This window comes from Lycium ferocissimum, chromosome 10 (genome assembly GCF_029784015.1).
Source record: "Lycium ferocissimum isolate CSIRO_LF1 chromosome 10, AGI_CSIRO_Lferr_CH_V1, whole genome shotgun sequence".
Lineage (NCBI taxonomy): Eukaryota > Viridiplantae > Streptophyta > Magnoliopsida > Solanales > Solanaceae > Lycium > Lycium ferocissimum.
Window position 1 is genome coordinate 62,644,524 of NC_081351.1, and position 72,089 is coordinate 62,716,612.

Here is a 72,089-nt window from a genome sequence, read left to right on the forward strand (position 1 = left end):
TGTAATGTGACCTTTCGGAGGACCAAGTCCCCGATCTGGAAGTGTCGAAGATTGGTTCTTTGGTTGTAATACCTGCCCATCCGTTGTTTTTGCGCTGCCAACCGGACTAATGCTGCCTCACGTAGTTCTTCTGTTAAATCGAGTTTTACTGCCATAGCTTCGTTGTTTGACTCTTCAGTGGCGTATTGGAATCTTAGGCTCGGCTCCCCGACTTCAACGGGGATCAGAGCCTCTGCTCCATATACCAAGAAAAATGGCATTTCACCGGTGCTTGACTTCGATGTAGTTCTGTACACCCATAGTACCTCCAACAAGATTTCTTTCCACCTACCTTTGGATTCATCCAACCGTTTCCTCAAGTTTTGAATGATAGTCTTGTTCGTTGATTCTGCCTGTCCATTTGCACTCGGATGATATGGAGTGGACATTATCTTTTTGATCTTCAGGCCCTCGAGGAAGTTATTGACTTTGTTACCTATGAATTGTCGGCCATTATCACAGGTGATCTCAGTTGGGATGCCGAACCGGCATATGATGTGATCCCATATAAAGTTGATAACCTCCTTTTCACATATATTTTCGAAGGCCTGATCTTCAGCCCATTTAGAAAAATAGGCAGTCATAAACAAAATGAAACGAGCCTTACCTGGTGCCCAAGGTAAAGTGCCAACAATGTCCATTCCCCATTTCATGAATGGCCATGGGGACAATATTGGATGAAGCAATTCTCCTGGCTGATGGATCGTACAAGCGTGTCTTTGACACCGATCACACTTTCGAATGAAATTCTTTGCGTCTTCCTCCATATGATCCCAGTAATAACCAACTCGAATCAACCTTCAAACTAACGGTTCAGCCCCGGAGTAATTACCACAGGTTCCTTCATGGACTTCGCGCATTGCGTAGTCTATCTCTCCGGGTCCCAAACATTTGGCTAAAGGACTGTAAAATGAATGCCCATATAATTTTCCTTCGATCAAGCTGTATCTTGCTGCTTTAGTCCTAAGAGCTCGCGACTCCCTAAGGTCCACTGGTAATTTTCCCTCCACCAGATATTCGATAAACTTGTTCCGCCAATCCCAAGTTAAACTTGTCATGTTAACTTCAGGGTGGCTGCTTTCAACGGCGGACTTCATTAATTGGACCATAGTCCCCTAGTTAAATTCCTCCGTTCCAACCGAGAAGTCTAGGTTTGCCAATGCATCTGCCTCGGTGTTTTGTTCCCTCGGCATATGCTGCATAGTCCATTCTTTGAATCGGTGTAAAACTACCTGTATCTTCTCTAAGTATTTTTGCATCCGATCATCCTTTACATCGAACACCCCGTTTACTTGATTCACGACTAAAGTGAGTCGCATTTTGCTTCAATGATTTCTGCCCCCAAACTTCTGGCCAGCTCAAAACCTGCAATCATAGCCTTATACTCAGCTTCATTTTTAGTCAAATTTACAGTTCTTATGGACTGCTGAATGATATCCCCTGCAGGGGCTTTAAGTACAATACCGAGCCCAGTTCCTTTTACATTGGTGGCTCCATTCGTGTATAAGGTCCAAATCCCCGAGGTTTTACCCGAGGTTAAAAGAAGTTCTTTCTCTACCTCAGGCACCATTGCAGGGGTAAAATCTGCCACGAAGTCCGCCAAAATTTGGGACTTTATAGCCGTTCGGGGCTTATATTCGATGTCATATCCGCTGACTTCGACTACCCATTTTGCCAACCTACTGGATAATTCTGGTTTATGCATAATGTTCTTCAATAGGTAAGTCGTTACCACGCAGATAGGGTGACATTGAAAATAAGGTTTTAACTTTCTCGATGCACTTAATAAAGATAGGGCCAGTTTTTCTAGGTGGGGATAGTGTTTCTCCGCATCCCCTAAAGTTCTACTAACATAGTAAATTGGAAATTGCGCACCACATAGTAAATCAAAAATTGCGTACCTTCTTCTTCTCGGACTAGCACTCCACTTACCGCGACTTCGGACACTGCAAGATATAAGTACAACTGCTCGTCTGCCTTTGGTGTATGCAACAGAGGCGGATTCAATAAATACTTTTTCAATTCTTCTAGGGCCAGCTGATACTCCGTTGTCCATAGGAAGTCATTTTTCTTTTTGAGCAACGAGAAAAATTGGTGGCTTTTATATGAAGATCGAGAAATAAATCTGCTTAAGGCCGCGATCCTTCCGGCCAGTCTCTGCACCCCTTTTACGTTCTCGACTACCCGGATATTCTCGATGGCTTTGATTTTGTCTAGGTTAATTTCGATACCCCGATTTGACACCATGAAACCCAAAAACTTACCCGAACATACTCCGAAGGCACATTTCTCCGGGTTCAGCTTCATGTTGTACCTGCGTAGTATGTCGAATGTCTCTTGCAAATGCTTTAAATGGTCCTCTGTTTCTAGGGACTTAACTAGCATATCATCAATATAAACTTTCATTGTTTTACCTACTTTTTTTCAAACATTTTGTTCACTAGGCGTTGATAAGTAGCACTAGCATTTTTTAACCAGAACGGCATTATATTGTAATCGTAAGTTCCGTACTTTGTTATAAAAGAAGTTTTTTCCTAATCTTCCGGGTTCATTCGGATCTGGTTGTACCCGAAATAAGCGTCAAGAAATCTTGATATCGTATGGCCAGCCGTCGCATCAATCATGTGATCGATGTTAGGTAAAGAAAAAGAATCCTTCGGGCATGCTTTATTCAAATCTTTATAATCTACACACATTCTAAACTTATTACCTTTTTTGCGTACAACCACTACGTTAGCTAACCAGTCCGGGTATTTAACCTCCCGGATGAATCCAATTTTTAATAACTTTGTTACCTCTTCCTTGATGAATTTATGTTTGACCTCGTCCATTAGTCTCCGCTTCTGCTTTATCGGGGCGAATTTCCTATCAAGGTTCAGCCGGTGAGTGGTTACTTCGGGTGGAATACCTGTCATGTCTAAATGGGACCATGCAAAACAATCGGGATTAGCTTGAAGAAATTTAATTAATTTACTCTTGAGCTCCGAGGTTAACCCCGTGCCCAGGTATACCTTCCTGTCTGGTAGGTGGACGAACAGAATGACTTGTTCAAGCTCTTCCACCGTTGATTTTGTTGCGTCCGAATCATCTTGCAATACAAACGACCTAGGAACTCCGAAGTCGTCTTCTTCCATGTCCACCTTTCCGTCCCCTTCGAATCAGGCCGGGTCCGCATCCTGTGATTACTATTTGGCATTTTTCACTTCATTCGTGTCTCGGCTTCGGGGGATTTCTCTATTTGAAACAACTTCTTTCAAACATCTCATTTTCGTTGTCTTCTTCCATGAATCCATTTTTACCCTTCCGAGGTTCGAATTTTAGCCGAGTGCAAGGTTGACGGCCGCATCCTCGTGATTAACCATTTCCGGCAAAGGTATTATACCTCATTTTCAATGACATAAAACTTTGTGTCTTGATTATACCGTCTTCACCGATAGTGTTATCTCGCTTTTCGTGGTTTCGCGTGCTATTTAAATTCGTTTAGAACATGGGCTACTAGTACGATCTGATCTAACAATCCCAACTGCTTCACCACCTTCCATCGGATAATGTTGAATCAATCAATATTTTCATTTTTATTTTTGAGGACGAAAATTACCGTCATTGTAGTTGAATGATGCCCTCCGCACATTCATGAGATGATTTTTTCCTTGGTTCTCTTTTCTCGAGGTTGAGAACTTTGTCTTCTTCATCATAGGACCTCGGGGTACCCCCCTCCCCCCCAATGATCATGTTGAGGTTTCTCCGATTCGTTCTTTTTGCTGGGTTCCCGATTTTTGAAATAATCCTTTGCTCGCTCACTTAGGAATTCCTGAAGATGACCATTATTTAGTAGACATGGCACTCCGTCCCTTAGTCCTTTACAATCGTCGGTTCGGTGTGTTCCGTGGTACTCACATATCAGGTTCGGATCATGTTGTGAAGGGTCTGTTCATAACGGCCTTGGCCATCATGAATCCCCGATGAGACCGATCGCAGCTACAATGGCTGCAAAGTCGACATTGAAGTTGTATTCAGATAATCTCGGACTTTCACCGGTGTCGGACCCCTCAACGGAGCTGTTTTTGAACTGTAAACCTCTGCTCCTCGAACCGCGACTGCCCCGTCTATCATTTCTTGTTATACTGGGACCGGGACCGCTTCTTCCCTTATCCGACTTGAAGGTGGACCTTTCAGGTTGAGTGTACGGATGATGTCTATCCCTTAGTGGTTGAAATTTCATTTCTGCTCCCCTTTTTGGTCTATCCGTATTTTTAATCTGATTAATCGGACCTGGTGGAAGCTCGAGCTGATCTTCCTCCACCCGTATCTTGGATTCATACCTGTTATGGACATCTACCCAAGTAATATCTCTGAATTCCAATAGGTTTTCTTTAAGCTTGAGGGAAGCGTTAGAATTTCGGGGATTAAGTCCCTTTGTGAAAGCCTATGTTGCCCACTCATCGGGATCCGGGGGAAGCAGCATCCTTTCCTTCTGGAATATTATCACAAATTCTCTGAGCCGTTCATAATCCTTTGGGAAGATCTTAAATATGTTAGCCTTTCTTGCCTGCACTTTTCGGGTCCCGGCATGAGCTTTTACGAAGGCATCTGCGAGCAACTGGAAGGATGGAATGGAGTGCTGGGGCAATGTGCAATACCACTGCATGGCTCCTTTAGTCAATGTTTCACCAAACTTTTTCAGCATTACCAACTCAATTTCATCATCTTCCAAGTCATTGCCGGTTATAGCACGGGTGTGGGCGGTTATATGTTCCTGCGGGTCCGTTGTCCCGTCATATTTTGGGATATCGGGCATCTTAAACCTCTTTGGTATTAGTTTTGGGGCCGTACTCGTGGGAAAGGCCTTCGAACAATATACTTGGTCTCCGATCCGGTCAGAATTGGTGGTGCACCCGGAATCTGATCCACTTTGGATATATAGTCTTCCACCTTCTTTTTGTTGGAGTCGATCCATTTAGACAGTGCCTCCAACATCTTTATTATCTCAGAAGATCCATCAGGCACCGATCGTTCTCGATCGCTGCTTACCTCGATTTCCCTGTGGACTGGCGCGGGCATCGGTTCGACTCCGTTACCCTAACCTCATTGTTGTTCCTTTGGAGTTGGGAGATAGCCGCTTGATGTTGCATCATGGTTACTTGTTATTCCTGTAATAAATTATAAATCACACGTAAGTTAATCTCGTCTCCTTCCTCTCCGTTCACCTCACGGGCAGTTCCCTTGTCGGCAGGCATATCTCCGCTGTCGTGAACAGCTATGTTCGAGTGGGCAACACTTGCATTAGCGGGAGGGTTTTCATTTGGATCAGCTGGTTCCATGATGTTCAATGGTATTCCATTATCGGGGTTAACGTCGTGGTTATCGTTGTTTGCGTTGTTCGATATGTCATTGTTAACCTGAGATCAAAGATAAACGGCAAAAGAACAAGTGAAAGCCGATTTGCAAACAAATCACCGCTATTATCCTTAGCCCCACGGTGGGCGCCAAACTGTTTACCCCTTAAAAAGGTAACAATTGAATTTATAACTGGTTTAAAGGATATGCGATTTGATTTGCTATAGAACGAAAAAATAACAACAATGAAATAGAGATTACGAATAAAAGAGTAAGAAATAGCCTTGCAATTGGATGGACAGCCCGGCCTGAGACTTGAGTTTTGCTTGGACCAAACTGTGGATGCTCTTATTATTTGATACTTTTACAGAACTGTGAGAACAAGTTAAAGACAAAAAATGGTAAAACGGATAGCCTTGAGGATTTACTCCCTTCCCTATTTATAGTATAGAACTTACATTTAACAAGGTAACTAAATCAATTGAAGATAAGGATCCCCGAAACCACGGGTTTGACAATTGACACTGCGTCATGCGGAGTGAAATCCGCAATGGAACAAATTTCCCGCAATGTTGCCAACTGCAGGTGTGCTCCTCGGGATCATCGGGTCCGAAAGTCTCTACCCGATTTAGCCGAGCTCTACTATTCGTTGCTTCGTTCTCCGAATTTGGATCATCGAACCTTATATCGGGGCTTCCGACCCCGGTTTTAACCGCATACACTAGCATTAAAGATCTGTAGAATAGGGTTCACCTACGAGATTCAAAGTGTAATTAATGTATTATTTGCTTAAAAAGAATTCAGTTTTCCGCAAAAATATCTTTAATTTGTATCATAAACTTCCGGAAAAATTTGGCAAAAAGTCCCCTTTAGAAAAGGGGTTTTTGGGCTTAAAAATCCACATAAGTGTTCAACTCACTTTATTGCCGGACTAGGACACACCTGGGATTTCTCCTGAGTAGAGGCACTACTATTCTAGTCCTAATAAAATGGGTTTAGTTCTTATGGGTTTTATTATACATATATAGGAAAATAAGGAGTATATCTCCTTTTTATTCATATATACATATGTAAAAAAATGAAAGTTTGTTCAAGTCCAATATCATTCACTTTGAAGCTCATTTAAGTCAACCTCATTCTAGTCCAAAGTACATCTTACCTCAACTTGGTCCATACAAGATCCCTCTTGTTTTTGGTCCATAATATTTTCGGGCTTTTAGCCCAGATCATCTCAAAAAATTGCTTGAGTCCAAGTAAAAAAAATTCATTTTTGTTTTCAAACGGTCATGATTCTTTTACTTCATGTTTCCAAAATTTTGTTCCAAACGATTGAGGTATTTTAACCAAATAAATTCTTCCACACAATCTTTAAATCACTTCTTCATTTCTTACCCTTTTTTTTTTTGGTTAAATTGTGCTCTAACAGGATATGCCTATTAGAACTTTTTATTAATAATTGCATAATTTTAAAAAGTAGTCTATTACAGCATGTCTATAATATGAGCTAACTGGAATTAAAAAAATAAAGAACTGTCCTGTATGACCAGCTCCATCCTGTGTGCCTAAGCTAGAATGCCTTTTGAAATCCCGATGTGTCAGCTTTGATGATTGCTCCAATCTGTGAAACCACCAAATGAATATCCACACATGTAGCATCATTGTTGAATGTCAATCAGCTAGATCCTCCTTGTTCTAATCCTCAGTTGAGGAAGTTGTGCTTTGTCCATGCTGAGTAATCTTCTACCTTCTGCTGGCATGAGTTTAAAGTCATGAAGTTTAATCCCTGAATGATCCAAAGCTTGATTTGCTAGGAAATCTGCCAACTTGTTGCCTTCCCTGAAAATATGAGTGATCTGTACCTATACTGTTTTCATGTCCTGTTTGATCTCTTCAACCTTATCTCTCAGTTCCCATGGAGTGATCCATGATCCTTGCAAGATGTATTGTAGGACTAGTGAATCAGTCTCAAGTTGAATCTGTGGAACGTTGTGTTCTCTACAGTATCTCAGTGCCTGTTTTATAGCCTCAGCTTCAGCCTCAATGTTTGTTGCTATTCCAATTTCCTATGCTTCTGCATAAACCAAATTGCTCCCTGGATTGCCTCTAACTTAAATTTAAAATCTCAGCAAAAAGCAGTTCTCGATTCTATCAGTGGGCTTGAGGCCCAACCAATTTAAGTATCCTCCATTTTTGTTATCCAACTTTCTCAAAGAGGCGCAAGACCCAAATCATTTTACTACTTAACCTTTTTCCGAAACCGTTTAATAAACGTTGGGCCAATTTTAAACCTTAGCAAATTCAGATTGAGTACCATTTTTCATGCAAAGTTAAAATTAACCGAGTTTTGAAAGTGTTTTGAGCGACTTCTTAAAATACAATTGTTATTCTAGCTTTCTATTGATGGGAATTGATCACCTAGAGGTTTGATTTTATTTTGGGACCTTTGGATTCCTAATTTCACTCTTCTAGTTCATGAACCCTATTCGATAGTTTGGGGATTTAGGTCTTGAATAGAAGTAGGGTTCATTTGATGTTTTCTTGATTCTAATTCCATGATTCGAATATGCTTAGACTTTCTTGATCTCGAAGCTCAAAGGACAGGAAAGGATAAGGTGTGATTGTTGGTGATATTGTGCCGCCTTCCATGTAGTTACCATTTGCCCATGGTGAGACTTCGTTTAGGGAAGCATATATTTAGACGATATTATTGAAGAAAGCATGGAAATCTTCGGGTATAAAATTGAGTTGGATATTGGCTTAGGTTAGGCCCTATTGTGTAATTGGGGTTAGCCACCCCGTTGTGTTGTGACTTATCTTGTTCTATTGTTGCTGCCTTGAAGCCATATGGAAAAGGTAGATATTGGATACCATTGATATATTTTGACCATGATAATGTAGTATCTTACCTGTTGACGTTTGATACGAGGATAGTGTTCTATTATGGCTTATTGTGCAGTCTTTTCCATGATATTATTGGTGTACCCATGCATGGTACTTGTGATATTGACTTGATTATTGAGATTAAATTCATACATTGCACACATTCTCATCCTTCGTGATATACAATTGATACATTGATGATACTTGAGGAAACACTGTTATGAGTTGGGCTCAGTTGGATGAGAGTGACGTAAGGACCGATATCTGATGGTTGTCCCGGAATTGAGGTTGTGCATAGCTATTACAGAGGTTTTTGCGGGAATCGTGTAATAGCGGTTGCCGAGGTTGTTCCCGGAGCCGTGAGGTACATGGACTTCCTGGGTCCCCCATGGGATGTGCTACTAAGATGTGATGCTCCATCATCGGAGTACATGTGTACACAGCATTGCATTGCATTCACATTCCATACATTATTGCATTGCATTGCACCATGGCTTTTATTGTGATATTTTTGTGATGTATTTGTGATATACAGATTCGTACTGAGTATTTGAGACTTGACACAATCGGGTTTAGATGCTATAACATAGTTTATGATGTGTACATAGATTCTGGCTCGTGTTTGACTTATACCTGGTTGATTTACCTACTTATCTTACTTTATTGACTTGATATGTATTACCTAAACTTAGTCGGCCTTTGATGCCTACCAGTACTTGTTATTTGTACTGACCTACACTTGCTGCATTCTTTTAAGAATGCAGAGTTCCAGATATGATCGACCTCTGATTCTCGTAGTTGATTGCGGTGCGAGAGTTGCTGCTGAGAGTCTTACAGGGTGAGCCCGAGGACATCTGCTGCCTTGGAGATCTTCCTTTATCTATGTCTTATTTTATATTCCGAGACATATTCAGACTTTTGATGTATTTTGTTACTTTCGGACTTGTAGTATCTAGTTAGAGGCTCTTGTATGTTTAGACCGTACTGGTTGATTTGATGTATTTTCTTACTTTCGCACATTTCTATATGATTATCATCAAACTTACGTGATTCTTATCTCTTCTCGCTTGTTTATTTGTTTATTTATGACTTGGCAATTGTCGGGATAAGGTTCGCCTACCGAGGTGGAAAGGTAGGTGCCCGCACGACTAGCAAAATTGGGTCGTGACATTTCCTCTTTCTCAAACAAGTTCCAATATTGTCTATGCAATCTCGGAGTTCTTCCAAATTCGGGGTCATCTCTACATTCCTAAACCTAAAAACCATTCTATCTCAGTCCCAATACCCAACCATCACCTCGATTAACTCTCTGCTACCCTTTATACTCATCAACGAAGGTAGGTGTCCCAAACAATTTACGACTGTATTTCATTGTGCTTCACTTAACCAAACCCACCAAATTCTAGCCTCAAGGACCATGTCGAATTTCACATTGGTCGGCATCTACTAAACAAAGTAGCACCTGCGAATTCCCCCACCACCCCACCCCCGCCCCGCCACAAAGGCGATGGTTTAGCACATAGGCACATAATATGTTTCCAATTAGCACATAGTGGGATGCGGTGTCTTCGGGTCATAGACCGTCTTGACACAGGGTAGTATCCTAATGGACTTAGATACATCTCAAATATCCAAGCCCATCTAGGTAAGCATGCGCTAGTCCATTGGAATTTCTCTTTGCTCTATCCTAGGCAATACTAGAGTGGACTTTTCAAATGAATGGGACTCGAGCGGACTACTCTAGATGAACCGTTGTCGGCTAGTGGACGATCGCGAACCAATGCCACCTTCAATGTAGTCCAAATAAATATTTTTAGTTCCTTTAGTGAAGGCTAGACCGCATACCCGTGTGTCCCCTTTGAAACCATGCAATTTTTTTGCTAGTGGTGGGGGAGTTATGATATGCATGCCATGAGTGTTATATATACAAGAAAGTAAATAATAAGCAAATAATTACAATAAAATCACATTATATTAAAACCCTTATGGTTAGAACCTATTTAAAAATCCCCAGCAGAGTCTATCTGTTACGGTTCACTTTTACGCGAGGCATAAAAGTTACTTAGAGGTTGTGGACTCTATTCGGATTTTTTGTACTTTTATAGATTTGCCACCTAATTTATTAATGGAAATTAGGAAAACCAAGTTAAAAGAGTTTATTCAAACAAGATAAAAATTCTTTTTAAACCAGAGGCCTACGTAAGAGTTACGTGATCCCCTAGGGACGGTTTTAAGCACCCTAGTATTAAGGATCCGTAGAATACGGTTGAACTTCGAGCTTCAACGTGTGATTAATAGTAATTATTTGCTAAAAGAGTTTACTGTATAACTCGGTCATGGCATATCACAAATGACTTTGGCAATAATTCATTTATTTGGAGATAAAAAGAGTTGGACTTTCTTTTAAACTGTGTATAAAGTCTTAAAGTCACTTCATTTCCGGACCAAGACACACTTAAGATTTCTCTTAAGTAGAGTCAAACATAACTCGGTCCAAATGTTATGCTTTTAATCCTTTATAAATTTATTTGAAAAGTTTGAATGCATTTCCCTTATAAATATGCCATGGATTTATAGAAGCACATAAAAAGGTTTTCTCTTGAGTGTAAGTATAGTTATCCATTTTACCATTTTTAAGGTCAACCACATACTACTTTAGAAACCTTCTCTGAAACTAAAGTTTAAGTGGATTTCCTCTTATTTATTTGATTTAAGGTTGGGCTTGGGCCCAAAAGGTTTGCAAAAAACCTTAAATCTTTCATGGTTTTGAAATCCCTTTTTATAACACTTGCTACATTTTTTAAAATCAGTTTTGATCCCTTTAAATCAAAAGTCATCTCAAAAACTTTTTATCTTAAAACTAGTCCGAAACAGTTTCTGTTTTTAGCTTCAAAATCAGTATCCCCATATTTATTTCCTCCCAAAAATCGTATACATGCAGATACTCTGTATACCGTTTCAGTTTTAAAAGAGATTGTCAAGTTTGAAAAATCATTTGTCGTCTTTCATGTATCATTTATCCTTCGTTGAGTCTAATTTGAAAATCATTTGAAGGTTTCCTAGTCATTCTAAACGATGTATATACCGAGTTCTAATCATTTGGGTTTCAATATTTACGAGCATTCTTTACACACACACACACACACACACACACACACACACACACACGATATATATATATATATATATATATATATGAAAGAGAGAGAGAGTTAGGTTGGTAGGCCTACCAAAGCCCACCGATTACCATTTTCACCCATGGTTGGGCCTTCATCTAACACGAACTCGATAGAAGAAAGGGTGTTGGCATCTGTCCCAACAGAGGCATGCGGAAAAAAATTGCGGCGATGATAATTCCATGCAAAGACGTGAGGGGAAAAGAAAAATACAATCAGTGATCATCTAAAATTAACAACTATATAAGGAGGGAAATAAATCATACGCACGTGATCATAATACACGAAATTATGTCTTCACTGTACATTCATATACATCAGATCGCATATATAAAAAACAAAGCCCAAATAGGTTTAAAGGAAACAACAAGACATGACAGAAAGCCCATATATTTAAAATAAAGAAAGATGAAATTGTTACACACCGTACTTTTACACATTAAGTTTCTTCATGAGTTGGTTGCTATAGATTTGGAAAATGAAACTATCTTCAAGGTTATATGAGATTGGACGTGTTCCTCTTGAGTATGCAAGGGTTTAAGTTCATGTTGGGCAAGTGTCGAAAGGATTAAAAGGTAAACGAATCGAATTGAGAAATATGGACCGTGCTTAGAAATACGGTCCATACTTCTCTAAGCAGAGAGGTCAAAATTGTTGATGGGAAATACGGTTCATAAATGCGTACCATATATATATATATATACGGCTAGTATTTTCTACCCGTATTTTTAAGTCGGTTCCAGTACTTTTTTGTTTATGTATTTCGTATACTTATCATTTTATCTCATTTTCTCCACTTCCCCTGACCTCTAACCTTCTTGAAAACCATCTCCAACATATCTAATCAATTCCTAAGAAAAATGTAGGATCAAAAGAGAAGATTAAGTGCCTAAAGATTCTAAAGTGATGGTGTAAGCTTGTTTCTCCTCTTGGTAGTGGTTTTGGAGGATGCTTCAAGGTGAAGTAATCTTGGAATTGGAGTGTTCTTTAGTATTTAAGGTATTATTCCATCTTATTTCCATGTTTATGAGCTTATATAATGGTTATGCTACGTCTGGAGGTAAAGGAGTTGGATGGAAGGTTCAAATATGAACTTGAGTTTATGTTGAGATGTAATCTAACTTGAGCCAAGTTGTTAATGTGTTTTAGAGATAAAACCTTATTCTAAGGATAGTAGTTGGTGTTGAGATTGTATTGAGTATGTTATACTTGGTATAAATGGAAGAAGAAAGTGTATAAGTGTCGTATACAAAAGCGCATATTAATCTATTTTAATGTAAATCTTGGGGTGAGTAATGATGTGAAATTAAAAAGAGACTTATATGAAATTTGTTGTTGTGTTATTAGTTGTTAGGTGTGCGGTAGTGACTAAGGAGATTGGAATATGTCACGACCCAACCCCGTAAGCCGTGACAAGTGCCCGAGCTGGACACTCGTATGCACCTGTTAACTATACTCGTTCACAATTTGCATAATAAAGAACTTATATATAGAAAGGCATGACGTCGTCTCAAAACTGCTGCATATCTATACATATCATAACAACCTGTCTCCCGGGGGAGTTACAAACATCAACAGATAACATCGCATACGAGCCGGCAAGGCTGTCATAATATAGGGGAACGTCCCAACTATATACGTGCAAGCCGACAAGGCTGCCACTACATACAGTATTCCAAAACATATATATATATACATATGCAAGCCGACAAGGCTGCCACTACGAATGGGAACGCCCCAAAACATAAGTCATATATACACGACTAAGCAGCAACTATATACAGACCCACATATATGCCTACAGACCTCTAAGAGTGACAACAGTAACATATGACGGGACAGGGCCCCGCCGTACCCCTGGATAAACACATATATACAATCAGAGGATCTGTACCAAAATCTAGGCTCCGGAACAAGGGAGCACTCCAAGACAGCTGAATGGAAATCCTAAGCTGGCGGATCACCAAAACGAGTATATATACTTGCGGGCATGAAACGCAACCCCCCGAAGAAAGGGGTTCAGTACGGAATGTGTGCGAGCATGTAAAGCATGAAATACGAGAAACGGATCATACCGAAATAAGGAGTATAGAAAACTAGTACGATAACCAGAAAACCACAAGGCTTGCCTTTGAAACATAAATCATGCATGTCAATATCATATCCAATTCGTTATGGGACTTAGAAACATAATTAGATAATCATCTTGTACATATGCATATATAACGTGTCCCGGCCCTCTAGTGAGGGACTCGGTGAATGGAATCATCATATGCCATCCTGGCCGCCATCCCCGTATCATCATATCATCATATACATATATATATAACGTGTCCCAGCCCTCTAGTGAGGGACTCAGTGAATAATGCCGTGAAACTGTGCACGATAACGTGTCCTGGCCCGGGACTCAGTGAAAGAAGTAATAACAACAAGCACGAGCAGAATAGTGAGAAACCATATGCATATAAATCATCTTTTAAGACTCAATAAATAAGTAGACAAATCAACGCTCGAGTATCGGGATAATAGTCATACTTAGTATTCTTTGAATATCATTACGAACTATGTCAAGTAACGTCTCGGGGATCATAGACATGTATCAAGTCAATCCGAGGCAACTTATAAAAGTTATGGTCATTAGACAATATAGAGTTTTTCGGAATAGAAACTTTCATGAATCATTTACTATCCGATCATATAGAAAGCTCGAGGGCGTAGCTCGACTATTTTGAGAATTCTAATATCAAGAAGTAAATAAGAATCATAAAACATGCTCGGAACTTATGAATAGAATTACCTCAAAGCTCGTATCGATCATACTTACATCTAGGAAATGCCAAAAGAAAGAAAGGATAGGCTTTACATACCTTTAGCGTTTACTCGCAACACAACACGTATACGCTGCCCAATAGTATCTCAACCTATATTAAGATGTCAAGAACTACGATTAAACTACGAAGAGGTTCAAAACGCATTCTAATGTTAGTAACTCCTTTCTAGATAATTAGACGACGTTTCGCTTATTTTCAAGCCAACTACATACAACCAAGCCAACATCACTAATCATACATTCAAGTATCAACCCGAGGCTATTCAACATGACTCGAGGACATTCCGGACAGCCCGTATAACACTCCAAAATAGCCCAGCCAACATACAATACAACATATAATCTTCCAAGTTTAACAAGAATAACAACAATACATTCTTTTCTTCCAACTTCACAAATCATACCAACAACCACACGTTTAGCAACATCATTTATATAAATGCAAGAAACTATATTAACATCATATTAGCTTCTACAACAGCCCACAAACAATTACAACTCCAACTTGGACCATTAAACCTTCATTCTCACCAAACATCCATAACAACAACAACCAAAATATCAAGTAAATCAATTCACCATTTCTCTACACAAACAGCCCACACGGCCTTAATACCAACATACATATTTCTACAAATTTCATCCATAATTACACATTACAACATGCTCAAACCATCCTCCATACATGTAAAAGGAGATTAAACCTTACCTTAATCACTTGACTTCTCAACTTGGCTAGAATTTGTGCCTTGAATTTATACTTGTTCTTGTTGCTCCAATGATTACTCCATGTTGTTATACACCTTCTAAGGAGTTGAAATGCTTGAAGAAAACTTTTTTTTGATCAACACAAAGACCTCAATCTCGGCTTACCCATGGCCGAGAGTCTCTCTCTCTATCTCTTAGTTTTCTTAAGTTGTAGGTGAAGAAATGAGGTGGATAGTTGATGAATGAATCATCAATTTACTATATATAGGAATTCCATGGGCTGGACATGTGTCCCACCCAAAGTGTGAGCCAATTACACTTGGCCATGTCACGGTGGGGCCCACACGGCCACTATGGCTTAATTAATGAATAATTAAACTTTAATCCCACTTAATAATCTAATCTTGGTTAATTAATCCCTAATATCCATTAATATTCTATACCAAATAAAATTTATAGGCAACTTGTGCATTAAAATAAAATCGGAGGCTAAAAGTCTCTACCTCGGACCCCAAAATAGTCTTGTCCTTAACTCGTCGCGAATAGCTTTAGAATATCCCAATGTTTAAAAATACGGTATATAACATCCTTCCCCCCTTTAGAACATTCGACCTCGAATGTTAAACTAATCTCATAGGGTCTTATAAGGATCTCGGGGGTTTCCTTTATTACTATAACATGCGATCTCATCTACCAATCATATTTCTTCTTCATCTCCTCTTCAGTTTCTCAAGTCATCTCCTCCCTGTTATTGTTCCGCCACAATACCTTAACAGAAGCCACATCTTTAGTACGCAACCTTCTTACCTGACGATCCAGTATAGCTACAGGGTTCTCCTCGTATGGTAGATCATCCACAGAGAATACCCTAGACGAGTCACCAATGAATTTGCGAAGCATAGACACATAAAACACAGGTGTATGCGCTGCATCAAAGGGTAGGTCTAATTCATTGGCAACTTTACCTACCTTACGAACAATCTAATAAGGCCCAATATATCTCGGCTAAGCTTCTCCTTCTTGTCGAATCTCATTACACCTTTCATGGGTGATATCTTCAAGAATACCCACTCGCCAACGGAACCCTAAGTGTCGACGTCGATTAGGCACATATGGCTTCTCGTCGACTCCCCGAGGGCGTTAATAACCTTTCCAGAATAAGTTTTACCTGTCAATGGCTTAACCTTGAATCATATCTGGGCCGATTAACTTAGTTTTCCCAACATCAAACCAGCCAGTAGGTGATCTGCACTTTCTGCCATACCGAGCCTCATACGGTGCCATCTGGATGCTAGAATGGTAGCTATTATTATAGGCAAACTCCATAAGTGAGATGATCATCCCGTGCCCTCGAAATTAATAACGCGGCCCGCAACATATCACCTAGTGTCTGAATAGCACGCGCTCGAGTCCGTCCCGGTCATCGAGGGGTGGCATCTTGTATTGAGATTCTCTTGTGACCTCATCCCCTCTGGAGTGATCTCCGGAGGAAGTTAGGCTATAAATTGAGCCCCTACTGCATCTGAGATCATAAAGGTGAGAACTTCATGAAGTCTCTCTATATAATTTCGCATAACACTTTAACCGGATAAATGGTCTGACGGGAAGAAGGTGGGCTGATGTTGTGTCGGCCTATACGCAACAACCCGTATAGAGTCATATTTCCGTGAGTGCGAGGTAAGCTTGTAATGAAGTCCATATTGCGGAATCCTCGGCCTCATGTATTTCTTCTCGACTCCCTTTAAAAGACCTTAGCATCGTCACTCTACCTTTTTGCTCTTAGTCTCTATCTTTGGAGTTAGTCATCAAGTAGCGATAAAGTCCTAAATAATAACCTTTACATAGCAGCTCCTCGCTTTAACTATCATCACCGGTATAATTAAGAAAGAATTTGACATATAAATTCACCATCTTTTAGTAACTTGACTTAGTTCTGATCATCTTGCTTAAATCATCTTATAATCCCCCTTTTTACTCAACTTGTAACATTCTAGGCACATTATCTCGTGTTATTTCTTTATCTTTAATTCGAACTCTTCTATTGTCCCTTTGCTCAGATCTTGTTCCCAACTTTCCGGTCACACATTATGTTGCAATCTTTACAAGAATATGCGAAGATGCTCAAATTAGCCCAAGAGAATACCTTAGCGTGGCCACTAATCCTTATGTTTTACTTTGTTCGCTCTTATCTTACAACCAGGTATCAGGATAGGTTTTTGATTCAACCATAGCCATGTCCTGTTTGTCCTCAGTACTAATTCTATCTCGGTAATTTAGCTTAAACCACCTTTACATCTTTCCTTAATGCACCCAGAATATTATAATCGTATTGTTATTACTGAATCCAAACTTTTCTCATTAAGTATTCGCTTGGTCTCATCCCTAGCATATAAATATTCATAGGTAACATAACTACTCTTGTACGACTTGTATAAAGTATATTCAATCTTAGTCACGGTCTTTCTTTCTCCTGGTTCATTCTACTTCACATATCCCCTCCGTACTAACATTCGTTGTAACTTTATCTTTGTCTCCTTTCCCTTCCTTTAGTCACTCCTTTGATTTTCTCACTTCCTACTATCGGGAGGTTTTCTATCTTTCTGCTCGACTACTTATAGGTCGCGATATCATTATGGCTAGCGAACAACTCTATTGCCCACATCTTAGCCCCTAATCCAAGATAGCGAGTGTTATCTTTCACAATGTCTCTTTAAGTTACTCGTTACCATTCTCTTTTCGTATTCTCTCCTTTTAAGCACCCACTTTCCAATGTCATATCATTCAAGATCTCTATTAATTCTCAGCACTATCTCAATTACCATCCTAACTTCTATCCCTTTATTGCTGGCTTTTAGATCTTACTAACTTGTCTCAGCAAGGAATCTTACCTGTAGCCCAAGCATCCATATCAAATATATTGTAGTGTCGATTGTCTCCATCTTACACTTGCAGTTCTTGCACCCGCTTCCCCCCTTAAGGGTGTACTTATACTATTACCCGATTATACTTTGCCCTATATCCCTATATCCAATCTCAATTAGGCGGCACTTTTATTCCGATGATAAGTGTCCAAAGTCCTCTTGAAATGTTATCTTTATCCTAACCTATATCATCTGTTTCCTTTGACGAATTTATGCTACGTCATTTGCTCCTCAAGCCTACCGTCGTTGTCCCTTAAGGATCCCACTATTTTCGAGGTGAAGTCGTGTGCACGCAGCGCACTCCGTTATACCTTATGCCCTTTTTACCCTTGTTGTGTGGCCAGCAACGCTTCTAACTTACTCAAAAACATATCAAGTCCGTTTTAATAATGGTCTTACCTTATAACCTTGTCGCTGTACTACACCTTTAAGTTCGTAGCTATATATTCCTCTTTCGTTCCATACTCGTACTCAATTAATTACGTCTATCTTGGATGCTTCTTTCGAAATTCCCTACCGGTGTAGCTACCTCAAATATTCAATCGACTCGAGTTTTATCCGATTCTACTAGCAATAAAGGGAGTTATATATGATAAGGTGGAGCCTGGATCTATCAATGCATATACATCCCGAGAAAAGATCGATAGTATACCTGTAATCACATTTGGTGATGCCTCCTGATCTTGTCTACTAGCCAAAGCATATATACGGTTCAAAGGACCGCTAAAACTGGAGGCCCCGCCACGACCTCTACCATGGCACGGTGGGATACCTTGCCCCATGGGAAGCATGGCTACGAGAAGAACATGAACCGACAACCCACCTAGTAGCCGAGCCGCACCACACGGACCACCCCATACCGACCTCGCGATATGGCCTTAACGACTACAAGTAAAACAAGCACTGGTAGCGAGACCGGCATTCCCGGACAAACGCCGCCTGCCGCATCGAGGGTACCGAGGCATAGATGGCCTCGTCCGGCTCAAACCTCTCGCTCGACCGTGAACTCCAAAGCCCCGGAGCTATGACCAGCTCCCGAATACCCCGTGCTATCAAGTCTCCTACCAATAACCGCAAGGGTGCACTCCGTGGCTTCGAGGAGAGGGATACCTAGTATCTTCTTGGGCCGAGGCCGCCCGCCTCGAAATTCCCGAATAACGACCGATCTAGCCTCTTTGGCTGGCCCCAATCGGGCCATCTCTATCGGCCGACGCCCTCTCGTGTCGATCTTCCATCCCCCGTGCATACGCACCGCCATCCATCCCACGTCACGGGGAAGCCTTACCTGTACGCCTATCAACCAAATAATGATCCAACCCACCACCATATCGATGCATCCGATCGGTCATATCGGCTACAATAGTAGGTGCATGTCTAGCCAAGTCAAACTCTAGACTATACTCGAACAACTCACGCCCTCTCGTCTCAACCGGAAGAATCTATCAACCTCTAGCTCGCGTCTGCGGAGGTAGAAAGTGACGAAAGGCCTCCATAAACTCGTCCCATACTGCTGGCGGAGCATCCTCGCCCCTAGACAACTCCCACAACTCATACCAATTGATAGCTACATCCCGTAATCGATACAATGCTAACTCAATAGATTCAGTCTCAGAAGCCTTAATTAGTCGCAACGTGTCTTCGCATCGTCGAATGAACTCATAACGCGGTCCTCCTCGGGCTTCGACCCAAAAAACTGCGGGAGGATTACAACTTAGAAAGCTCCACGGGCTCTCGAGGCGTCATGTCATCTATCCGGTCAACCCACTGGGTCCTTGCCCCTGCGAGCCCGTCCCGTAGCTAATGCGGTGAGCAACTAGACTACATCTCTCATAGCCCATCCTCCGCCCGGCCGAGGAATGGAGGTTCGGGCATTGGAACCTGAGGAAGGGCAGCCGTGGAACCGCCCCCCGATGCAATCGCTGCTGCTCTCTACGCTCTCCGGTAGTGACGGTGTCGCGAGCTCGCCGACCGGAGCACAACCTCGGGCTGGCCGGGCACCCTAGTAACCCTCCGTGCCGGCCGGTCTCTCCGGTACCGATTTGCCCTTGCAGGGCTCGTCGCTTTCTTTGGGGGCATCGCTGTAAACATAGTGATCTGTTAGGAAGGAATCATCCTGATAATACGGTTCTATCGCACGATCTAGAGTAAGAAGGAAAAATGACATCCTAAATGTCGTAGCCCCAATTTTAGATGTGGCGCGCAAACACACCGATAAACAAGACTCTACTAGACACGGTCCGTAGACATTCGAGGATGAACCGCTGCGATACCACTTTTGTCACGACCCAACCCCGTAAGCCGTGACTAGTGCCCTAGCCGGACACTCGTATACACGCGTTAACTATACTCGTTCACAACTTGCATAATAAAGAACTTATATATAGAAATGCATGACGTCGTCTCGGCCCGAAACTCGTCTCATATCTATACGTATCATAACAACCTCATCTCCGGGGGAGTTACAAACATCAACAGAGATAACATCGCATACGAGTAGGGCAAGGACCGTCATAATATAGGGGAATGTCCCAACTATATACGTGCAAGCGGGACAAGGTCGGCCACTACATCTGATAGTCCAAAACATATATATATACATATGCAAGTTTTCCCTTTGAAACGGAACGCCCCAAAACATAAGTCATATATACACGACTAATCAGCAACTATATACAGACCCACATATATGCCTACAGACCTCTAAGAGTGAAAATAGTAACATATGACGGACGGCCCCGCCGTACCCCCGGATAAACACATATATACAATCGAGGATCTGTACTAAAATCTAGGCTCCAGGAACAAGGGAGCACTCCAAGACAAATCGAATGGAAATCCTAAGTCATGGATCACCAAAACGAGTATACGTAGTTGTGGGCATGAAACGCAGCCTCCCGAAGAAAGGGGGTCAGTACGGAATATGTACTGAGCATGTAAAGCATGAAATACAGTAAACAGGATCATACTGAAATAAGGAGTATAGAAAATTAGTACGATAACCAGAAAACCACAAGGCTTGCCTATGAAACATAAATCATGCATGTCAATATCATATCCAATTCATTATGGGACTTAGAAACATAATTAGCTAATCATCTTGTACATATGCATATATAACGTGTCCCGGCCCTACAAGTGAGGGACTCGGTGAATGGAATCATCATATGCCATCCTCGGCCGCCATCCCCGTATCATCATATCATCATATACATAAACATATAACGTGTCCCGGCCCCTCTAGTGAGGGACTCGGTGAATAATCTTGAAACTACACGATAACATGTCCCGGCCCGGGACTCAGTGAAAGAAGTAATAACAGCAAGCACGAGCAGAATGGTGAGAAACCATATGCATATAAATCATCTTTTAAGACTCAATAAATAAGTAGACAAATCAACACTCGAGTATCGGGATAATAGTCATACTTAGTATTCTTTGAATATCATTACGAACTATGTCAAGTAACGTCTCGGGGATCATAGACATGCATCAAGTCAATCCGAGGCAACTTATAAAAGTTATGGTCATTAGACAATATAGAGTTTTTCAAGAATAGAAACTTTCATGAATCATTTACTATCCGATCATATAGAAAGCTCGAGGGGCGTAGCTCGACTATTTTGAGAATTCTAATATCAAGAAGTAAATAAGAATCATAAAACATGCTCAACTATGAATAGAATTACCTCGAAAGCTCGTATCGATCATACTTACATCTAGGACATGCCAAAAGAAAGAAATGATAGCAACCTTTAGCGTTTACTCACAACACAACACGTATACGCTGACCAATAGTATCTCAACCTATATTAAGATGTCAAGAACTATGATTAAACTACGAAGAGGTTCAAAATGCATTCTAATGTTAGTAACTCCTTTCTAGACGACGTTTCGCTTATTTTCAAGCCAACTACATACAACCAAGCCAACATCACTAATCATACATTCAAGTATCAACCCGAGGCTATTCAACATGAGTCGAGGACATTAGGACAGCCCGTATAACACTCCAAAACAGCCCAACCAACATACAATACAACATATAATCTTCCAAGTTTAACAAGAATAACAACAATACACTCTTTTCTTCCAACTTCACAAATCATACCAACAACCACACGTTTAGCAACATCATTTATATAAATGCAAGAAACTATATTAACATCATATTAGCTTCTACAACAGCCCACAAACAATTACAAATCCAACTTGAACCATTAAACCTTCATTCTCACCAAACATCCATAACAACAACAACCAAAATATCAAGTAAATCAATTCACCATTTCTCTGCACAAACAGCCCCCTACACTACTTTAATACCAACATACATATTTCTACAAATTTCATCCATTATTACACATTACAACATGCTCAAACCATCCTCCATACATGTAAAAAGAGATTAAACCTTACCTTAATCACTTGACTTCTCAACTTGGCTAGAATTTGTGCCTTGAATTTATACTTGTTCTTGTTGCTCCAATGATTACTCCATGTTTTTATACACCTTCTACGGAGTTGAAATGCTTGAAGAAAACTTTTTTTTGATCAACACAAAGACCTCAATCTCGGCCAGCCATGGCCGAGAGTCTCTCTCTCTCTCTATCTCTTAGTTTTCTTAAGTTGTAAGTGAAGAAATGAGGTGGATAGTTGATGAATGAATCATCAATTTACTATATATAGGAAGTCCATGGGATGTACATGTGTCCCACCCAAAGTGTGAGCCAATTACACTTGGCCATGTCACGGGTGGGGCCCACACGGCCACTATGGCTTAATTAATGAATAATTAAACTTTAATCCCACTTAATAATCTAATCTTGGTTAATTAATCCCTAATCTCCATTAATATTCTATACCAAATAAAATTTATAGGCAACTTGTGCATTAAAATAAAATCGGAGGCTAAAAGTCTCTACCTCGGATCCCAAAATAGTCTTGTCCTTAACTCGTCGCGATTAGCTTTAGAATATCCCAATGTTTAAAAATACGGGATATAACGAATACTAGCCCGACAAATTCATTGTGGTATTTTGTTGATGGCTTGAGGTATGTTAAGGCTAACTTTCTTTCTTTTGGCATGATCCTCATGAACGAAACGTAAATGTAACGCTACTGATAATGATTCCATTCTTATTAGCTAGAGATGTCCTATGTTTATTCATGTTCCAATGATATTGTTCATAGTAAGTCCATCTTCATATTCAGTATGCTTTATAGAGTCACGTGATAATGAAAATGTTATTGCATAATGATGATCGAAGGTGTAATGACCTTATGTCACTCGAACGATTCAAGATGCACTCATATCATATTATATATATATATATATATATATATATATATATAAGTATACGCGCGTATATAACGCTTGTAGGGTATATATATATATATATATATATATATATATATATATATATATATATATATATATATATATATATATATATATATATATATATATATATATATATATGATCATGTGTTATATACACATATATATAGTACTTATTCATATCATTGGCCCTCGAGGCGAGTTCGGATGTACAGGTTGCATTTCTTTTATCTTACAAACTTTCAGGTCTTCTTTATGCTACTTTCACGCCTTACATACTCAGTACTTTGTTCGTACTGATGCCTCTTCGCCTGGGGGACACAGCGTTTCATGCCAGCAAGTTCAGGTAGCCAGGTTGATGATCCGCCTCCGCAGGCTGCTGTTCAGCTGATATTGGGGCACTCCCCTTGTCCCGGAGTTGTAATTGTGTTTTGGTACGTTATATTTTTGTTGTATATAAGGGTATGGCGGGGCCATTTGTCCCAACTTTGTTATGTCAAATGTACTCTATTAGAGGCTTGTAGACGAATCATCGTCCAATTAGAAGTTGTATGGCCTCCTCGGCCTATATATTTTTGTTGTATAGCTGCCTATGATGGCCTGGTCGGCTTGTACAGTTTTGTTCAGCATAGTTATAGATGTATGTCCTATATTTCTCTCGTGATCTAGCGGGTTGTTATCTGATGACCCTAGCGGTCCACCCTTGTTTATGATTATGATATGATAGCATGATTAGTGGTGCTCAACAGGTAGGGCCCGGGTGCCCGTCACGGCCCTCCGATTTAGGTCATGACAAACTTGGTATCAGACCAATTCTATCATAGGGCGGTTGTCTACAAACCATATCTAGTAGAGTCTTTTTTATGGTGTGTAGTGCACCACACTTATAAACAGGAGGCTGTAGGGCATTTAGGAAAATTGTCCTTTTTTCTTATCTTTGATCGTGCATTAGAGCCGTATCATCAGGATTTCTTTTCTAATAACGTACTATGATTGAAGCGATATCTGTGACAAGGAGAGCTTCAGCTGGCTAGAGAGGCAAGGCTGTGACAGATGAGGGTACCATTCAGGAGCCACCAGTAGGTGTGGGCTAGGGTGAGTCCCAAAGTGAGGCCCCATCTCAATCTTCTTAGAGCCCTTCCGGCCCAATGGATTCCAGAGAGAAGGCGCCCCCACAAAGACCCCCCGGTCCTCCAAATGATACACCCGGCCGGATATGCGATGCTATTCGGTTATTGACTCGATTAGTGGGCGCTCGAAGCTCGGTGTCGAGCACGGAGTGCGGATTTATCTTGAGAGGGCAGTTAGTAACAGGGTTCGAGACTTTCTAAATTTGGACCCTCCAATATCTACAATATTGAAACTTGATGAGGACCCGCATATTTTTATAGATCGGATAATGAGGACATTGACGTAATGCATGCTTCTCGGCCCCGAGTCGATAGTAGTTAACCGCTTTTGAGATATTATTATTATCCCGGTGGTATGAGACTTAGGAGTTATCAAGACGAGCTAATGCACCTCCAGCAGTATAGCAGGATGTGACGACCCACTAGGAAGTTATAATCTTTTCGACACTTTTGACCCTTTCCCGAGCTTAGTTAGCTCACTTTTGACCCGAGGGGATCATTGACACGCTTCTCGAGATGTTAGATTTGATTCAAGTGACTTTTTGTGAAAATTCGGGCTTAAGCCCAAAAGAGTTGGCTCAAAGTTAACTTTTGGGTAAACGGACCTTTTTCAAAAATCTATCTATTTTGAGAGATCCGAATGGTCTTTTAGAACTTGTATGTAAATCTTGTTCGGTTCCCAATGCACTTGGATGTATTTTGGGACTTAGGTTGGGAAGTTGGAATTGAGGTATCAAGGGTTGACTCGGTCAACGAGACCTCTATTGGGAATTTTGAGGCCACGAGTGTGTTCGTAGCGTGTTTTTATGTGTGTCTGTGTATGTGGTTCATCAGCAGATGGCCTCGAGTATTAGTCAGGATTTCAGTTGAGATTGAGATAATTTTTGGGGATTTCTGGTGCTCGTGTCCGCCAGGGCGGCACTAGTACCGTCCCAGCGGCACCGCCATGGCAGTGGGATGGCCGCTGGGGTAGCCAAGTTCTTTCGGATGTCGGGGCGGTGTCGTCGTAGTGGTCCCGATGCCACTGATAGGTAATGGGCATGTTATATTCATTAAGTGGGTTTTAAAAGCCCTTAGTCTATCATTTATTATTATTCCAAAAATTGAGCTTTGGGGAGTAACTCTAGAGGATTCTTGGAGAAGATTCTTGATGGTAAGTCCTTCTAATCTCCTTGCTAATTCAATATTCCTAATCATCTTAGAATCCCTTTCCTTGTTAGTTCTTGAGTGATGAAGATTAAAGTGGGTTTAATGAATGTTCTATCTGCTTATGATATTGATTGAGTTTGTGCTAGATTATGATGTATCTAAGGTTGTTAATCATATATCTTCCATTATTAGTGTTGAATTCTTAAATTTAAGAGTTAGGTTTATACCCAAAATTGGGGGTTTTGCTTGGATTTCAAAATTGGATGAATCCTTGAGTTAATTTAGCAATTAGTTGATAGGGGTTTTAATCACCTAGTGTTTAACATGATATTTTACCCCGAATTTCCACCCCGGCACAGACACAAATTCCGTGGTTGGTTTTTGACCTAATTTAAATGATAGAAATATAGGTATCGATCTTCATAATTTCTAATCTAGATTTCGAATATGCCTAGACGTTCTTGATCTTGAGGCTCAGCGAAAGGGGAAGGCTAAGGAGTGATTGTTGGTGTTATTGTTGTTCGGCCATCCGGTAGGTTATGGCTTACCCTTGGTGAGACTTCATTTAGCGAAGCATATATTTAGATGATATTGTCGAAGAAAGCTTGTAAACCTTCGGGTATGAAGTTGGGTTGGATGTTATCTTAGGTTTGGGCCCTGTTGTGTGACTAGGGCCTTGCTTGGATTATGTTGTGACTTAGAGCCCTATTGTTGTGCCTGATGCCCTTGGTGATTGTAGATATTGGTATTGTTATATCTTGATCATAATATTGTAGTGTCTTGCTTGTTGACATTTGATACAAGGATAGTGTTCTCCATGACCTGTGTAGTCTTTCATGATATTGTTGGCCTACCCATGCATGGTACTTTTGATATTGCTACGATTATTTGATATTGACTCGCCCATTACATTACTCTGCGTCCTTTGATATCTTTGATACGGTGATAAAATTTGAAAATGCGTGATGAGTTGGGATTAGTTTTTGGATGAAAGTGACGTGAGAATCCGCTATCCGACGGTTGTCCCGGAATTGTGGATTGAGTGGTAGTGATTGTCGAGGTTTGTAAAAACGTGAGGTACAAGGACTCATGGTCCTTGAGTATTCTTTGATGAAAATCCTCGGTGGGCAAAGATCGGGGAGTCTCGTACGTACGGTGGGCAAAGATTCGGGACGAGTAGTGCTTAGACTTCACGTCACCCTGGGTTGTGCTACGGAGACGTCGATACTTCCATCCCGAGTACATGCGTACACAGTATTGCATTACATTTGCATTCATACATCATTGCGTTGCGTTGCGTTATGGCTTATATTGTGATTATCGGGTGATTTGCATACATTCTGTTGTTTGGTTTCGATTTGGATATGTTGAGACTTGGCACACTTGGGTTTAGATGTTTCAACCTAGGTGATGATGTGTACTTGGATTCGACTTGTGTTTGACTTATATTATTTATCTCTGTATCTTGCTTTATTATCGAATTATGTTAGCTATACTTAGTCGGCCTATAATACCTACCGATCTTGTGGTTTTATCTTGACACACTTCTTTGCGTTCTTTTATGAATGCAAAATTTCGAAGGGATCTCTTGTCTCTTGTGGGCGATAGTCGGCCTGTCGGTCTGACTTAGTGTACGGGATGAGCACGAGACGTCCATTTTGCCTTGAAGACTCCTCTTATTTATGTCTTACTTTCCATTCTGAGACATATTTAGACTTGATATATTATTATATTCCAGACTTGTATATTTCTAGCTAGATGTTCCTGTACGGATTAGACCAGACTCTCGGGTGTATTTTCTTATTTTCGCACTTGATTTATATTATTATCGTCAAACTTACGTGATTTATTCTCTTCCTCTTAGTTAGTTATTTATTTACGTTTTTATTATCGTTGGGTTGAGGGTTCGCTTCTTAGAGGTGAGAAAGGTAAGTGCCCATACGACTTAGCTAAATTGGGTCGTGACACATTGATATCGGAGTTGTAGGTTACTCGATCTATAACATAAGAGTGTGTCTAATATAGTCTCGTGGATCGGTACGATGAGCTCTGTACTTATACGGAGAGGTTATAGAACATTTAGAAAATCTCACTTTCTTTCATTCTTTCGTGCTACTTTATTCTAATTGGTATCTGGAAAGATCGAATTGGTATCTGACTCTTATCTCTTCTCTCACAGATGGTGAGGACTCAAGCTACTACGGCCTGAGGGCAGGTGCCGATCGCGTTACTACGGGCGTCACCGAGGGCGATGGACATCCGGAGAAGCTTGGCGAGCCCCTGAGAGGTCGCGGGGCTGCCCCGGTCGGGGGCGAGGGGGTTCCTCTGATGGGGCAGGTGGCGCGAGAGGTCTCCGCCTCCCAGATTAGTATCGGCTGAGAATCGAGACTAGGCGGCCGAGGATGGTGTGGCCCCAGTACGGACATAGCCCGAGATTACTTTTAATCAGACTATGCAGGATACTATGGCTCTTGTTCTACTCCATCTAGATGCCCAGCAGGCCATCGTTGGTGTTACTACTCCTGGCGAAGGTTCACATACTAAAGTTGGGGCGCAGAGCCCTGAGCATAGACCCACTCGGGTAGCACACCCCGCGGCAGCTATGGCTCCCCGTATTGATGCAGTGCCGGCCGCGGTGATGATCTTAGGCACGTAGGGCGCCGTTATGACCGTGTCGGATTAGGATCTTGTTGGGAGGTTTAGAAGTTGGAGCCGCCGAGCTTTTCCGGTACTTTGGAGGATGCTTATGAGTTCATTCTTGGATGTGCACGAGTTGCTACGTACTATACGTGGATCGTAGAGACCCACGGGGTTGATTATGTGTCCTATCGGTTTTCGCGCGATGCCAAGACGTGGTGGAGGTATTTTGTTGTGGAGACTTGAGAGTTCTCCTCCCCGACTTGGACTCGGTTCTAAGGCCTTCTTGAGTAGTATGTGCCCCGGTCTTTGAGAGAGGCGCGTAAGAGGAGGAGTTTCTATATCTTGAGCAGAGGGTATGTCTTTGGAGGCCTATGACCCGCTTTTCTATATCGACCGTGCCCGCTATTCCGCTCCTTTAATCCCTACTTAGGGGATTAGGCGTTTGTTGTTGGGGGACTAGTGGGACCTGCGTATTTCTTGTCTTCAAAATGGAAAGATAACGGGGGCTTTTCAGTTCATTAGTTGAGCATGCTTTATGGTTGAGGCGCTAAGGCCCGTACCTGTGCGGTGACAAGAGTGCCAACAGAGCTTAGTCGAGATTGGGAGTTACGGTGGTTCTTGTTCGAGGGCGCCAACTTGTCTTTCGAGGCCGCATCGCCCATACCCCAGCATCCTCGTGCATTCGACTTTTGCTGTGCTTTCCTCAGCCGAGCCACCGAGAGCAGCTCCCCGAGAGTTCATTTTCTTGACCGGCAGAGCTGTGGTTGTTTCATCACGGCCTCTCGAAGCTTTTACTTTTCGTCCTCCTACCCGTTATTCATATGGAAGATGTGGGGCATATTTAGGGGGAGGTGTCCCCGACCCAAAGTGATTACCAGCCACCGAGACTGCGGCGTCATCTCGGTGGTCGAGGGTGGTGTTTCTCGGAAGTGGCGGCGCCGGCCGACACCGTGGTTCTCGGGGGTTGTAGAGGTGGATCTCCCGAAATGGCTAAGTGGTTCCCGAGATGTGAGAGGGGGATCTGTTGGATATGGTGGGGCCAATTACACCGTTTCTTTAAAGCTGAGCAAGTGCAGGCCTCGGACGCTATTTCTGCCACCATCTTCATCGGTCATAGAGCAACATCTCTGTTATTTGATCCCGGATCCCCTATTATATACCTGCTGCATATACATCTTGTTGGTTAGATTTGCCTTGTGATAGCGTAGATATGCCCGTCTACGTCTCTACTCCGATCGGAGATCTCCGTGACCGTGGATCGAGTTTATCGGTCTTGTTTAATTACTTTTATAGGGTATGACACTTGGGTAGATTTAATGATACTTGATATGGTGGACTTTGATATTATCTTCGGGGATGACACGGCTTTTCTCTTATCATGCGATCTTAGACCGACACTCCAAGGCAAGCCACTTTAGCCATGCCGGTCATTCCTAGGCTTGAGTGGAAAGAAGATCATTTCCTTTCTTCGGGCAAGAAGTTAGTAAGTAAGTAGGGTTGTTTAGCATTTACCATGTGCGTGACACCACTATTGCATCTCACCCCTTGAGTTCATTCCTATGTGAGTGAGTTCACGGGAGATATTCATACTTTATCGCCGGTGGTGCCACCTGATCGTGATATTGACTTACATATTGATTTGGATCAGACTCTTTCATTTCAGTTACCTCATATGCTTGCTGGATGGCACACGAGTTGAGAGAGTTTAAGGAGCAAGTTAAAGGATTTATTGAGCAAGGTATGTTATTAGGCAGCTGTCTCCCCTTAGTAGTGCTCCCTTGTTATTTGTGAAAGAAGAAAGATGGAACCATGAGGATGTGCATTGATTATCACCACCGAACAAAGTTACTATTGGAACAAGTGTCCTATGGCTCGTATTGATTATTTATTTGACCGGCTTAGGCGCTTCTTCTATGTTTTGAAGATTGATGAGTTCGGTGTTACCTCGATTAAGGATCGGGGCGGTGAGGATATCCTAGAAGACAGCCTTTTCGGATGAGATAGCCATGAGTTTCAGCGTATGTCTTTGGGCTTCTTAATGCCACAATTTGTATTTATGACTTTGATGAATGCCATCTTTAGGCCATTCCTTGACTCCTTCGTGATTGTGTTTATTGATGATATCTTGGTGTATTCCAAGTTTAGAGAGGAGCATGAGAGCCATCTTCGTGTTGTTCTTGGGCTGTGAAGCTATTCTAAGTTTTCGAAGTGAGTTTTGGTTGGAGTCCATGGCATTCTTGGGCAAATGTTGTGTCTAAGGATGGGATTATGGTTGATCCACAGAAGATTGAGGTTGTGAAGGGTTGGGCAAGGCCTACTACTATTACCGAGGATCGTAGTTTTATGGGTTTGGCCAGCTACTACCACTGCTTTGTGAAGGGTTTTGCTGCCTGATAAGTTAGTATTTTACCAACTTATCTCTTCTTTTATCTTAGATTTTTGCTATGCTTGATTGAGAAAATAGTGCATTTAATGTCATTTACTTCCATTTTATAGGTTTTACGTGATTTAGAAGTGCTCGAGAAGAAATCAATTGAAAACAAGTCAAAAAGAGGCCAAATTGAAGAAAACAAGAAAAGTGGCTAAATTTGCAAAAACGGCCAGATTTGCAATTTCAAAAATCTGAAACTTTGGGGGCTGTTTTTGTCTTCTTTTTTAGTTGGGAAATTTGGAAATTATAAAAGTGAAGCTTGAAGAAAAATATTTTCATCTTTGGCCATTTTCAACACAAGTTTTGGAGACTAGGGTTCATCAACTCATACTTTGGAAGAGAAGATTTGAAGACTTAGACGAGAAATTTCTTACTCTTTTACTCATTTCTTCAATTCCTTGTTATGAATTGAATATCTAAGTGCGTAGTACTCCATTCCATTACTTGAATCTTGTTTATGAGAATATCCATTATCTAAGTGTTGAATTAAATCTCTTGTTTTGCTTATGTACTGAACAATTTTTATTTCTAATGAAGTGGGTTATTGTTTCTCTATTTATTCTTCAAGATTTCATGTCTCTTAATGGTTGCAAACATTAATTGTGCCTAGTTACCTTTACTTTGCTTGGAAAAGAGAGTTAAGGGTTAGGAAATGTCGCATCCCCTTTGAGAGGATACCACTTACGAAATAAAAGCTAATTTCACGGTTACAACATTTAGAAGGAATTTATGCCAAAAGATATTCATAAAAATATTTAATAGCGAATAGGCCCATGCCGAAAAAGGGTTGAAAGTGCGACATTTTTTTTTCCATTGTTCCTCTGAAAATTTCTTAGATGAAATATAATATCGGAGTATCAATTTAAAATAGTAATGCCCTTCTCAAATAGTCAACACATTTAAGAAACTTCGTTTTGAAATTATATTTTCAAATCAACACCGCCGTAACGGTCCATAAGATACACGAAACTCAAACTTGCGATTATCACGAAACTAGTATCTTCCTTTGTACATAATTACAAGGCAAAATGTAAACCCGGACATGGCATGACTTGAGTTGAAAGCACACCCTAAAAATAGCAAAACAAGTCACCAAGTTCAAGCTACAAGCATATGGTTTTGTGTCCAACAAGCCTCCAAAATTTCATACGTAAGTGTTACATATGGATCATGTACAAGTCCCCAAAAATTTACAAGACCTAGATGCATATGCAAATGTTATCTTCACTAAGGCTCCCAAAAAGTCTACTCCAAATGGCCATCTTCAAATCTCTTCACGACATTACCTACGATAGAAAACAACTATCGCTAAGCATAAAGCTTATTGGTGTATAAACTTTGGGCTTGGAGCCATTAGATTCTCCAATTCCCTTATCGGTCCGTAGGTAGCTGTTGATGAGATAAAACTAAATCAAGTAACCAAGTATATCGAAAGTATCAAATACCAAACCTTGAAGAGTTTCAAAATATCGATATTAATATTCGAAGGCTCAAGTTTCAAGAAAGCTTATAATTCAAGTCAAGAGAGTTTGTCAAATAACCAATTTCGCCCAATATGTACGTCATGCCATTACGCCAAGCAAAATCAATATCAAGATGGACCGAAGCCCCAAATCAAGAAGGGTCGTCACCCAATAATCAAGATAATCAAGAGCCGTAATTGCAAAGTGGCTTTCCACTCGTACTCGAAAATGGACGAAAATCCATCATCAAGACGAAATGTAAATCAAAAGTCAAGATGGGCAAGATCTGAATCAAGAGGCATGCCGATATCGATGACAAAGTCACCGTAACAAGAACGACAAATTCCCAACAAGAATGCAAAATGATCAAGTAATTCGTACAAGTGGGCGATTTGGCGAAAGTTTTGCAATACTTGAGATAATAACCATACAATGATATAAGATGAAGAGTAAGGAAACAAACCATCAAGATACTTCAAAACTTCTAGAAAATAAAGGTATTCCAAGTTCAATTTTACACACAAACCTTAACGTTTTACCACACAACAAGTTCTACCACAACTCGAGGAGTTTAAATCGTCTACGCCATAGACCAACCAAACTCCACTTCATCAAACAATTCCTTTAGCTTGTACAAGAGAATATATACCTTAAATACACAATAAAATATCTACTTAAGTTCAATGGTTTCGGCACGTCGGAACTAAACATGAAATCGGTGAAAATCATAGTGAACTATCAAAACAGGAATTACCGACAGTGATTGGCTTGTCTTGTATTGTGGCTCGGTTTTTAGGGGTCAATGGCAAAAATAGACTTTGTGGCCTTAATGAAAGTTGTAGATACATGTCTTGGGGTTTCAAAGAAATTTAAATCACTCCTATAGCAATTTTTTACTACAAGATATGCTCAAAATACTAACGATGAGTACATGTAGGGTTTGCAAAACGAAATGGGCAAAGACCTTGCCCGTACTACATCACCCCTTTTTCGAGTAAATACAAGCAAAATCGGGATTTGGAGCCTGAACAAAAAGTTGTAGGGCTATGAAACAGATTTCTAGAATATCTTGAATCACTTAAAACTAAGATTTATACAAGGAATTATGCTGAAAACACTAACAGCAGTCAGTTCAAAAAATGTTTGTAACTTACCGCAATCGTGTGGAGTTGTTTGGGGCTCAACCAAAGCAAGTCTTGATGATTGATTTAGATGATGAATATTATGAGAGGAGAGAGGTTTTTGTGTTTTATTTCCTTGGAGAAAAACTAACTTGGGGGGTGGTGGAGAGGATAAGAGCCAAAAGGGTATATATCTTACTTGGGATAAGGATGAAAAAAAAATAAAGGGGCTGCCCACTTTTATATACATCTAATCCATTTAATAAATTACTAAGATAGTCATAGTAGGAGTAGTTTATATAACTACACCATAACACTTCAAACAAGTTTCAAATATCGTCAAGTTCACGTCTGTGAAGTGCGAAGTAAAATATACCCTTACTACCAAGATATGGTCAATCAAAAATTCAAGAGTTAGCTTTAAAAAATTCGGGGTGTTATAGGAAAAGAGTAAATAGCAAGGATTTGGGACTTTAAACCTCATCTAATAACTTGAGCTTGGAAGAGGATAGTTAACTTGCGGTTAAATTGATTGTGCTTAATATCACACTCTAAGGCTTGGAAAAACTTAAGAGTGAAATTTATTGATTTGGTTGGAAGACTTTCAATGAGATTTTAGAAATCATTATCTATTAACATAAACACGCTCTTAGTTGTAAAATTATAAAATACATTGGATCGTTATTTGAGAGTAATTTCCCTTGTATCCATGGTTGTGGCCATTGATCATTTTACCCGCTTTATAGATTAGTTTATAATTTCACATTAGTTATAATTTTCTCAAAATCAATATCGAAAAAGTGTTTGGCTTAGCTTAGTTGGTGATAATTCCTTACTTTTTTGATCGCCTAGTATATTGTTCCTTATGGGATTCGACTCCGACTCATTGTGCGGTAAATTATATTGCACAGGAAAGTGTACACTTTCTCATTTGAGGAGTGGATTGGTCGTTATCACTACCATTGCTTTGTCTTTGACCAGATTGACTTAGAAGGATGTTCCCTTCCAGTGGTCCGATGATTGTGAGGAGAGCTTTCAAAAGCTCAAGCTTCTCTTGACTTCAGCCCCGACCTTAGCATTCCCGTGGAGGGTAAGGATCTCACGGTCTATTGTGATGTATCCCATATAGGTTTGGGTGTTGTGTTGATGCAGGAAGGTAGAGTGATAGCTTATGCTTCCCGTCAGTTGGAGATCCATGAGAAGAATTACCCTACCCATGATTTGGAGTTGTTGGCTGTGGTCTTTGCTTTGAAGATTTGGAGGCACTATTTGTACTGTCACGGCCCAACTAAAGAGCCATGACGGGTACCCGGAGCTGACTACCGAGCACCACGCATTAGACTTATCGTCAAACTCAACCTGAACATACACGAATCCCAACACAAGCTTATAAGGAAACGAACCTCAATTACTCCTGAAAATAAACATATATGTACAAGCCCACGAGGCTACAAAATGATATACATGATATACACTAAGAAGATCAGGAGACATTTACTACCCACACATATGTATCTATGAGCCTCTAACTAGAGTACTGAAATCATAAGGACGGGACAGGACCCCGTCATGCCCCAAATATGTGTACAAAATAATATACCAATAAACGACAACTCCGCAGTAGGAGTGCTCTTACAAATCATTCGAGTAACCTCCTAAGCATCCGCGCATCCCTGTCTACTGTGGGCATGAACGCGTCCATAATGAAAGGACGCGCACGAACAAAGTGCGAATATGTAAAGGCGTGTCTGAATAACATAATAGAGAAATAAGAGATCATAAGATAAAGAGATAACCTGCAACTTGTTGCCTCTTAAGGCGGAATCATGCATGCTACTTTTATAATAAATATCATCATATAATATATGCATATATAAACTGCCCGACCATACAGATACGGTGTGATCAGCATTAGCCCGCGTCCGGGCCTTCAGCGTCCGGGATAAACATCTCAAGCCGCCCACTAGTGGTGTCTGCCCGGCCAATTAGGCATGGTGTAATCATCATCATAGCTGCCCACTACGCCTATCGTAGTGGTGCTGCCCAGCCAACTAGGCACGATGTAATCTTACATATACATAATATGAAGCATGCATGAGAGCTCAAGTAAAAGCTATAACTCTATCGGAGTGACGTAAGGTCGGGAACCTCCGATTATATTATGGATCAAACATCATCGCTAGGTCTCACCTTAAAGGAACCAATATTATGAGGTGAGACAACAACAAGAAATAACATCAATGAGATCATGAAATAAGATTGTCAACTCATAATAGCATCATCATTATCATAGGACATGCCTTATCTCTAGCTCATAAGGAACTGTTAATAATCTTAGACTTTCAACTTTGGAATGTAAGAAGGTCATGGAAATGTAAGAAAGGAAATCGCAGTAGAGAAGTCATGCCTTTGAAAGAAAAGGGACTAGCCTTACATACCTTTACATCTCCTTAACGACTAAATGTTCTCCTTCCAAGCTCACAACTCTACCTTCAAGAGAATTCGTACTACATTAGATCATTTGAATCATGCTTAAGTCTAATCTAAAGCGACTAACAACTAACAAAAATTGGGTAGCATTTCCTTTGTTTCAACAACTTCCTCCATATAATAAACAACTCCCAAACATCATAGCAACACCAATAATATCATAATCAATAAACTTCTTCAAGTTAAACATTATTCAATCCTCACAATTCTCTTTCAAATCATCCACAACCATAGCTACAACGCAACACCATATTCATTCTCATATAATACTTCCTCAACATTATTAGCATCATTCATAACAAGATTATACTCATCTCATACTAAGAATCATGACTCAAATTAACTTACTACTCAAAATACCATTATTTCCATATTTGAGCTCATATTCTACTTTTTGCTCTAATCCAAATTTTTCAACCACTCAATGCTTTTAACAACATGAAATAGATGTAAAACTCACCTTTGATTATATAGGAATGACCTTTGGATGAAGATACTTCACTTAAGAAAAACCCCAACTTCAATTCCAAAGAAAACCTTGACTTCTACAAACCCTAGTGAGCCTCTTTTGCACTTGATCCTCTTAATCCTTGTTTCCTCTTGAATTTGTGTTAATATAGTGGAGGGAATATTCTAGAGCTCTCAAGACTTGTGGAGAAAGTGGAAACTGAAAAATAAGAGCATGGGTCGTCTATTTATAACTAGAACTGGAAAGTTCCAGCGAGGCGATTCGACGAGCAGGTCGACGACCCGTCGACGTGTCGACAGTCCGTCGACTTACGCCTACAGATCGCTGATTACAAAAACATATTGATGGTGCACAGCGATAGTCCGTCGGCATGTCGACGGCTCGTCGACACTGACTAATGTCTTCAGAATTTCCTGATTCATTTCAGATTGCGTCGATTCGATTCGGTTAACTTATAATTCTGTAAATTACCAGAAATGCCTGACGATACATTTATACACGAGGTAAGACACTTTATATTCCCAAACTCAAGCACGGGTCTCCATTCTTAAGGCATACACAGCTGGGAACCATAAGTCTACTACGACAAAAATGAGGGGCGTAACATTCTCCCCCTCTTAGAAACATTCGTCCTCGAATGTTGGGTTCTCGGGAATTCTACAAAATTCGCCAGAGTTTTCCCTGTAATATGGCACTACCATCCTATCACAGCAACCCAAAATAACATCGCCTCACAGGCTACAACAACAACAGCAAGAGAACATGGTCACGCACAACTAAGAGCATTAAAAGAAAGCATTACATACCTTACGAAAATGGCTACGTGATGGAAATAAATGCGGATATCTGGACTTCATAGATTCTTCTACTTTCCAAGTCATTTCCTGTATGTTATTGTTTCTCCATAAAACTTTAACTGAGGCTACATCTTTGGTTCTGAGTTTCCGCATCTGCTTATCTAGTATGGCAATGGGTACTTCTTCATAAGCCAACTTTTTGATAATTTGAACATCATCTACCGGCACAATTCTGGAAGGATCTCCAACACATTTACGGAGCATCGACACATGAAAAATTGGATGGACTAGTTCAAGTTCTGGAGGTAAATCTACTTCGCCCACTTTGCGCACAATCTTATAAGGCCCAATATATTGAGGACTAAGCTTACCCTTCCTACCGAATCTCATTACACCTTTCATCGGCGAAACTTTTAGGAATACCCAATCATTAACCTGAAATTCCAAGTCTCGTCGACGGTTGTCCACATAAGATTTCTGGCTACTCTGGGCTGTCAACAATCGATCTCTGATAAGCTTGATCTTTTCCACCGCTTGCTGAATCAATTCAGGACCTATTAATTGCGCCTCTCCTACTTCAAACTATCCAATTGGCGATCTACACTTCCTTCCATATAGAGCTTCATAGGAGCCATCTAGATACTAGAATGATAACTGTTATTATATGCAAATTCGATAAGTGGAAAATGCTCATCCCAATTACCTCCAAAGTCTAATACACATGCCCGCAACATATCTTCCAAGGTCTGGATAGTGCGTTCGACTTGTCCACCGCCTATGGATGAAATGCTTTGTCGAGTCTCACTTGAGTTCCCAAACCTTCTTGAAAGGACTTTCAAAATTTAGTAGTAAATTGTGCTCCTCTATCTGTGATTATGGATACTGGAACACCATGAAGTCACACTATCTCTTTAAGATACAACCTTGCATAGTCTTCTGCTGAGTATGTAGTTCTGACTGGAAGAAAATGAGCTAACTTGGTAAGTCTGTCCACAATTACCCGTATGGAGTCATATTTATGTCGAGAACGAGGCAAGCCTGCAATAAAATTCATATTGATCACTTCCCATTTCCAGGTTGGAATCTCCATGGCCTGCAACAATCCTCCTGGCTTTTGGTGCTCAATTTTCACTTATTGACAATTTGGACATTGAGCTACAAACTCTGATATATCTTTCTTCATCCCGTCCCACTAATACATTGATTTAAGGTCATGGTACATCTTTGTTGCTCCTGGGTGAACGGAATAACAGGAGTAATACGCTTCTTCCAGAATCTGGTAGCGTAATCCAGCAACATCTGGGACACATAGCCTACTTCGATAACTGAAAATCCTATCTGCAGAAATCGCAGATGGTGACTTTTCTTTCTGGGAAAGTGTATTTCTGTAATAACTCAACTTGGGATCTTCATATTGACGCTTTTTCACTTCCGCTACTAAGGAAGAAACAGCTGGGTTTTGAACGACAATACAACCCTTGTCTTGCCTGAGTCCATTAAGCGAACTCCTAGGCTAGCTAGCTGTTGGAGCCCACGGGTTAATTCTTTCTTCTCCGGTTGAACGTCACATAAACTGCCCATGGATTTTTGGCTAAGAGCATCGGCCACCACATTCGCTTTTGGGATGATATAAAATACTCACATCATAGTCTTTCAATAGCTCTAACTGTCGCCTTTGCCGTAGATTCAACTCCATTTGCTTGAAATAATATTGGAGACTCTTGTGATCTGTATAAATATCAACATGAACACCGTACAAATAATGTCTCCATATCTTTAGAGCATGAATAACCGCAGCTACTTCAAGATCATAGGTCGGATAGTTCTTCTTATGTGTTTCCGGGAGACTTTGTCTCGGAAGCATAGGCTACAACCTTACCATGCTGCATCAGCACACAGCCCAACCCAACACCAGAGGCATCACAACAAACAACATAGCCTTCTGATCCTTCCGAAGTGTGAGCTAAGGTCAAGTCAATCTGTCTTTCAATTCCTGTAAACTGTGCTCACAAGCATCGGTCCATTGAAATTTTACTGATTTCTGAGTTAGCTTCGTCAATGGTGCTAAAATAGAAGAGAATCCTTCCACAAATCTTCTATAATAACTCGCTAATCCCAAAAAGCTATGGACCTCTGTAGGCGTTGTGGGCCTTGGCCAAGTCTTCACAGCCTCAATTTTCTGAGTATCAACCCGAATGCCATCAGCTGAGATGATATGGCCCAGAAAAGTCACAGAATTTAACCAGAACTCACATTTTAAAAGCTTGGCATGCAATTCACGAGTCCGAAGAATTCCAAGAACAATTCGTAAATGATCTGCATGCTCTGCTTCTGACCGAGAATATATTAAAATGTCATCGATGACCACGATCACAAATAAATCCAAAAAAGGTTTGAATACATTATTCATCAAATTCATAAACACCGCTAGAGCGTTAGTCAACCCAAATGACATTACCCAAAATTCATAATGACCATATCCAGTTCTGAAAGCCGTTTTCAAAATGTCTTCTTCCTTGACTCTCACTTGGTGATATCCTGATCTTAGATCTATCTTTGAAAACCACTTAGCACCTTATAATTGACCAAACAAATCATCGATTCTCGGAAGTGGATACTTATTCTTGATTGTCACCTTCTTCAGCTGCCTGTAGTCAATACACGTTCGTAGGGAACCATCTTTCTTTCTTACAAACAGGTCAGGTGTTTCCCATGGCGATGAACTGGATCTAATAAATCCCTTCTCGAGCAAGTCCTTCAGTTGTGTCTTTAGCTCTTTCAATTCTGCAGGAGCAATTCTGTAAGGAGGAATAGATATAGGTTCGGTGTCTGGCAACACATCAATAGCAAAATCAATCTCCCATTTCGGAGGAAGACCTGGAAGTTCGTTTGGAAATACATCCGGAAACTCATTCACTACAGGAACAGATTGGAGAGTCGGCGGCTTTGCTTCAGTGTCATGAACCCGAACTAAATGGTAAATATAGCCTTTGGTAATCATCTTCCTCGCTTCGAGATAGGAAATAAACCTACCTCTTGGGGACGCTATGTTATCCTTCCATTCAAGCACTGGTTCTTCTGGGAATTGGAATCGGACCATTTTTGTTCTACAATCCATATTAGCATAACAAGAAGCCAACCAATCTATGACTATAATGACATCAAAGTCTACCATTTCCAGCTCAATCAGATCAGCTACAGTATAACGGTCACATACCATAATCACACAATTTTTACATATTTGTTTAGCTATTACCGGGTCGCCAACAGGAGTAGATCTTCAAAAGTTTTGATTGGCTCAGGTTTAATACCAATACGACCAGCAATGTAAGGAGTGATATATGACAAAGTAGAACTCGGATCAATCAGTGCATAAACACCATGAGAGAATATAGATAATATACTTGTGACAACGTTAGGGGAGGACTCAAGATCCTGTCCTCCGGCTAAGGCATAAATACGAGGCTGAGAGCCACCTGAACTGGATACTACCCCTCTGCCCCTACCACGGCCTGATGAAATCTGGGGAGTCTGCCCTTCAGGGTGCACAGACGAAGAAGAACCGCTACTGATCCTGTAGGCTGAGCCCCAACTCTACCACTCATCGATGGACAATCTCGCATCATATGCCCAGTCTGACCACAAGTGTAACAAGCATCTGAACCTCGGCAACACGGACCCTAATGTAATTTACCACACTGGTTGCATCATGGTAACGGTGGCCTCCTCTGACTGATGTCACCTCTAAACTGGGAACCTGAAGCCCTCAGACTCTGTCCCGGACCAAAATAAATGGGGTGATCAAATCTCTTGCTCGCAAATCGAGGAGGTACACTAGACATAGACTGGCCTGAATATCCGGAGTACTGTTGCCTCTGGCCCCCTCTATACTCACTACTAGCACCGGCAGATCTAGCTCTCTTACTATGCCCTCTATCCATATCACGCTCACCCCTGTGCAGTTGTTGCTGCTCTTTCAAATTCTGAGCATGAGCCTAAATACGGGAGATGTCCATCCCCTCCTGTAATGAAGCTATCAAGCAATCTTTGATTAAATATGGCCTTAAGCCACTCACAAACTAATGCACCCGCACTACTGGAAAATAGGCTTATGGCAACGCCGAGAAAACCGTTGCTATAGACAGAGCACCGTTGCTATATATCTATAGCAACGGTTTATCGTGCGTTCCATCTGCTCGCGTGCCCATATATCTATGGCAACGGTTTGTGCAACGGTTGGCGAAACCCGTTGCTATATCATTATCTACAGCAACGGTTGTTCCTTTTTCTGATGCAATGAGTTTTTTGTGTGTATATGGAACGGTTTCCAACCGTCCCCATAGACCTTTAAGCAACGACTTTTAAGGCTATTGCAACGGTTTTGTAGAGGTTATTGCACCAGCCTTTTACTTTATTGCAACGGTTTTTGTCTAATGCAACGATTTTTGTCTAATATTTGGAAATAAAATGACCTATTGCCATGGTTTGTCCGAAATAGTAGCCACGGTTATAAATTGATATATATATATATATATATATCTATATATTTACATATAAATAAATAAAATACATTACAAATTACATAAACCAGAAAACACAATTTTTCATAATCCAAAATATCCAACATTCCTAATCCAACATATATACCCGTAAAAGCAAAATGTTCAACCCAAAATGCATAATTAAGTTTTACATTTCAAGATTTAGGATAAGTTTCAAAATGTTCGATAGCAAAAAGATTTTTAGAACATGTAGAAATCTTCATAAAAGATCTTCTCAAGTAAGATCAATGTCTTCACTGTCTCCGTCCCTTTCTTCATTTTCGACACCTACAAAAAGAGAATAAATAATGTCACTGCCCTTCAAATGCACGCGCACATAATACAAAGAATAAATAATGTCACTACCTTCATATTGTAAGTTTTGTCATCACCAAGGGCATGAAGAAAATAGCTGTAGATTGATGTTGAAAAAGAGAGGTTTTCAACAAGGTGATATTGAGCAGTTGCATAGGGACAAATTTGAAGGTGATTTACGTCAATTTTTTGAATATAAAAAAGAATAAAGATGTTGATGGTTGTGCTAACAAACCGGGAAGGCTCATGGTGCAAATGGTATAATACAAGGTTGTGGAAAATATAGACGACCAGGTGCGAGAACAATCGTTGGAAAAGCAATTAGCTTCTAATAGCAAAAGGCAAAAACAGATGGCTTTACAAACAACAGAAACTAGAGGAAAAGATGCAGGCAAAAATGTTGCTGCAGTAATTTTTGATGTTGTGCAAACTAAAAACAAGTTTGCAGTACTAAAGGAGGGTGAGGATGAGGCATCAGTAGTGGAAATTGCTGATGATGCTACTGGTAGGCAGCTGGTTGTAGAAGATTCTGATGCTCATGTGGAAAAGGTAGAGGTGTCAGGGAAACAGTTGGTGGAAATTCATAAGGGTACGATTGGTACAAATACTGCTCGAAATACTCAGCAACTGTTGGTTAATGCACCAGTTCATTCAGTTGCACAAAAGGTAGCAGATGGCTCAATATTGCCTGTAGTGGCAAAACCCTTTGAATGAGAATTCGATAAGCAACGAGTGCGGCACCGGAGGCTCAAAAGAATCAGAAGCGGTGTTAATATTGGTAAGACTAAGCAGTGGGTTGAAGCCTCTTTTTCAAGTCCAAAGGTGCAGAAGGCCACTATGAATAAGGCTTGCCATGAGGTTCCTTCCACCACTTGTTTTAGTGGTGAGAGGAATTTGTGGATTGATTAGATTGTAGAAAATGTGGAAGAAAGCGAGATTACAGATGTGGTAAATATGGAGACACAATTTGCTATAACACTGCGCAGGTCAAGTAGTGAATGATGTTGCTAAGATTGGATTGGAGAAGCGAGCTTGGTTGTTGCGGTTGATGATGGTAAGTTTGTGGAGGTTGCGGAAAGTCAAGCTGTCTTGGCCTGGCGGTTGCAGATTCAGTTCATGTAGCTGATAAGGGTGGTGAGAAGCAACTTAATGTAAATGCCAAAGCTTACACTCCAATAAAGAGCACGAAGCAATCTATGAAAGATATTACTGCTGCTATATTTCCTATTAATCAATGCCAAGTAGTGGAGAAGCTTGTTACTTTGAAACAAGATTACTTAGAAGTTCCATCTACTACTTATGGGCTAGGTGAAGAAAGGAAAACATGGAGTGAGCGAGTTTGAAGAAGATTTAGAGGAGGATCAAATTAATAGTGAGGAGAAAGTTAATTATGAGCGGAACCGGTGATTCGAGAACCATCGAAGATGCCATTAATCTTATGTTTGGCAAGGACATGGATGATGTATTTATTGGTGTTCGGGAGAATATGGTTGTAGAACACAGTACGAAGCTCAATCGGTGCTAACGTGCAAGGTTTGGTTGATGAAAACGATCCGGCAATGCACGAATTCAAGTTAATTCTCCAGTGAAATTCGGTCACAAACAATAGCAAAGTGCATCAAAAATAAATGGTGCAGGTGACAATGAAATGGTGAGGGCAAGTGAAGTCAAAGATCAGCAACAACACAGAGCAAAGGAGAATGATACGGGACCATTATTAGGTTCATGAAAATAGAAATAGTGCTAACAAACATGCAAATGTAGCAAAGTCTAGTGGGAAAGGAAATGCATCTACTCAGAATTCTTTGCAGCTAAAGAATAAAAGGAATTCAGGAACAAAGTAGAAGCAAATCGTGCAGCAAGATCCTATGAAGAATGCTAAGCCATGAAAAAAAAAAGTTTGCCTTTCAACAATCCAAACACATACAAACTCATGAATTGAACAACAAAAATGTGACCAGTAAAAGATATATAGAGAAATAGAAATAAGCATGCAAGCAAACTTTGATTCCTTTTTCTTTTCAGGAAAAAGACTACTTTTCACTAATGTCAGCAAGAAAAAATTAGCTAGCATAAGAAAATTAAAAAAAACAAGCAGGCATAAGATTTCACTAAGTTTAGGCAAGAAAGAGAGATATTTAACATAGAGAATAAGAAGGATGAGAAGAAGAAACAGATCAGAATAAGTTTGACCTTGATTGTTACCAGGTGCAGAAGAAGCTTCTCCTGGCGAACGAACACTGAACCTTAACATATTAGGATCAAGTTGGAATTCTGGATTTAGCTGCTGAATTTTTGCAATGACTTTCATTGTAATATCTTTTTCCATGGTATCCTTTTGAGCGTTGAATTTTTCCTGCATTCTTTGTTGCATCCTCTCTTCTATCTCCTCCATTTTTTTCTCCATATCATCAATAACATTTGAAGAGGGTCCAGAATCCGCTGCTTTCTATTTCAAGAGAGTCTTGGTAACCCCACGTCCATACAATCTTACTCGACCTGGATGATCAGGTCCCATTACTGATACATAAGCGTCAATTGATTGACTGTCATCTTCACTTTCTTGAGTTTCTATTCTCTCCATTTCAGCCTACAAATCAGATTGAAGAGAAGGGAGTTCAAGTAAATTAAACTAATCCAATATTTAAGAACAAGCAAATGATATCGATAAACCTTTAAATAGAAAATTTCATACTATTTTGCTAGTCGTATCTTCATATGAGTCCTTGTATACTGGGCACGGTTTCCTTCTTCTAGTAGCCACAAAAAACTCTTACTTGACAAAGCTTCGAGATTTTCCTTCTTTTTTTTCTAGTTAGATAAAAGATAGCATAAAAATCTTCCCAAGTAAAGTCAACAAGTTCATAGTAAATGAACAATACAAGAAAACACCAAACCTCACGGATTATAGCAAAACTTGTTTTGCCAACAGTGTGTGGATACCTCAACTTTTTTCGATTCTCTGTATTTTTTTTGGACATGTCCTACAAAAATATGAGTTAGTGAAATAATAGAAGCCAAAAAATATATAGATGAAGGGCATACAGTATTGATTAGTGTTGGTACTGAGCTAGGATATGAGTTAGTGCTAACTTTGGGAATTTGATACACAACTACTTTTGAGTGGAAAAGTGCATGCAATAGTCCAACACAGATAGGCTGCAAGCTTGGTTGGAAGGAAATGCATTAGGCTGGACTGTAATATGGAATTCACATTATGCGACGAGGGAGAGGAAGGTGCTACTAGCAGCTTGTTTTTCTTATTGCATTTGGTCAATCAATGCATGCAAACACCTGATTTATATTGGTACATTGACACTGGATCATGCAGTTTCTTTTTTTGTTGTGGTTTCCTTGGTGGTGGTATTAGTACTGTATAGTACACAGAGAATACAACAATTAACACATACAAAGGATACTGGTTTTGTTTTGAAAAAATATATAAAATAGCCCTAGGCACCACAGTGCCTAGTGGAATTTGTTTTAAAAAAAAAATCAGATATCTTTTGCTTTTGAATAAGGCACTAATTTAAAGAAAAGAAAGTTGTCTATGATTTATATCTTACTTGAGCCGCATCGGAGTTCCAATATTCGAGGAGAGCCTTAAATTGAGATTCTGAAACTTCTTTAGGCCTTTTTGCCATTCGAAGTTCGTCATTGGCGTAGCGATAGTAGTGTTTCTTCTTCAACCCATTCTTATACTTTCTCCAAGCAAGTTGAATTGTTCGCAAAGTCCATTCTTTCGCTACTTTAGGAATGTCATATTTATCCTACAATTTGATGCAATTGGGTTAGCGCAAAAAATCTGAAATACTTTCAAGTAAAAAATGGAACATTGAGAAATTCAAACCAAGGTATAGTTCCACATATCATCATGTGTCTTCAATTTCTTCCATTTAAGCACATTAAGAGGACAAAAAGTCCCATTCCTTGCCAATGTGCCGAGGAAGCTACCCAACTCTTTAACAATTGCTTCAGTAGGACCAATGGGTTGGTGCAACTCATTTAGCACGATCAGTTTGCGCTCACTCCGTCCATGTACACTTTGCATTTGTGTTCCACCTCTTTTTCTTTTCTGAGTGGAAGGGCCTGTAATAATATGAACCAAACAGTTTATAGTCATGCAGAAAATTGGTCCAGACCTATTTCAAATTTGGTAATTTTAGAACATGAGCCTGCTTGCTCATGAACAATTTTTAGTAAGATAAAAATTAATTCTAAGATGAGTCCCCTGTCAGTGGATAATAGATTGAACAGAGAATATGGTTTTAAATAAAGGGCTGCTCTCAGGAAAGATGCGATGGAAGGGCGACGACAAAAGCGATGTCTAATATAACTTGGAGAAGTTTCGCTTTAATAACAAAGACAAGAAAAAAAAAAAACACCGAAAAAAAAAAGATGATCATTATCTATTAACCGCACGATATTCTTAGGCCGGGGAAAAAAAGAGGCTTCGAAGAAATGATTAAACATTTACAAAACCTGCTGCCTGACCATCCTAATGCATTTCTGGTCCCTTTTCTAAGTGTACTTAACTTAAAGATGATTCAAAATTGAAAAAAAAAAAAAAAGCAAGTCCTTTGTTTCTTGGTGTGAACCAGGAAATACACAAATAAGGGAAGTGCAATATTGATACACCGGAAAGGAAAACACACACAAAAAAAAAAACAAGGTACTCACAAACTTCTATTTTCCGGGGATTGATATTAGTTCTAACATTGTGCAATCTAGCACAATTATTTGGTGGAGGAAGGCAGTTGAAAATGAGGAAATAAACACAAATGGTGCATAAACAATGCATGGATCAAACTATGCAAACATCTTGAAAGGAAGATGCTATATGTGCAACGAGAGGCGACAAAATGTGGAGCTTGCGACAACTGTTTAGTTCTTTATTTTGTAGCTTTGTTTGTTCTTTGGCATTGCGGCACAGGCTGGCATGTTAATGTGTGCATTAGCATCCTTTGGTTTTCCGGTTGCATTTCTAACTGTCGAAATCTTGCTCAAGGCTGGCTGTGTGTAAGCGTAGTGCGCGGCAATCAAGATAGTGTACGGTACCGGAGTGCAGTTACTCAAATGATGGTACGATTGAAAAAATTGTCGAGCCTAAACCACGGAGGGATTTGATACTTCTTATTGAAGTTTGCACTCGTATAAACTTCTCATCAGATGGATCAAACAACAAGCAAAGCCACCAAAAAAAAAAAAAAAAAAAAAAAAAAAAAAAAAAGCAAGTCTCTTTTGGGTAGTTTGAATTCTTGGGTGTGAACCAGGAGATACACAAATAAGGAGGCATTTGATTTGTGCAAGTTATGCAAGTTCTAAATTGCCTAGACTAAAGGCAGAGAAGACTAAAGGCTACTATGATCAAAGGTGGGACAAATAACGTAAAGAGAAGAAATTGGGGGAGAGAAAGCAAGGGACAACTGCGAAGTACATGCAAGATTTACTACTTGGTACCTTGGTAAGGAGAGGCCAAGTGTAAACTTATAAAAAGTTAGCGAGCATTTTCTACCATCAAAATCGATGTCAGCGGCGTAGTTTGAAAGTATTACTGAAATGTAGAGATGGAACTGCTTAAAACTGAAAAGTAAGCAGCAAATCACCAGTAAACAAAATTTTGAACAATCACACTGCTAAATCAAAGTTAGCGAACAACTATCAGATTTTATAAGCTAAAGAATAATTCTAATTTCAAGTGCATGTAGTTTAAATCTGTAAAATCTTGCCTCCTTCCCCAGATTGGTCATTTGCTTCAAGATTAGTAGAATCATGTGGATCTTGTTGGATTTGTTCATTAACTGCTTGTAATGCGGGGAATACTTTGGAAAGTTGTGAGGTTTGTTGCACTTGTTCTTGTGCTTCTCCCGATTCGACGATGGTGGAATCCAACAAGACTTGCTCATGTCCGTTGTTTGTCTTTGCGGATAGATAGAATCGGGACACACTTGCTGCACTTGTTCCACTTCAGATCCAGCTGGAATGTAGTTTGAGTTCTGCTTGTGCTTGTAATGCTTTTCATTTGACTTTGTAACATGAACATCTGAAATGTATTTTGAGTTTGGCTTGTGCCTATGATTCAAAACCCTTTGGCTTAGCAAAGATGCAACTGATCCAGGTGGAATGAAGTTTGAGTTCTTAACTCTCTTGCTTTTTCTTGAACTCCCGTCTTGATTCATGATTACTCAAGTCTCTGCAAGTTTTAGAATATGAAATACAAAATTGGTTAGTAGAATGTCAGTGCTGAAAACAAAATCAATCAGAATGGCAGTGGGATTATATTATCTAGTACTATTGTGACACAAACTAGGACTATGAACTCGAGTTCTACTATATGTAGGCAGAGCATTAATCTAAGTAGAAATAGATAAAAGTTCACACTAAATAGGCAAATTAAGAGTCAAACAGAAACATGATTTTATTGCATTAAGAAGGGATATTCTTGTAGAAATTCAAGAAAAGATCATAAAATATGTATGAAAAAAGACATTTATTAGACGCTCAAAATAAAAAATGAAAACAATGATGAGCATATATAAAAGGAGTTCATAACTTTATTGTCTAATCATTTTCCTCCATCCAATCCCAATCAGTATCATCGAACTCATCCTCCTCTTCCGATGTTTCCATAATTGTATCTTCCCGAATGTTGTACGATAGATGGAATATCAACGACATCGCCGGAGCACATCTTCTCTTGACCGTCTAATGTCACCGTCATCTAATCTAGTTGATGGACCAATGTCATCATTAGGCTCCTCCAAAATGTGTCTCCTATTATTAGACAATCCTTTCTCTAGATCATACAAATCAACAGGGACTTTATTCCTTGCATAATAAACATCTTTCTCAACTGGATCCGCCACATAAAAAACTTGATGAACTTGTGATGCCAACACAAAAGGATCATCTTTACTGCATAACTTATTGAAGTATACCCGAGTTAACCCATATTCATCTACTTCATTATGAAACCAATCACATCTAAACAGTACAACACTAAAATGGCCATAATAATCAATCTCAATGATATCTTGAATCACTCCATAATAAATAACCTCGCCATCTATGGGATTTTGGTCCCTAGAACTAGCAAAACTATATGTTGTTGCTGCTAGAGTCACTCCACTATTTTGAGTCTTTCGTGGGGCGTCCCGACTTTTTGTATGAAATCGGTATCCATTAATGAAATATGCAGTGTATCTCTTACCCACCACATTAGGCATTCTAGACAGCCATATTAGATAATCGGGTACTTCAACATTTTTAACTTTCTCTTCAAACCAATTGCTAAATTCCCGACTATGATTCCTTGCTCTTGCCCATGCGTTTGATCTAGTATGATTACTCATCAAATTCTTATGTTCCCTGCAATCATGAATATTTGAAATTTAATATTTAGGACTTTATAAATTGAGCTTAACAGACGTTATCATAACGAAATGAACGAAGTTTAAAATATAAGTAATTGTTATGTATTTGATCTTACTCGATAAACTTTTCAACTTGTTCATCTCCAGTGTTGAATAAAGCATACCGATGTGCCTCATAACGTAACTGTGGATCCATCATAAAAGTCGAACTTTTTTCGCTCAATTCCAATTGGATGACCTATCTTAGGGAATATAGGTGACAAATTCTCGAACACATTCATCATCCTCCTCGGTCTTCACACGATCTTGTCTTGAATCTTGTCTTGCTAATAATATCTCATTTCCTTGAGAAGCTCGTTCAAATGCCTTGTCAAGAAAATAATTCACTCCAAATGAAAGATTATATCAAAAAATCTTGAAAAATCCTTTCGAGCCATCTTAGGTGATTCATCCAACTTTTTCTTATCTCCATTATCCATTTAATCCTACATATCACAAGCAAATCACCAAAATTAAGATTCATGCAAAGCTTTAGAAACTAAGTCAAGATCACTAGATCCCTTTAGCAACAAGTAAAAAAAAAAAATAAAGATAAAATTCTAGACTTGTTCCATCTATCTCCAGTAAAGTCCCAAGCAGACTTAGGTGCACGTAAAGCTTTGAACATAGATGCACTTGAATCACATTGTTGAATTCAATATCTAACCATTATAGCTAACCATTTCGTTATAGCAACACTCAGGCCTTAAAAAAAAACAATAAATAGCTAAATGAACTAATTATTCTTGTTGCAACTGTAATATAGCAACATTTAAGCCTACCGGAATGTTAGTTAACTTCACAAAGCCCAGCTCAAATAAGCAACTTCTTATTTAAAAGTAATGATATTTACAAGTTCCTATCGACCACACAAATTCTTGAGTTTAGCAGTTTACAAAATTACAATAAAAAAACTGAAACACATAAGCAAAATTCAAAGCATAAAGAAAGAAACTGAAACAGTTTTGTAAAAAAAAACTGAAACAGATAAGCAAAATTCAACACAATACATTCACATAATTGAGAGAAAGAAACATAAAGACAAGTAACATCGTTGTGAGAAAATGGGAAATAGCAAAGAAGACTCGGTATGAACTCACAATAATTCAAAGCCAAACTTCCATAGCCAAACAAGAAAATCATAATATCTTCTAAATTGGAACACTCAACCTTAGACATAGCATTAACTTCGTAAATCAGCAACCATGATTTAGCTATTCGAAAAACCCAGTAAAGCTCCCACATTTCACTAGATATTTACTAAATTGAAGTAGTTCCATCCATTTCTTATCTTCTTTAAATGATATAACAGGAAAATAAGCAACCAGATATTGTAAAAAAAAAAAAAAAAGTTGTTCTTGTCCTTAGGCCAGAGCAAAGCTTTGAACATGGGTGAAATAGCACGCATATGACATACCATATTAAATAGCTAAAGAACTTATTATTCTTGTTGCAAAGGAATTGCAATATCCGATTGTCAACTGTACACTGAAAGGAAAACACACAAAAAAAAAAAAAAAACAAGGTACTCAAAATTCAAAGCATAAAGAAAGAAACTGAAACAGTTTTGTAAAAAAAAACTGAAACAGATAAGCAAAATTCAACACAATACATTCACATAATTGAGAGAAAGAAACATAAAGACAAGTAACTGTTGTGAAATGGAAATAGCACAATTATGAACGGACAATAATTCAAAGCCAAACTTCCATAGCCAAACAAGAAAATCATAATATCTTCTAAATTGGAACACTCCAACCTTAGACATAGCATTAACTTCAGGAAATCAGTAATAACCATGATTTAGCTATTCGAAAACAGTAAAGCTCCCACATTTCACTAGATATTTACTAAATTGAAGTAGTTCCATCCATTTCTTATCTTCTTTAAATGATATAACAGGAAAATAAGCATCTATTGTAAAAAAAAAAAAAGCAAGTCCTTTGTTTGTCGGTGTGGTGCTAGCACTGTATTTGCAAAGAATCGCAAAGAAGTGCAATATTGCTGAGGGCTGCTGGTGTACACCAGGAAAGGAAAACACACAAAAAAAAAAAAAAAAACAAGGTACTCACAGCTGCTGTTTCCAGGTATTGATATTAGGTGCTGAACATTGTGCAATCTAGCACAATTATTTGGTGGAGGAAGGCATTTGAAGATGAGGAAACAAACACAAATGGTGCATAAACAATGCATGGATCAAACTATGCAAACATCTTGAAGGCTACTGTGATGCTATGTGCAGCAGAGACAGCAAAATGTGGGCACTACTGGCTTTGCAGCCTGTTTAGTTGCTGTTTTTGCAGCCTGTTTGGTTGCTGGCATTGCAGCCTGGCTGGCAGCTGTTAATGTGCATTAAGCATCAGTTTTCCGCTGACAAGGAAAGTAGAGCAAGAATCAAATGCCGCAATCAAGGCTGGCTGTAGGTTTCGTGGTGCACGGAGGTGCATCGGCTACTACAAGATGCGAGCAGCAAGAACTACGGTGCAGAGTGCAAAGAAGCATTTCAAATGATGGTACAAGAAGAAGATCAAAGAAAATTGCTGATTTAGTTCAGCAGTTTAACAGGAAAGAAAAAAAAGAAAAAAAAAACCTAAACCCTGGAGGGATTTGATACTTCTTATTGAAGTTTGCACTCATGATATCTGAACTTCTCATCAGATGGATCAAACAACAAGCAAAGCCACCAAAACAAAAAAAGAAAGCAAGTCTCTTTTTGGCTGGTGTAGTACTGGTTCTACTGATTACTGGTGTGAACCAGGAGATACACAAATAAGGAGGCATTTGATTTGTGCAAGTTATTGTAAAAATATTGAGACAAAAACTCAATAATTTGAACAAACCAAAATCACAATTTTAATAAAAAAGAAGAAGATGAAGGGACATGAAGAAATCAAAAGCTCCTACCTCACACTAGCGATTCACGGGCTCTGCGATGTCGAACCAGTCATCTACGAAGTGACCAAAGTGTTGTAGAAGAACACTTGGGATTCTAGGAGAGCAATCAAAACCCTTAAAGAAAAAACTGGGCTCTGCGATGTCGAACCAATCGTCTACGAAGTGACAAAGTGTCGTAGAAGAACACTTAGGATTCTGGGAGAACAATCAAAACCTTTAAAGAAAAAAACTTTCTTTTTCCTGTTAGCCAAGACCATTGAATTCTTTTCACATCATCAACAAGAAACCAATAGGTCAAGCAATTATATGACAATATATAGGCTTATTTACATCTGGCAGATGGCTTATTTCAAATTTTAGGATCTAGAATAGCAATAAAATACGCTATATGAACCTAAAGAGATTTCTTCATTTACTATTTGACTTAATGCCTTCTCCTTTGAATTTAATCACATGAATATTCTTCCAAAAATACATTATTCTACTAACTGAAACCAACAAAATTTTCCTCTGTAACTACATTTACGAATCAGAGCAGCAATAATCTGGCTTTTTAACTATATCTTTTCAGGCATTCAAAAACACCATGTTGAGAAAAAGATAAACTTTCTATACTTTATAGCCACTTCCATGGTAATTTTTAGTCACTCAAGATATGGTCGATTAAAGTTATACACAAAATTACAACAAGAAACAAGTTTAGATCCAACATTAGGTCCAGAAAAAACAATTTCACGATACTATATAAAATCATCACTATAAAATGCACCCAACAAGAGTGAAATTGCAGAGAAAATAAAAGGAAAAAGGAAAATCTCAGCTTTTCCTTTTGGCAACCACAATAGGGAAGAAAAGTGATATTGTAGAACCAAGCAAAGCAAAGACCCAACCAAAAAGCTTAAAATTATTTCAAACCCACTTCGATAAAGGACCCAATTTAATTGTTTGCTGAATATCACAAAAGGGGTTCTAAAATAGTTGCATTCAACAATTTTTTAGCCTATATAGGAGTTTCCTGAACTTAGCTTATATCAAATACACTACCCACACCTCACGGATTAAAGAAAAAAATAAGATATTAACTGAAGATATTTACCCACACCTCACGGATTGAAGATAATTGAAGAAATCCAAAAATAATCAAAGAAAGAACATACAATTTCTTCAGCTAATGATGTCTCAAATATGTCTTCTTAGATTTCTCAAACAACCACTTCTTCAAACCATTTAGCAGCTTCAACCCTAGAAATTAACTACCCCAATATTTTGATAATTCAGTTGAAAAAGACCAAAATACAATATAAACAGAGAAGATGAGAATCCAAGAAGAGGAGTTCTGATGGAGAGATGGTAATGGCAAAATCAGGGTTTTTTTTTTTTGACATACGTTCATCCAAGAAGAGGGTAATGAAGAGAGAAGATATATGATTTAAGAAATAAATGTAAAAATAAAATAAAAGAAATGATTTTGGCGGGTTAAGGAAAAAATAGCGCGGGGAAATTAAGGGTGGAGGGAATTAAAACCGTTCCAATAGATAAATATTTCATTTAATAGTTGCCACAGATAACATTAACAGCAACGGTTACTAAATGCGTTGCAATAGATACCTCTATGGCGACGGTTTTTTACAGTGGCAACGGTTTAATTATTAAACCGTATCGGCATCCCAAAACCTTTTGGCAACGGGTTGAACCGTTGCAATAGATATCTACAGCGACGGTTCAACAACTGTTGCTAAAGATTCCGTTGCCATAGGATCAATTTCTGGTAGTGCACACCCCACCACCTCCCAACACTGTACGAATCCCCGGAACCACTCACTCAGTTCCCTCTTATCACGCACCATAAAACACTCACCCCAGCTCCACTATACGCCCGAGCACCATTTCCCTACTAATCGTAAAAGGTACCCACATGCCTAAAACCACCCTGCACACCCAACAGTTTCTTTCCAGACACCTGTCACCCCAAACACCTTCTCACCCAATCACCAAGATATTGATCACTATGAGGAGATAGAAAAGGTGTGGAAAGTCGAGCAAGACAGGCGCGATAAGGAAATAGAGCACAAAAATGGTCAAAATGTTAGAACAATCCACGAGAGCTACCCGTAAAGCTACGAGTTTAAGCTATGATGATCTCTACATGCATCCGAGTTTAAACTTGCCCGAAGGCTTCAAAGTGCCTAAGTTTGAAATGTTCAATGGAGCGGGCAACCCCAAGGTGTTACACCTCGCATTTTGCACTTTCGGATATTTCGAGACAATGACGGAAAGTTCAGGGTAAGGTCATTTTTCGGTTCCGTTATAATGTGTAAGTCGTTGGAAAATATTATTAGTGTGGAAATATTGATAAAGACCAAGGGCAAAAAGTGAAATTGGCAAAATGGTATTATGGTAATTTTGTGAAAAGGCTAGGGGCAAGAAGGTAATTTCGCATTAATTCTAGAGAAAGTCATGAAAGGAGATATGGACATTGCAAGTTGGCCTAGCGCACTGCAGAATCGTCCGCGCGAACGCGCCGGAAGTGGGCGCGAACGCGCGGGGAAGGCGCGAACGCGCGTAAGGCCGTGGAGCCAATGCGCTGGAATGCGCCACCCCGTGGCGCGAAGGCGTTGAACAAAATTTTGGAAATCAAGTTTGGGATCGATTTTATATGGTAAGAATACAATAATATCATGTATATGACATTTGGAGGTCATATGAAGTGAATTGGTCCATAAAACACTTTATGGGAAATGTCCGTTGTTGCATGACAAGCGGGGCCCACACGTCGGATTTTCATAAAGGAAGTATGAATAGACATATGAATAGTATACGAAAAGCCGAGCAAGTCCTAAGAAGGACCCATAAACCGAAATTGAGTGTAAGCCCTCCAAAAGAACGATTTAAGAAAATGTTTTCGGGTGATCTGAATTTGAGGGGCAAAAGCGGTATTATGAGTTTGGAATTTGAAAAAGTATCAAGAAATAGAAGTTGTAGATAATTGAATTAGCTTTCCAACCATAGGTCATGGGTCCTCATACGATATCGGGATCAAAAGTTATGACCATTTTATTGAACGAAGGTCCAAATCAGAAAATCGGACCAAGGCGAACGCGCTTCAAAGCAGCGCGATCGCGTCGAAGGTTTTTCGATGGTTCGGACAGAACCCGTAACGTTATAAAAAGGGGTAAACCCCCTCATTTTCGACCAAACACACCCAAAAACACTTCAAAAATTCTGGAAAATTCCCCAACCATTCCACAATCAAATTTTGGCCTAAACTGTATAATTCTCAAATTTCGCCCGTATACCGTATAGTTTTCGTTGCAATCGTATGGTGGTGTGTGTGTGGCATAAAATTGAGGTGAAAAAGTGGAGATGCAATATTATTAACGTGATAAAGGTATGTATTTCTTTCTATTTGTGTTAATATTGGCTTATTTACGAAGGGAGCGTGATTAAATGAGCGTATACGCAGTGAATTAATTATGAAAGTTGAGAAACAGCGTGTGGGCTGTTCTATGGAATAATTTGGCATGGAAATTATGTTATTAATGTTGGGGTTGCCATTGTTGTTGTTGTTATTGGATTGAGAATTCGGGCTAGGCATATAAACAGGGGAGATGCTGCCCGATTTTTAGCAAAATATAAAATAATTTGGTTTGGAATTCGGAACAAATGTGGAATGAAGAGACTAACGTAGTATGAATCCTTTGAAATGTAGATTGACGAGTTCGGATGATTAAGAATAGCAAATAGGAGGCGAAATGTATGCGAGGCTTACCTTTTCTTTTTATGGCACGTCCTAGAGCTAATAAGTTGTGATATAATGTGTACTTGGGGTAACTCCGCTCCCGATTTCGAGTCCGTTTATAATTTTGATTTAGGTCATATATATAGCATGTTGGTATCACTAAGCTTTAATATGTTTGATAAATGAGTAAGTATGAGAAGGTCTTGTACCAAAAAGAGTTCTGTAAGTACGAACGCTCATAACTTCTGTATGTTATCTTGATTTTGTGCGAAGTGGGCCCACAATCCTCGATACCTCCCTTATGTGCGTCTGTATGGTAACTCGGGTATGTTTATCACTTCTCCCCGAATGTTCCGTAAGTTAAATGTTCCTGACGTCTGTGTATGATCCGGATTTGCGTCGGAATGTCCGCTCTGATATAATATGCTTCGACCACCCGAGGTGGTACGCCCTGGCGTTTTGATGTGATAATCCCAACGTTTGGTAGAGACTGATCAGAAACTTGTTTTTGAACCTCAGATATTGGTAAGTGAATCTGTCTGTCGAGTCTGGATTTGTATGCATATGTTTCTGCACTACTCTGCTCGTGCAAGGCTCAATGTATCTTTCACTGCGTCCCGGGCGTGTTCTCGATATGTTATCGTGCGCATTACGCCGCACCGTCCGTTATGTCCGCCACCGCGTCCCGGCCGTGGTTCGTTATCGTGCACCTCTTCGCATTGTTCACCGCGTCCCTCATAGGCAGGCCGGGCTCGTTTTATGATATTATGTTATGATGTGATGTTATGGGCGGTGGCCAGTGATGGCATTTGATCCGTCATTCACCGCGTCCCGTACTCGTAGGGCCGGTTCTCGTTACCGCGCCACTCACCGGAGGGCCGGCTCGATATATGTACGCTACGGCGTTCGATTACATGCATATCCGATATATGATTCCGACTCAGCACGCGTCCCTCAAAGAGGGCCGGATCCGTTATCCGCATACGGGTATGATCCGTTTCGCACTCGCATGTCTCCGTTCGCATATGAACCCGATTTGTAACGCCGTATTCGTACGTCCGTATGGTCCGTACGCACGTATGATCCGTCTCCGGCATTCGTATGTCTCCGTACGCATCCGTAACGCACGTCCGATCCGCGTCCCGACATTATGCTCGTTCTGTATCCCCGATTACGAATTCGAATTTGTCGGCATATTTCGTACGTCCGGCTTCTGGTTTACGAATCGTCCGATATACGTCGTACGTCCGACTCTGACTATGGATCTGTCTGACACACCTCTGTACGTCTGGACCCATTTGACGTGTCTCTGTACTTCCGATCCTAATTCCGTCCGGTAGGTCTTCTGTACCCGATTCTGTTACGACTCTGTCTGCTATACTTCTGTACTTACGGTTACGACTAAGGTTCTGTCTGTTGCAAATCTGTATTTCTGAGTCTGGTCAGTGGTTCGTCACCATACTTCGTACTTCGTGTTTGACTATGATATTGTTTATAGTTTTTTCTGGCTTTGCATACTCAGTACATTTTCCGTACTGACCCCCTGCTCTTCGGGGGATGCGTTTCATGCCGCGCGTGTACCCGCGTATGAGTCAAGATATTCCAAAGATGATTGGTGAGCTCCAATTCCTTCCGGAGCACCGCCGAGTCCGAGTATGTACGTTGTGTCTTCCGGATGGCATTAGAGACTTTGCGACGTTGTTGTGGGTATGATGTGTCGTCCGTCGGTCCATCACCGACATGTCGATGTGTGTTATGTAATGAGTTTTGTGTAATTACGTATTTTGTCAAGTTTGTAAGCCTCATTATGTATTTTATAATTTTTCAGTATTGAGTTTTGAAAAAAAAAATTATGCGTGTGATAGGAGTCTGTGGGTTCGCTCGGCTCCGGGTATGGGGTCGGGTGCCCATCACGTCCCTCGAAAATTGGGGCGTGACACAAGGCCCATCTTCGAGCTTACTGTGATCAACTAGTTGGTGTTCAAGACAATCCGACACTTATTATGAGGCTATTTAGCCGAAGCTTGACCGGGGAAGCCTCCGAATGGTTTATGGCACAAGACATATGCCGATGGACTACATGGGAAGACATGGCAGAAGCCTTCATGAAAAGGTTCCATTTCAATGTGGAAATAGTACCGGACCGGTACTACTTGGAAAAAGTAAAACAAAAGTCCATCGAGAACTATCACGAATATGCGAGTAGGTGAAGAGCCGAAGCCGCTCCAAAGGCAACCGCCATTGAACGAGGAAGAACTAGTCTCAGTTTTCATCCATTCTCAAGAAACAAATTTTTATGATAGGATGCTGTAAATGGCTGGAAGGCCATTCTCCGAACTTGTGAAAATTGGGGAAGCCATAGAGGATGGCTTAAAATCATGAAGGATCATAAGTGTAGCCGGCAAGGCTACTGAACAAAGCTCTACGGGATTTTTCCGAAAGAAAAAGGAAGACATGTCAAACGTTTCCCACACTCCTAGCCCAAGACCCAAAAGAAAGGAAGAATTCCAATCTCCACTGGAAATATACCCATCACCACCCCCAGATGCCTATTTACCCACTCCATACAACCCGGTGCCGGTTTACTACACGCAACCTACTTTCCAATAACCACTGCTTAACTACCAAACTCTACAAAATACCTTCCAATCACCACCACCAAATTACCAAACTCCCGCACCTGCTTATAGACCTCCAGAAAATAACCAGCCAGCAAATTACTAGAATCAACCACCATCAAATGCCTATAATATGCCATGTCAAAACTTTGACAAGAAGCCTGCCTGTACGTTCACCCTATTAATGAAGACTCAAACTGAGCTATTCAAAAGATTGAGCGCCGCAGTAATGATCCTAATACTTCCTCTAAAGATTGTCGATCCCCGAAATATATTTTATCGGGCAGACCAGACATGTGCTTACCATTCTGGTAGAGTTGGACATAGTAGTGAGAATTGTATCAATTTGAAGTACAAAATACAAGATATGATCGACAAAAAGGAGATTGTCCTTCAGACAGTGGCACCAAATGTAAACACCCATCCTTTCCCTAACCATGGCAATAATACAATCCATATGATAGAAACAGAAGAGGATTGGGTCACAAGCAAGGCTGTCATTCGAGATTCTATTCAAGCACTCAAGCACGCAAAGGGCGTCACTCTCCATACATGATAGCCCACAGTTCAAAGTATTGATTCCTACGCTGGTTGTTGCGCACGTATCTCGGGAAGTGATAGTAGCACCAAGAAAGGAGTTCGTGGTACAAGTAGCCGCGGCTCATGGAATGGCACGATCTGGGAGGTGTTCCACTCCCGAAGATTTGGCCCAAGAGGCACCTAGAAGAGAAGGAAATCAGAAAAGGCCTATCACTGAGACCGAAGCTGAAGACTTCTGGCGCTTGCAGCCAAAAGAATGCTCCATTGTGGAGCACCTAAAGAAAACCCCAGCCCAAATATCTGTGATAGCACTCTTGTTATGTTCACCACAACACCGTCTGACTTTGATGAAGAACCTGGCAGAGATGGTCGCCAATGTCATGGAGGAACATCAAATTGCCTTCACCGATAAAGAATTGGCCAAAAAAGGCACGACTCACAACAAGGCAGTACCCATCACCGTCATGTCCTGAAACAAAGTGGTGACCCGAGTTTTGGTTGACAATGGGGCTCGCCTTAACATTTTCCCTGAATCTACTCTTACCCAGCTGGGTCATGACCTTGGCAAGGTTCATCAGAGTCATACCAACATACGAGCATTCAACGGAGCTCAGTGTGACACTGCTAGAGAAGTTGACCTTCGCATTCAGATGGGGCCAAAAGAATTCGTCACCGAATTCCAAGTCATGAAAATACCCGCAAATTATAATTTACTGCTAGGTAGGCCATAGATCCACATGGCAGGAGCCGTTCCATCTTCACTTCATAATTTATTGAACTTTGTGTGGGATGGCCACGAAGTTGTGATTCAAGGAGAAGGTAGCATCCACAACTACCCAGATAATTCAGTGTCGGTCATCGAAGAAGTTCCAAAGGGAATAGATTTCCACGTGGTGGAACTGGTGGGGGATGCCCACACAATGTATCCTGCAGAAGTTCCTATGCATTTATTTTATAGAATGATTGCCTCAACTATGCTCCAGAATAGGTTTGAGCCCAGGCGAGGCTTGGGAACGAATTTACCCAGCATCACAGAGGCAATCCCTATTCCCCAAAACAATTTCCACTTTAGGTTGGGTATGTCCCTACTGATGACGAGGTCTCAGTAGCCACCAATAAGAAGAAAGGCACAGTGAAGCTCCGCAGGCCTATTCTTGATTTGTACCAGTCATTCCCAAATAGAGTGCCTAGGCCAGATGATGGAAACACAGAAGAAAGAATGGGGATGCTATTCCGAGAGAAAGAATTGCCTGGTGATATTGGAAGAATGCACAGAACCATCCTCTATTCGAGATGTTGATCTGGGCGAGCAATTGTCCAACTGAACCTCTACCCTACTCTTGGCTCTTCGGTAGAGAAATGATGAATTTATACTTTGAAAATGGTGAGAATCGATCGAGGCCTGATTGCTCACACTTTGCACTTTTATTTACCTCGTAATGTTTTCAAAAATAGAAATGGCTCGATGCTGATCTGAGCCAAGACCATAGTTTGTACTTTCAATACAATCAAATTAATGAAGCCTCGAATTATGGGAAAAAATGACTTTTATTTTTTTTTAAAAAAAAATTATGTTTGTGTTTATACTAACCTCACTTTGCCTTGATTTTCAGTAATAAAAACAATAAAACAACCCTAAATGTCATGACATGTTGTGAAACAAATGAGTCAAATGACATAGAAGAGGAAGAGTACGAAGAGTATGATGAGGAAACCATGCTACCTGAGGGTCTCAGAGAAGAGGTAGAACAGTTGGAAAATGAGCAAACGCCAAATATGAATGAAACAGAGGCCATCAATTTAGGAGATGAAGAGAATATCAAAGAAACTAGGATAAGTGCACGCCTAGAGGCACCCCAAAAATAAGAACTGATAAGTCTACTGAATGAATATATGGAAATTTTTGCATGGTTATATGCTGACATGCTAAGGTTGAGCACCAGTGTAGTGTCCCACAGATTACTCATCAATGTAGGATTCAACCCCGTGAAACAAAAAAGTCGGACAGTTCAAGCCGGATCTCAATTTTCGCATCAAGGACGAGGTAAAAAAATAAATCAAGTCAGGGGTGGTAGAAGTAACCTTATATCCCACATGGTTGGCTAACGTAGTGATGGTGCCTAAGAAGGATGGGAAAATAAAGATAATTTCCCACTCCCGAACATCCACATACTCATAGATAATTGTACTAAGCATGAGCTGCAATCATTAATGTATTGCTTCACAGGATACCATCAAATCCTAACTGACAAAGAAGATACAGAAAAGACAGCTTTCATCACTCCATTGGGAGTGTATCACTACTGGGTAATGCCGTTCGATCTCAAGAATGCCGGCGCCACTTACATAAACGCTATGACTACTATCTTCCATGACATGATCCACAGAGAAATTGAAGTATACATGGATGACGTCATCATTAAATCAAGAGAAAGCTCAGAGCATACCTCGCACTTGCAGAAGTTCTTCGACAGACTCCAAAAGTTCAATCAGAAGTTAAATCCAACCAAGTACGCATTCGGAGTGCCAGCTAGAAAATTACTAGAATTCATAGTCAGCCGAAGAGGCAAAGAACTAGATCTCGCAAAGATTAAATCAATCCAAGAGTTGCCCCTTCCGAGGACTAAGAAAGAGGTCATGAGCTTCTTGGGAAGTTTGAATTACATTGGATGGTTCATAGCCCAGTTCACCATCATTGTGGAGCCCATACCGAAGCTTTTGAAGAAAGACGCGCCCATAAAATGGACTGAGGAGTGTCACAAAGCCTTCGACACCATCAAGAAGTACTTGTCCAATCCACCGATTTTGATGCCTCCCAGGACTGGGAGCCCACTTTTACTATACTTATCAGTCTCAGAAAATGTCTTTGGGTGTGTGTTAGGACAATACAATGAGAAAGGAAAAAAAGAGTGTTTCACCTACTACTTAAGCAAGAAATTCACTGCCTGCGAGGCAATATATACACTGGAGCAAAAGACATATTGCGCCTTAACATGGGTGGCCCAGAAGCAGAGGCACTACTTGTCATCATATACTACCCACCCTATATCCAAGATGGATCCATTGAGATATATCTTTCGCCCGCTCATGCCCATCGGGAAGTTGGCCAAATGGCAAATGCTATTAAGTGAATTCGACATTGTGTACATAGAACAAAAGGCCATCAAAGGAAAAGTACTAGCTGAAATACTGGCTGAGAGCCCTGTGGATGAGGATCTCGAACCACTTCGAACTCACTTCTCGGATGAGGGAGTACTGACCATAGAAGAAATCGTTGAGCCCTATTCAGGATGGAGATTATTCTTCGACTGTGCCATTAATTATAAAGGCTCCAGGATCGGGGCAGTCTTGATATCAGAAATTGGGCAACTGTAATGATCCGCTAGGTTGTTGTGTGCATTTTGATCATTTTACCCCTGCTGGTTCATTTCCAAGACTAGGAATGAGCTTAATGAAAGATCAAAGAGTTAGAATTTTAAAAATTGAGGCCTTGATTTATTCTTGTGTATATGTTGTGCATTGTTTGAAAACTTGTTTCATTTTCGTTGGGTGTGACTTAGTAAATTTGACCTCCGTTGAAAATTTGGAGGCCACGGGTGAGTGTGTCGCATATTTTCACATTGATGTACATGTCTGTTTGTGTCTGTAGGGCCTTAAATTGATGTTGGGATTTTGGGTGAAAAATTAGAGGTCACTGGTCGGATATGACCGTTCTAGTGGGAGGGGATCGGAGAATTAATAAGGTCAGCTGTAGCGGGAGAAATTCTGCTATAACGAGCGGTCGACGGGAGGCAGAAACTGACTTTTATATTGTGGAATTTCGAGTCATTCACCACTTTACACCAAAAATTGTTCCCTAGAAAGTGAGAGGCGAAATTTCTAAAGTCTTGGTGGGTTCTCTTTTGAAGGTAAGTCTCAACCCTTTTCATTGTTCATTCCTTATTCATCTTAAGTTCCTACATTAATTAAAGGTCCTCTAATGCTGGAGAAAAAAGGGTAGAACCCTAGAAGTTGTAAACCCTTACATAATTGATGGCTGGTTGATTTTATTGTTATTTATTCATTTAGGAGTGTAGATCCTCACTTTCTAGGATGATCATTTGATTATTAACGATGGAAATTGTATATTAAGGATTCTCATAAAATGGAACTTTTAGCCTAAAATCTTTGTGAAAGGGGTTGAATTGATTAGAAACCCATGAATTAGGGATAGTATGATCCTTGGGACTAAGATTATGATGAAATTACTATAAATGATAGTTCAACCATTTGAAAAGGGTAGAAGTAATTGTGTTTTCTTCCACAATTGTTGTTCTTGTTTGAGTAGATGATTCATTACTCACTTAGCATTACATTGCTAGAATTTGAACGTTCCGAATCATTACGGAAGGGAAAAGCTATTGCGGAGTAGCTTGCATTGTTCCAGTCCTGCGTCTGAGGTAGGTTATGGTTTACTTGAGTTATACCTTGATTAGTTGAATGTATATATAATAGAATTGATAGGAGAAAGAATGTATCGGTCTTCAGATATGAAATCTAGTTGGAAATTCCAAGGTTGGTACTGATTGATTGATTATGTGGGCTTGTCACCATTACTTTATGTACTGAAACCTGAGGTATGATTGTTGTGTTATAAGGAGGAAGGAGTTCATATGTACTCTTCTTGTTGATTGAGATGATTACATATTCACTATGTTGATGAGGTAATTTACTTGAGTTTTGATATGACTTGTGGCTTGATGCCTTATATTTCTTGACATGATATTGTTGGTTAATCATATTCCATATTAACTGTTGGACTGGAAATACGTTGAGATTCATATTATGATGAGATACAGAAAGAATGCATATAGAAAAGCACATTTGACAGGGGGTGAGGATGTGGCCTAGTTATGGGCTTGTGATCCGAGGTCAGTTTCGGAGAGAGTGGTACATGGACACCATGGGTCCCCTGCAGGTAATGACTATTGGGCAAACAATACTATTAGCATGTGTGTACGGATGTGATACTATTATTATTGCATTGCATTGCATTGGACTTACCTTATTTGTGTGTTGGCTGATTTTTGTTGATGACATTATTTGGTTATGTGTTGTTGTGCCTATCTGCCTATCTTGTTAATTTTACGAATGTATGCATGATACTAATCTTAGTCGTCCTATGATATCTACCGGTACGTAGTATTTGTACTGATACTACCTTGCTGTACTTTTTATTTGAGTGCAGATTGTGTGTCAGAGACTTCGTCCAGACCTCTTATTTAGCTTGATGCCAGTCCCTGATCAGATCCGAGGGTGAGCTTCTATCCATGCCATGCCGCCTGAAGATATTTCTTATTTTGGATGTCTATTTCATTTCAGACATTTATGATTATTTCAAACTACCCATACTAGCTGATTTCCTGCTCAAGGCATCTGCTACCACATTTGCCTTTCCAGGATGATACAAGATAGTAATATCATAATCCTTAAGCAACTCCATCCATCTCCGCTACCTAGAATTAAGATACCTCTGAGTAAACACATGCCGAAGACATCGACGATAGGTAAATAACTCGCAACGGGCACCATAGAGATAGTGCCTCAAAATCTTCAACGCAAAAAACACAGCTGCCAATTCTATGTCATGGGTAGGGTAGTTATTTTCATGAATCTTCAGCTTTCTTGAAGCATAAGCAATCACCTTTTTTTCCTGCATCAAAATAGAACCCAAACAAGAACAAGAAGCATGACAATAAACCCCTCCACGGGCAAAGATAAAATAGGAGCTGTAGTCAATAAAGTCTTGAGCTTTTAAAAGCTCTCCTCACACTCGTCAAACCACTGAAAAGGTACCCCTTTCTGAGTCAAATGGGTCATGTCACGACCCAACCGGAGGGCCATGACGGGCACCTGGTGCTAACCCACCCGGGCACCTCTTATTGTACATTTATATTCACATATAGGTGAGCCACATAGCCTATTCGTGATTTCTATACATCAATAATACTAATCTCATTGGGCAACGACCATTTATATCATCATCAACAACAATGCCCATATCTATATACTCAAGCTGACGAGGCTAATAAAATCATATACAAAATATGAGCCGACAAGGCTAAAAGACATCTAACTATACACAACTGTCTACAAGCATCTAAAGAGAGTATGTACCATCATATAGATGGGACAGGACCCCGCTATGCCTATATGTATGTACACAAAATAATAATAATAACAGATGCAGCTCCGGATCAAATGAAGCTCCTCTATGCAGTCTCTGAACAAGAAATCTATGGATCAAGTCCGTTCCCCGTCCACTCAAGGCATGACAGCGCGTCCACAAACAAAAGGACGTCAGTACGAATAATGTACTGAGTATGTAAAGCATAATCAACAGCATAATGGAAGCATGAAAAAATAACATAGGATAGAAGAGTCATGGGAGAATAAATCCATTTATACCTCTAGCGACGTTCATCGTATTTACTTACCCATTTTCTAATAGGAACCTTCCACTTCATACCTTTGTACTTATAGTAGTAGCATACCCTACCATAGAGGTTCGGGGTCTTACATACCCGACAATGATAAGGTTAGGTGGTATACATACCTTTCCCTACCGAGGCTCAGTGTCATCCGTACCCTACTGTAGTTGTGCGCGCGCGATTGGTATCATACCTGGCCATCTAAGCTCGGTGTTCCTATTAGTCATACTTAGATGTGTGTGTGTATATATATATATATATATATATATATATATAGGAGTACATAAGTATCCTCAGCGTCCTCATCATCATAATCATTTTCATTATATCCTTCCTTGGAGGATCAACTATCATAGATGAGACTAATGGTATCGTGATAATATGAAGAATCATGAGCTTTAGTGACTCTAAGAATGAAGTCATCTTGGAAGACAATATGAAATTCACATGAAGGTTTACAATGATGGGATTATGTCTTAAGAAAGAAGGGTTAGCCTTACATACCTCTTTGTCTTCTGAACTACTTAACGTTCCCCGTCGAAGCTTGGAGAATCTACATTTAGAAGGATTCATACCATGGTTAAGCCTTAATGATACACTTAGATGCAAACTAGAATAATTCATGATCTAATTAAAATTGGGCAGCATTTCCCCTATTTCGTCAACTTCCACCATATTACAAAACAACTCCCAAATGACCATAATAATATCCATAATATCATAATCAAGTACTCACATTCCATTAAGTCTTCAAAATTCATTCTCATGTTCAACTTATACTAACAACTTCACACCCCTCCTTAGCACATTTTCATACAATGCTTTCTCATCACTATTATTAACTTCCATAACAAGATTATACCCATATCATACTAAGAATCATGATTCAAGTTAGTTTACTACTCAAAAACATCATAAAAGCTACATTTAGACCTCATTTTCTACTTCCTTCTTCTACACAAGTTGTTCAACAACCAAACATTCATGATAACATGAAATAAGCATGAAAACTAACCTTTTATCTCATAGGAATGAGCTTTGGAGCAGCTATCAACTTATATGAAAACCCTAGCTTCAACACCCAAGAATTTCTTGTAGTCTACTAAACCTAGCAAGACTTCTAACACATGGATATCTTGATTCTTGCCTCTTGATCTTTGTAATCTCTTGGTTTGAGTGAAATATGTTGGGAGAAGGGGTTGGAGCTCTTAAGACTTGAGGAAATGTGGAAAAATGAAATAAAAGAACAAGGGTCTTCTATTTATACCAAAAAAAAAAAAAAAAAAATTAAAGCTACCTGATGGACTTATACGGACCTCTTATACGGTCCGTATAATATTATACAATCCGTATAAGTGGACCGTATAACACCACCAAGAAAATATCCCTCTCTATAAGGGTTATGCTATACGGACACCCCTTATATGGACCGTATAAAGTTATATGGACCGTATAAGTGGTCGTATAACTTACAGTTATCCGAAACTTTCTCTCGATGATTCGTTTGACTTCAATCCTTGTGGAAACTTCTTGGCACTTATATAACACTTCATTAACCATACAATAGGCCCTATAGCATCCCCTCAATATTAGCTCAATTATAGTGAAAACATTTTTGAACACGACTTACATTTCACTTCCTTCAACAAACTTAGGCTCATATATTTATATAACTTCAAAATCTTATAGTATGCGCTTTAAGCTATCTAATAATTCCCTTAATCTTGTAAGGGTTTCATAATCACCTTAAGCTCACGTTAGCCTACTCACAAGGCAACAATCCAAAATTTTCGAGATGTAACAGGTCAAATGCGAAGCAATAGAAGCAAACCCCTTCACAAACCAACGGTCATAACTGGCTAACCCCACAAAGCTGCAAATCTCTGTCACTGATGTAGGCCTAGCCCAATCTCTCACTGCCTCAATCTTCTTAGGATCAACCATAATCCCTTCTTTTGAAACCATATTCCCCAAGAAGGACATCAACTCAAGCCAAAACTCACACTTAGAGAACTTGGCATACAACTCCTTGTCTCTAAGCAGCCCAAGAACAACTCTTAAGTATTTTTCATGATTCTCTTCGCTCTTCGAATAAACCAGAATGTCATCAATAAACACTATCATAAAAGAGTCTAAGTATGGCTGAAAAATGCGATTCATCAAATCCATAAAACAGTCGGGCCATTAGTAAGCCCAAAAGACATAATAAGAAATTCATAATGCCCCCTAGTCCGGAAAGCTATCTTAGGAATATCCTCTGCCCGAATTTTTACCTGATTATAACCTCCATTTTTGAAAACACAGAAGCCCCCTGAAGCTGATCAAACAAATCATCAATATGAGGGATGGGGTATTTCATTCAGATGGTGACTTTATTCAGTTGGCGTTAATCAATGCAGATCCACATAGTCCCATCTTTCTTTTTCATGAATAGTATAGGAGAGCCCCACGGGGAGACACTCGGCCGAATTAAACCCTTACTAAGAAGATCCTGAAATTGCTATTTCAATTCTCTCAACTCAGCAAGCGCCATCCGATATGGCCGAATAGAAATAGGGTGGGTCCCTGGCTCTAAGTCAATGCAAAAATCAATTTCAGGATCTGATGGCATGCCTGGAAAGTCTGCGGGAAACACCTCTGCAAACTCACATACCACAGGAACTAACTCAAGAGATAGACCGTCAACACTGGTATCACGAATATCTGCCAAATAAGCCAAGCACCCCCTATCAACTAGCTTCTTTGCACGAATAAAGGAAATATTTTTCTTTGGGGAGGGACTACGGTTACTCTTCCACTCAATTCTAGGCACCTCGGGCATAACTAAGGTGACTGTCTTGGCATCACAGTCCAGAATTACATTATAAGAAGCTAACCAACTCATACCCAGGATGACATCAAAATCTACCATTTCTAGAATCACTAAATCAACCCAGGTGCCATCCCCATAAGTGTGACAGTACAAGACCCAAAAACTCTATCTACAACCACAGAGTCTCCTACTGGAGTAGATACATGAATAGAGGCATCAAGCAAATCACAGAAAGTATCAAGACCCATAGAGAAATATTTAGACACATAAAAATGTAGAACTCAGGTCAAACAATACAGAAGCCATCCGGTGACAGAACTCATCACGCCTTTGGTCCCTCAAAGTACGAGGACCACACTTGTCTAAAAACACCTGATAAAACTGAGACCATATCAACGGATGCGATCCTGGCGCACGGCCGTACTCCACAAAAGCCCTCCGCCATAACTTGGCATCACCTACGAGTTGGAAGGTCATAAACTCACCACCATACTTCTCCACTGCCCCCATTTTATGGAGCCACTCATGACAGTCCATGATGAACTCATAAGAATCCTCAATCTCAGTGCCAAAGAACTCTGGAGGCTTTATCTTAATGAATCTCCAAAACAAATCATGCTCATCCCCGATCATCATCGGACCTCCCACTGGCCTAGGAAACACCTCTAGTCCTAGAGCCTCATCTAAACATGGAGCCACAGGTGCAGTATTGTTACACCTCAAAAAATTTCATGTCGTTGTATGGTAGATAGACTAATGCAGGGTGAAAAGTATATGTTGTTTCTATAAGTAAGAAGTAGTACTTAACGGTTCTAATTAAAATTTCAAAGACGTTTGAAGCAAGAGAAGAGAGTTCGTTGAAGAATGTTAAGTATAAGTCGTGTTTTGGAAGGGTTTTGCAAAGTACCGAACTAAGGTTGACTTAATGATGTCTTGAAGAAGAGTTATAACGCTCCTAAGATTGCTAATGAAGTGTTAAACAAGTGCTAAGAAAGTTCCATAAGGATTGGAGATCAAGAAATCGACGGAAATGATTTCAGGAAAGTGGAGTTATATGACCACTTATACTATCCGTATAACTTTATACGGTCCGTATAAGGGTCCGTATAACCCAACAGAAAATGTGTTTTCCCTGATGGTGAAGTACAAACACTTATACGGACTGTATAATGTTATAAGGACCGTATAAGGGTCCATATAAGTCTCGACGGGCTGAGCATTTTTCAAGTATAAAAACATGTTCCCACTTCTAAAATTTCATTCTTCCAACTTCTCCACTTCTCTCCAACTCTCTAGAATATTCCACACACTTCTTTTACAAGAATCCAAAGCAACTCAAAGATCAATATCACCAATTCAAGGAAATCAAGTGCAATGGAGTTCTCTAGGGTTGTGGGAAGTCAAGAATCTCTTAGAAGTTGGAGCTAGGGTTTTTTTCAAGTGAGGCAACTCCATCCAAAACCCGTTCCTACACTATCAAAGGTGAGTTTTATGATCATTTCATGTTATTTGGAATATTGAGGGGTTGAAAGACTTGGATTATGGAAGGAAGTAGAATATAGAGCTCAATTATGAAATAATGGTGTTCTTGAATAATAATTTGAGATGAATCATGACTCTTGATATATATTATGAGTATAATCATGTTATAAATGGTATTAAGAATATTGGAGAAGCATTATATGAGGATGAATGTGGTGTTATATTATGGCTATGGTTATGAATGACTTTGAGAGGGAATTTTGGAAATTGGATAATATCGAACTTGTCAAATTATGGATTATGATATTATGAATGTTGTTATTGATGTTTGGGAGCTGTTATATCATATGGAGAAAGTTATAGAAACAAAGGAGATGGTGCCCGATTTTCGTTAGCTTTAGCCTGAGATTAAGTATGTTTCTGATTATCTAATCTTAGCACGAATTCCTTTGAATGTAGAATTACCAACTTGGAAGGAAGCGTATAGTCGGCAAGTTAGAAAGGCGAAGAGGTATGTGAGGCTAGACCTGTTACACCTCGTAGTTTCATATGTTGAGATTCGAGCTACCTTTCAGGAGGTATGTGAGCTTATATGTGTTTAACTTATGGTTATAAGGATTTAAGTTCATATAGTTAGCTATGAAAGGATGGAAGGGCAAGTGAATTAAGGAAATTAAATTTGTTGGAACTTAGAAGAAAATATGAGGGGCAATTTTTGGCCCAACTTGGAGAAAGAATATCTTTTAGTAGATGAGGAGTTTTGAAGAAAAGTAAAAGCCTAAAATAAAGTTCGTCGTGTCTAGTATTGTTATATCCCGTATTTTGTACATTGGGACATTCCGAGTTAATTACGATAAGTTAAGGACAAGACTATTCCGGGATACAAGTCGAGACTTTTAACCACGATTTTGTTTTAAGACATAAGTTGCTATGATTTTGTGGTATGGAATATTAAGGAAATTTGGGGTTAAAAGTGAATTATTGGAAAGTATTTATTTCATGAAAAATAGCCATGTTGGCCGTGTATATGGTGGGGCCCTCCCACAAAGCTTGGCCAAATTTGATTAGTTTAATTTATGAGTGGTACATGTGTGCACTTTATATTTGTTGGGGCTTTTTATATATATATATATAGAGGATGGATGACTATTAAACGTATTAGTCATCTTTTTCAACTCAAGAAAGTTGGAGAAATATGAAGAACAACCAAGGGGAGCATTCGACCATGGCACCAAAAATTGGTGATCATGAATAGTGATAAAAAAAATATTTCTTCTAGGTTTTCAACTCATTGGAAGGTCCTTAACAACATGGAGTAGTTATTGGAGTAAGTAAAGCCTTTATTCTTGCAAGCACAACCCTAGCCAAGTTGAAGAACAAAGTGGAAAAGGTAAGGTTTAATCTTCTTTTCATAAGTTACGGATGGTTTATGTGTGTTGTAGAGTGTAGAAATGGATGAAATTCATGAAACTTTGCATGTTGGAGTGTGGCCGTGAGGGCTGTTTTTGGTAGACTATGATGAACAAAATTTTATTTAATATTTTTGGTTGTTGTGGTATGGATTCTAGGGTGAAAATGAAGGTTTAATGACTTAATTGGAAGTTGGAGTCGTTTGTAGGTTGTTAGAGAAGATAATGTGATTTTAATGTAGTTTCTTGAATTTATGAAAATGATATTGTTAATGTGTGGAATGTTGGTGTAGTTTATGAATTTGGAAGAAAGAATTGTGTTGTTATTGTTCTTATTGAATTTGGAAGGTTTCGGGTTATATTGCAGATTGGTTGGGTTGTTTGAATATTGTATGGATTGGTTGGAGCGTTCTGGAGTCGTGTTTGAATGGTTTCGGATTAGTGCTTGAATGTGGGAGCCTTGATGTTGGCTTGATTATGTGTGGTCGATTTGAATATAAATGGAATGTTGTCGAATTGTGTAGAAAAGAGTTACTAATGTTAAAATGAGTTTTGAATCACTTGTTGATGTTGTTTATATGGTTGTTGGTATTGTTGTTGAAGATTTGGCCGAGTTGAATTCTCGGGGTTGTTGAATTTATAGGGAAATGCTTTCAAATTTCGTAGATAAAGTGCTAGTTTGGAATCGGATTACTAAGTGCCTATGACTAATGCTTGGTGTCTAACGACGATATTGTAGATTTTGAGAAGCCGAGGCTTAAGGTCGGAATAGCTTAGGAAGCGGACGAGGTATGTAAAGCTTACTCTTTCCTTCTTTTGGCATGTCTTAGACGGGATTAAGGTATGACATGATCTGTGCCTTGGGGTAACTCCATTCTGAAGTTCCGAGCATGTTTATGATTCATATTTGCTTCTTGATATTGGCATCCTTAATATG

The 72,089-nt window shown here is 39.8% G+C and overlaps 2 protein-coding genes across 6 annotated transcripts; both read right to left on the reverse strand.

The window, feature by feature from the left end:
- Nucleotides 1–41,504: 41,504 nt before the first annotated feature.
- Nucleotides 41,505–53,473, reverse strand: LOC132034476 (uncharacterized). 5 transcript variants are annotated; one of them, XM_059424845.1, is made up of 9 exons: nucleotides 53,240–53,473; nucleotides 52,092–52,296; nucleotides 47,505–47,968; nucleotides 45,626–45,864; nucleotides 45,342–45,545; nucleotides 44,673–44,759; nucleotides 44,471–44,586; nucleotides 43,969–44,365; nucleotides 41,505–41,748 (listed from the first exon to the last, which is right to left on the reverse strand). In XM_059424845.1, coding segments are annotated over exons 4-8 (609 nt in total). In that variant the 5' UTR covers nucleotides 45,827–45,864; nucleotides 47,505–47,968; nucleotides 52,092–52,296; nucleotides 53,240–53,473; the 3' UTR covers nucleotides 41,505–41,748; nucleotides 43,969–44,364. The 5 variants fall into 5 exon arrangements, with proteins under 5 accessions (XP_059280828.1, XP_059280827.1, XP_059280830.1 ...); XM_059424844.1 differs by lacking the exon at nucleotides 52,092–52,296; XM_059424847.1 differs by having other exon boundaries at nucleotides 43,981–44,365; nucleotides 52,092–53,473.
- On the reverse strand, nucleotides 48,444–49,395 carry LOC132035069 (uncharacterized). The gene is made up of 2 exons (XM_059425387.1): nucleotides 49,265–49,395; nucleotides 48,444–49,143 (listed from the first exon to the last, which is right to left on the reverse strand). Exons 1-2 carry the CDS (start codon nucleotides 49,345–49,347, stop codon nucleotides 48,444–48,446), a joined length of 783 nt encoding a protein of 260 aa, XP_059281370.1. The 5' UTR covers nucleotides 49,348–49,395.
- Nucleotides 53,474–72,089: the final 18,616 nt, after the last annotated feature.

Excerpts from the sequence above, each read along its gene's own strand:
- LOC132034476 (XM_059424844.1), bottom strand. The coding sequence starts at position 45,826 with ATGCAAAGTGTACATGGACGGAGTGAGCGCAAACTGATCGTGCTAAAT. Across the intron at positions 44,760-45,341 it reads GGAACTCCGATGCGGCTCAA|GACATGTCCAAAAAAAATAC; the intron begins GTAAGATATAAA and ends ATATTTTTGTAG. Across the intron at positions 44,587-44,672 it reads GTTTTGCTATAATCCGTGAG|AAAAAAAAGAAGGAAAATCT; the intron begins GTTTGGTGTTTT and ends TTATCTAACTAG.
- LOC132035069 (XM_059425387.1), bottom strand. The coding sequence starts at position 49,347 with ATGATGGATCCACAGTTACGTTATGAGGCACATCGGTATGCTTTATTC. Across the intron at positions 49,144-49,264 it reads CAAGTTGAAAAGTTTATCGA|GGAACATAAGAATTTGATGA; the intron begins GTAAGATCAAAT and ends TCATGATTGCAG.